Source organism: Thunnus albacares, chromosome 9 (genome assembly GCF_914725855.1).
Source record: "Thunnus albacares chromosome 9, fThuAlb1.1, whole genome shotgun sequence".
NCBI lineage: Eukaryota > Metazoa > Chordata > Actinopteri > Scombriformes > Scombridae > Thunnus > Thunnus albacares.
This window is the reverse complement of record NC_058114.1, coordinates 930,299-983,778: the sequence shown is the minus strand read 5'-3', so window position 1 is coordinate 983,778 and position 53,480 is coordinate 930,299. Positions and strand designations below refer to the sequence as shown.

The following is a 53,480-nucleotide window of genomic DNA, read 5'->3' as shown; positions in this document are numbered from 1 at the left end:
GAGTGAGAACATTTTGTGTCGTCCTCACTTCAGGCTTCATGTTTGGATCCAAACCAACAGTGAACTGATCTACTAACCAGTATTGTGTTTGTATCAAACATATGTTTGTATGTTTCTTCATCATGAAGAGTTTGGTCACGTTAGCTTGTATAGAAACGGCTCCAAAGACTAATAACAGCATCACGTTTTCAGTCTCTGGAGAGTAGTTCTGTGTAAGGCAGACGCTACTGAGCATGTGCAGGAACACGGTTCTGTTTACAGCATCACCAGCTTGTTCTGCTGCACATCACAACCTCTTGAATTTGTGCTACATTATAAATTTCTCAAAGAACTTCAGTAAAAAGTCCAGAGGTTGTGATCTGTAGCACAACTAGCTGCCTTACACAGAACTGCTCTCTGGAGTCTCTACTGTCTTAGCTAATCAGCCTTTAAGACTTTACGTTAAGGGATAATTCCAGTTTATTTCAACCTAATGTGGTTCCTATAAATTGAAGCTGCAACTGTTGGTCGATTAGTTGCCTTCTGTTAAATTAATCACCGACTCTTATTAATAATCGATTAATTGTTTTGAGTCATTTTTTTGTGGGAAAATGTCAAATTCAGCTTCTTAAATATGAATATATTCTGGTTTCTTTAGTCTCTATGACAGTAAACTGAAGATCTTTGTGTGGACAAACAAGACATTAGAGGACGTCGTCTTTGGGAAACATTGATCCACATTTTTCACCATTTTCTGACCGAACAACTAATCAATTAATGGAGAAAATAATAGAAGAAAATCATGGTTATTTGCCTTCTTTAGATGTGTTCTTTGTGGCGAACTTTGCACTCTCAGCTCCTTTATAAAGATACAAGGACTAAATAGTTTTACATGAATCATTTCAAATGTTTGTCTCAATCGCAGCAGCTCGGTGGTTTGATCCCTGAGAGGCAGCTTGTTGTGTGAACCAGCAGCAGAAACACTGTAAAGCTCTTTGGATAAAAGAATTATATAAATTTCCAGCTCAATCTTTGGATAAATCCTGTTGAATCACATTGTTGTTTTGAGCTTGTACAGGAATGAAAGTGTGTTTATGTGTTTTTTGGGAACAATGTTGGTCAGCAGCTCATAACTTCCTGTTGGCCTGAAGACAGAAACTCGATTACTGGAAAGTTGAATTTTCCCAACGACGCGTCAGTCGGAGCTTTTCTGTTGTTTTGGGAAGTCGGGAGGAAAAAGTCTCCGAAAACTGTCTGGATACACACACATACACACACACACACACACACACACACACACTACAGCAGGTCAGGGTGTGTGTTTTCCCGTAAACACTGCTGACAGCCGATAAAGAAACACTTGCTTCAGTTTCTCTTTCTGTATATTTCATCACCTTCTGTTCCAGCTCCAGTCCTCCTCTAACCTGCTGAGGGAGCAGGGATCTAAATTTAGTTTCTGGAGGACAGTTCAGGTGTAAAAAAAAAAAAAAAAAAGTTTTCCAAAGAAAAGCAGAAAAGCAGAAAACCTGTACTTTCCACATTTACACTGTGGAGGACGTTTTGGAAAAGTTTAATTAGCAGGAGAGAAAAACACTGTTTAGTCTGGACGGAAGAACAAAACAGAGAGAAGTTTAGAGACGTTTACCAGTCTGGACAAGGTCCACTTTAAATAAACAAATAAACAAACAAACGGTCCTCCTCCTGCGTGTACAAACACTCACAGTAACCAGGTTACAGGTGAACATGTGATCTCTGCACAGCTCTGCACAACATACAGAGAGAGAAATGTGGGCCACACACACACACACACACACACACAAACACGCACACACACACACACACACCTCAGGAGTCAGAGTTCAGGTGCAGTTCCTAGAAGTGTGCAGACAGAGTCCTGGTTCCTGGGTGGGCCGGCTGAGCCGGAGGGGACAAAGCCCCGGCATTCAGCTCCGAGCGGGCTGGAGGAGGGGAGTGTGTGTGTGTGTGTGTGTGTGTGTGTGTGTGTTCACCTGAGGGTTGTGCAGGAGGATTTCTAGGAAAGCCTCCTGGGAGGGGCTGCAGTGTTTCCTCTCTGACAGTTGGAGCAGCAGAGTGAAGCGAGTGTTCACATTCAGACATGTTATATTCATCAGATTTACAAAAGTCATCTGTACTCGTGCTTCTGTTCTCACATGCACGAGCCTCATTTACACTCCCACAGTGAGACAGATGACTCTCATGGACATTTAAGGAATGATAGTAATTAATCACTATTATGTTATCAGAGTGTCTTTGTTTGCACTGGGTCACATGTTCCTTCATCATGTTAGTTTGTTTAGAAACGGCCCCAAAGACTAATAACAGCATCATGTTTTCAGTCTCCAGAGAGTAGTTCTGTGTGAGACAGACGCTACTGAGCATGTGCAGGAACGCGGTTCTGTTTACAGCTGTATCTTGCCAACAAATTTTATTCACAGACCCAGACCAACAGTAGTGTGTGAATCCAAAGTCTGATATATCTTGTTCTTCATTCCACGTTTTCAGTCTCCAGAGAGCAGTTCTGTCATATCACAACTCTGGACCTTGTACTACATAATACTTTACTCCAATAACTTCAGTACAAAGTCCAGAGGTTGTGATCTGCAGCACAACAAGCTGGTGAAGCTGTAAACAGAACCTGCACATGCTCAGTAGCGTCTGTCTCACACAGGACTGCTCTCTGGAGACAGAAAACGTGGAATGAAGAACAAGATATATCAGAGTTTGGATTCACACACTACTGTTGGTTTGGGTCTGTAAAACCACCAGAATGATCCTTTATGAAATATTCAAATGTTCAGCGGTGGAAACTGACTTATTTAGACTTTCTGTTAGTTTCAGTTTGAGTGAAAGTTTGGATTTATTTTAAATGTGAGGACACATCACTCATATGATGATCTCTCCTCTCATCCAGCTGCTCTGCTGTTACTTCCTCTCCTTGTAAAAAGCTGATTATTAACCTGGTTATGTGTGCACACGTTGTTCTCCGGGAGAATCTACCGGAGGAAACCAGGTTTCTCATTTACACGGTGTTGAAGTGAATCTCTATAAACAGATATCTGCAGGTAAGAGACAAGAGTTTGATATCGGAAGCATTCTGGTTCCTGTTTGTGGTCCGAGTAGTATTGACCAATCACGTTTGAGCTTTGTTTGCATGCAGGTGAAGAGTCTGACAGAGGTGGAACACATCTGGACCTAAAACACCTGCAGAAAGTATCCATGTGTTTGTGTTTGTGGAGAAACGTTCGACTCGTGTAATAAAAGAAACAAAGTCAGAACAACAAACAGTATGATGATGATGATGATGATGATGATGAAAGTGAACTGTAACCTGGTTACTGAAGTGCATGTAAACACACTGATGTTTCATGTGGTTCTGTGGAAACGCCAGAAAATAAAAATGCTTTAAATATTGCAAAATAGAAAAGTTCACACTGAATGTTTGCTTCTAGCAGAGACAACAACAGCAACGCCTGTAATTCATTATCCACGTTGAATTAACCGCTGCTATTCAAGGCACTGCTATTCACGTGACTCTTTTCTTCCGGAAGAAAAGAGTCACGTGACGGAGGTGTGACGAATCAGGACAGGACACGTCGTGACTGATTAGACCCGATCAGGAAGTGAAGACGGGCGTCTCCGTTTCTGCTCGTCAAGACTAAAAACACAATCCAGGAGTTTACAAACCAGAACAAAGTGAGAGTCTCTGTTTTAGGGCGACGCCGGGCGTTAATGTAGCAAAAGTTACGCATTTAAAAATAAAAACATATTAGTGTGGATGTAGCCTAGAAATTCAAGCTGAAACAGCCTGTAGTTTCCCCCCAAATACGTCACCGTACACGTCAAATGACGACAACACTGCTGCCAGGAGAACAACAGATTCTGAGTCTTTGCATTTGGAGTTTTTCACACAAAATGATCCTTTAATCTGTGAAGAAACACGTTATTTCAGCAGGAGCCGAACAAACAAGACCCAGCCTGTAGTTAAAGGGTTAAACACACGTTTATAGTAAAAACACATTTACACACATTTCACAACTTTCCCAAAATAGAACAACAGCGTCAGCAGCCAGACAGACAGACAGATGCTGTGATACAGCCGTCTCATGACACACACACACACACACTTTCTCTCCTGGATCCAGATGTTGCGGATGATGTCATCGTCTCAGGGCTTTCTCCTCGATGAGTCATCACACACACACACACACACACACACACACACACACACACACACACACTGACAGGAGGTGGAAATATAAGATGTGTTCCAGTCTGTTGCTGCAGATGAACATCAGACTATTGACTCGTTTATCAGCTGATTCATCAGTTTTCTATTGTATATTTTGTGGATCTTCTCACGTAAAGTCAGTCTGCTTCCACTCAGAGATCAATAATCACCGACACGAACACAAACACGTTCAGGTTGTAACATTTCATACAAAAGCTACAGACACCATAATAAACCATTAACACATGTAATACTGCACTACATTTATCTGGTTCAGATTTTATATATAAAACAATAATAGTGACAGATGTGTGTCACATGATCTACAAATAAATACATCACAACTTATTTTACATATATTCAGTATATATATAATAAACTTCAGGTTCATAGATCTAATATCTCTCTATATGAATATGATGCCTCTGTATAAATTGACCCTGTACGACATTAAAATGCAGCAACAGCCCCTTTTACACTGAAATCCCACAATATTGCTGTAAATGAGACCCGTCATCATGCAGCAGCCATGACGCCGCCCTCATGTCTGATGTAAGATAACATGCCGGCGTTGTTGAATCAGAGGCGTGATGTGTGACTCAACTGCGGCGGCGGCGGCGTCTGGTGTGTGTAGTCCCGCCACGCCGGCGGTTCCTTTTACACAGATGTTGAACAACAACGGCCTCCATTCCATGATCTAACGAATGTGCCGGTGAGAGTGTAAAGACAGCGTTATGTCAATAAGAGACAGTTCCCAGGGAGTTAGCAAGAAGGCTAATATGTGATGTAGCAGTTTGGTTTTCTGTGTGAAATGATCAAAGGCCGTCTGGTCCATTTATAGTGTGAGAAAAGGTGGAAGATGCTGAGACAGTAATTTGTATTGTCATCATAGCGTCAAGGTCATTTATGAACCTCAGAAATAATGACCAGACGGCTGAATATAATTAAAACTGAGGTGGAAACTAGAAGCTAAGCCCCACAACAGGAGGAGTTATGAGAAGTATATAATATGAGTTTTAATGATTTTGCATCAGGTTTTTTCTCTGTTTACTCTGTATGTCTTTATGCACAGTAAACCTCTTCACACTGAACTCTACCAGCTTCCAGTGTATTTCTGAGTCTCTCTTTCTTATGAATTTGTGAGTTTTGTGTTGAGTCGTGAGTTATCTGTAGAGTTATTGGCCCATCTGAGGATTCTCCATGACAACGGCCCAACATTCCCGCCTTGAGCAGGTTGTGTAAAAGGAGCTAATAATATAATCCTAAATTGTTAGCAGTAATTATCCACTTTGGCTTCTCTGTTTCTGATCAAACTGCCCCCCCATCAGTAACTATAACTCATTGACTCTCATTAACACTTTATGGCATTTAACATGTAAGTGAAAAGGCTTTAAGCTCAGGGCTAACATTAGCTGGTTAGCTAGCAGCTAGCTGCTATTTTTACTGACACTATTTAGCTGTTGACTCTTTAAAAAAGAATCCGACTAATGTTAATGACTAATGGGTTGTAGTGAAACGCACTGATGCTAAAGTCACTTTAAAGCCAAATTCTGAGTCATTTACAAATTCATTCAAGTCAAAAGGTTTCATGTAGTGAGCTGGTTATTCATACCTCACACTGCGGTTAACACGACTTCCAGCTGCAGCTGAGCGGCTCTACTAATCTGCTGATAATACATAGAGCTTTCTAGCTGGAAGGAAACAGAGAGGAGGGAGACGCTCTGCTAGCTTGTTGTGCTACATATCACAACCTCTAGACTTTGTTATCAAGTCAAAAATGTACAAAGTCTGAGTCAAAGTCTGATTAATATGATGAGTGTGAAAGAATGGTGATTGTTTACTGTAAAGCACCGCGTTCCTGCACATGCTCAGTAGCGTCTGCCTTACACAGAACTACTCTCCAGAGACTGAAAACGTGATGCTGTTATTAGTCTTTGGAGCCGTTTCTAAAACAAACTAACCAAACTCTTCATAATGAAGGAACATGTGACCCAGTGCAGCGGCGTGACTCACTGATGTGTTTTTAATAGTTTCTGGACAACAACAGAGGAATCAGATACATCAGCTCTGATACAAACACACAATACTTGTTAGTAGATCAGTTTATTGTTGGTTTGGATCCAAACATGAAGACAGATGTAAAGAATCAGCAGAATGATCCTTTAACAGCTTCTAAAGCCAGACGGCTCCTCTGACTACGAGTATTTGTCTCCACGTGGAAACTCTGCTGTAGGTTTACTGTTACTCTCTTGTTATCTGACTCACTTCTAACTTCCCATCAAGCTCTCACTGGAGACTCTGACTCCACAAAAAACCTGCAACGACTTCCACGTCTGCTGATGCATGATGGGAACGTGTTGGTCAGCGCATGTTGAGCAGCAGATGTGTCACTGCTGCACTCTCAGGAGAACATGTTTGAATTATTGATCAGCAGCTGAAACATCTGATCTTTGTCAACCTTGCTTGTTGATGGCGTTACCTAGCAACGGGACTCCCTCCTCACCGGGTCACCATGTGTTTGTTTTGAAAGGGGGAACACCTCTGAGAGGAATCCCATGGCTGCTGACCTCAGAGCAGCCAATAACAGAGCTTCAGAGTTGTAAAAAGCAGCGTGCAGCTCTGTGTCAGCGCCTGCAGGCCGTGCTGGGCGATGGATGGATGGCGGCGGGGGATAAAGGCGGCATTGTGGTGGGGGGGGGGGGGGGGCGTCGCTCGGCAGGGATCGTGTTGCTGGCTGTCAGACTGAAATACTTTTATTGAGCGGTGAAACAGTTGAGCGACTGTTGGGGACAACAACAGCTACTCAGCAACATGAAGGCGTCGTCGTCATGTGATCTGAAAACACACACACATGACCGGCGGCCATGTTAACCCCTGATAGTGAACAGTGATGAGGTTAACGCCGCTCTCGTGACTCTGACACACGCTCAGACCGTCTTTGTTCTGATGTTTGATGTTTCTGTGACTAACTTGTTTTTAGCTTCACTTTTCTTTGTGGCTGAAACGTCATAAAACCAGTAAAAGAAAAACATTTAAAGATAAGATTTATATACATATATATTATTAATTATTTGGTTATATTCTTTATACTGTTCTTTACAATGTTTTTACAGTTTGTATTGTGAAGCAAGTTTATTATTATTATTATTATCAGTCATTAAACTCACAGTATTCTCACTGTAATATAATAAAACCAATTTAAAGGATCATTCTGCTGATTTTTCTATATTTGTCTTCATGTTTGGATCCAAACCAACAATAAATTGATCTACTATCACGTGTTGTGTGTGTATCAAAGCCTGATATATCTATGACACTATTACTATTATTATCAAAAACACGTCAATGAGTCACACCCGCTCTTTATTTGTTTCTGTTGTCGTATTGGTTCGTTGGTTCGTTAGCATGTTTCCATCCGTCACATCAGTAAAAACATTTTCACACAGAAGCCAAATTTGGCTCCGAGCTGATAAAACGTCGGACCTGCGGAGAGCTGCGTTCACTTTGTCATAAAGGAGAAGTTGAGACAGATTCTCACTTCCTGTTATATTGTGACAAATATAAAGATTTGTGAGAAGTTTTCTTTGAAAAAATGAATCATATATATATATATATATATATATATATATATTCTGAATTTATCACCTCCCTGATCTACAGAAACTGTCCGTGTGGGGAGAAAAGTCAACGTGCAGTAAAAGCTGCAAAATATATGAAGTCTTGTCATAATCTGAGAGAAATAAGCTCTGTAGTCATCTGTGAAAATATATTGTATTTGTATTTAATGTATTTAATATTATTGTTTATATTTACATGTTATTGTATAATTATTAATCATCTGTCAGTGTTTATCATTGTCTGTACTGCTTTGGTGATGTAGGTTTCTGATCTGTCAATAAAGCAGAGCGGAGCGGAGGAACCTGGTCGCTACACTACGAGTCCTGACCTCACACCCTGCGCCGTGATTGGCTGGCGGCTACACACCCACCGCCCAAAACATCCCAGAAACGTCCCGAACAGCAAAATAATAAGAAAATAATAAAATATCAGCAGAGTCTCTGTAGATACAAACACCTCTACATACTTCTACTGTTGTACTGTTGACACAATGGATAATATAACAAGCTTTTAAAATACAACACATTGTTAAAGATGAAACCAGTGGTTTCCAACCTTTTTGTCTTTTGACGTCTTACAAAAAGCAGTGTGTAGTCGGGGTCACATTTCACATGTCTATGAGTTGTTAACAGCTCCACCAAATAGTGATTTTTCCCTCTAAACTTCTCACATGCTTTCATTTCAATAAATGTTCAAATGATCCAATATTTCAGCAAAAATCAAAGATTAGAGAAAAAGTCCCAAAAAAAAGTAAGTAAAGGTTTAATTAAAGGAGGTGAAAACGATGAGTCAGCGGTTCGAGTCAAAGATCAGAAGCTGAAGCGTGAAAATACGATGTGATGTTGACATTATGTAATGCATGTGATTGGTTAGTCACAGTGTCACATGCAGCCCCATAAATGTCTGTCTTTGTGTGTGTGTGTGTGTGTGTGTGTGTGTGTGTGTGTGTGTGTGTGTGAGAACAGACAAAGGCCGTCAGAGCCAATCAGCCGTCAGTTTGTCCCCTGCAGCTGTTTTGCAGCAGTTAAATGGTCAGACAGCAGATTTTAGCCCTGAGTGTTTGTTCAGAGTTAAAAATAGAAACAGGCTGGACACAGTTAACAGACACATGAACTCTGCTGCCGTAAAAAACACTCGACTGTCCTTCAAACAGCAGCCAGTGTTTGACAGAAGAAACACAAGACAATGATGCTCAGTGCTGAAGCTTCAAAACAATATGTGTCATCTGTACAGATGAGTTCTACTTTTACATAAAAACAAAAAGATTGTATTTATTAAAGCAGCACCAGCAGATTTCACTCTAAAGAAAAAGAACGTGGAGACTTTATCTTATTATTATTTATTATTTATCTGTGATAAAGGACTGGATGTCTGTCAACTTTCTTCAGTTAAATTCTGACAAAACTGAGCTTCTCGTTTTTGGCCCTGAAAATCCTGCTAAAGGCATCATTCAGCATGTTGACCCACTATGTCAAAACTAACTAATGCAGGAATCTTGGTGTTATATTTGACCCTAGATTGAAATTTGAACACCGTGTCAATAAACTGGTTCAATCCTGCTTTTTTCAACTCAGGAACATTGCAAAAATCTGACCATTACTGTCCTAGAGCACATCTTTCATGTCTGGATTACTGTAACTCCCTTCTCACTCGCCGTAGCCGAGCCGACCTGTCACGTCTTCAGCTTGTACGAAACGCAGCAGCGAGGTTGTTCACCAGGACCGACCGCAGATCCCACATCACTCCTGTTTTAGCCTCACCTCATCGGCTGCTAGTGAAGTTCAGGATTGATTTCAAGATTCTCTTCATCACTTATACGGTTTAGCTCCTGCATATATATCCCAGCTACTAAGCCTGTTTACTACCATGTGGTCACTTAGGTCTTCCAACCAAAACCTGTTGGCCGAACCACGTACCAAACTACAAACCAAAGGCGACTGTGCTTTTGCTGCCCATCAGATCAGCTGAATCTGTTGACTCAGTCTGTGTTGGTATGTGTGAGATGTCTGTATGTGTTCTTGAATGTGTCTTCCATGGTTTTTGTGTCCCAACGTCACTGTAAAGCACTTTGTAACCTGCTGTATAAATAAAGTTTTACTTACTTACTATTATTATTATGAGCTTTATGTCATAATGAAATGATGTAAAACACAATAAATACACGAAAAAAAGATATGTGTTTAAGTTACTTGAGTGCACCAACTTTAATAAAATGTCATTTCCCTCCAGATGAACCTGCCGACGTGGTTTGATCATGTGACTCGTTTTCTAATGTGGCGTCTCCGTCAGCAGGACGACATCATCCGTCTGTAAAACCGTCACACGTCACTGTTGAACAGTAATGATGTTTAACGATGTGACGGCGCTGCGGTTCATCTGTCGTCTGCCAGACTCAACGGTGACATCGTGCTTGTTGTCGTCTCATGTTTGAACATTTTCTCCTGAACGTCTCTTCTGACTTTCCTCCGTCAGGTTCGTTCGTACGAAAGAAGACTCAGAGAAACGGGAGCGAAGCAGCGTTTTCACACTTATACACAATGTTAGAAATAGAAAAATATGTCATATAGCAAATATAATATTATACAATAAGTTAGAAATGTATTAATGCAATAAAATACAATGTTACTTGTTTACTTACAGAACATTTTGTTTGTAATTTAGTTTATTTAACCGATAATACAAACTGTACATAAAGTTATAAAAAATATTAAACAAATAAAATGAGATCAGACTCACAAAGAAAATCAGATAATTATTCTATTTTTTTTATAAATTAATGTTGAGTTCAGTTCATTATGACCATTATTCGTCATAATGAACATGAGAAACTGAAAACAGAAAGTCTCTTTTAATCGATCCTCAGACGGCTTTAACGAGCGTCTTAATCCAATCAGAGACTCGTTAATATGTGGATTAACGAGTTCAGTTAGCGTCCCTCAGCGTATGAGTGTGTGTGTGTGTGTGTGACTGAGTGAGTGTGTGTGTGTGTGTGTGTGTGTGTGTGTGTGTGTGCGCGTGTGTGTGTGAGTGCGTGTGTGTGTGCGTGTGTGTGGGTGTGTGTGTGTGTGTACGTGTGTGTGTGTGCGTGCGTGTGTGTGCGTGTGTGCGTGTGTGTGTGTGTGTGTACGTGTGTGTGTGTGCGTGCGTGTGTGTGCGTGTGTGTGTGTTAATCCTCTCTGACAGCTGTTGTGTGTCTTCTCGGGCATCAGTGTGTTCGGACAGTTTGGCTTCTTTCTCTGTTTGAGGATTAAACACTTGTTCGGTTCACATGTGAAATTGGTTTTTTATGGCTCATTACGGACGATGATTATAGAAACTGTTTACGTGTTCAGTGACAGTGTTTGATGTTTTAGGATTAGTATTTTGTTTTGTTTTATTTTGAAGGGAGCGTCTGTTGTTCCTCCGTGTCAGTAGTTTGTTTATTGTTGGAACAGAATAAATACACGTGTGAATTGTTATTGATTGCACAACATCATGTGCACGGTTTCAGTTCATTTGGTTTTACACACAAACACCGACTGATTAGTGTGAGAGAAAGATGGCGGTTTGGGTTAAAACAGGAAAATGAGTGAAAAATGTCCCGTTTAACGGCACTAAAACGCCCGACGTGACAGTAAAGAATCCAGTTAGTTTCTACCAGAGGTCCAGTGTCCAATAATGTCCACTTCCTGTTAAAACTGTACCAGTAGAACAAACTACTATCAGCACGAAAAACCAGTCCAGACCAGCAGCCTGTGGACACAGAATCCCGTTCAGTCAATAGTCAGTAAATTATTTCACTGTTTTTTTATAAGAACTGGACTCAAACATGGCGTCTGTCACCTGCTGATGAAGACAAAACAGTTTCTGTCTTTGTTTCTGCTCATGTTCAACAGAGTTTCTCACTCATCCCGTAGACTTTACGTCAGGACATCACACACACTTTAAAATCTCTTTTCTCAGCTCTCGGTGGTCCAGTTGGATCCACATGGAGAGCCGAGGCTAACGTTAGCTGGGAGGCTAGCGGAGCGTTAGCCGCAGCATGACCGGAGGGAAGCACAGCCAGCTAGCCTCCTAGCTAACGTTAGCCTTGGCTCTCTATGTGGAACAGTGAGTCCTGGTTTGTTTCAGGTTAAAGTGGAAAGAAGCAGCTGAGTGGAGTGCAGCCTGTGGAGGAAACACCGGGACCGTCAGGGTGAAACAGTCCATCAAGGGAAGGACAGTCAGGCGGCGGAGCGGATGGCGACATATCGGCCTCATAATCGGCAGCATTCACTGATGCTGATATTTCATTTTAGAGCTTTTATCAGTTGATACCGATGACGTGCTGATAATATTGTGCGTCCCTAATAATAATAATTGACCCTGTTTGCAGTCGGAGGCGTCCTGTCAACAGTTTTACAGGCGTCTCTTTATAATGGCGGTCTCTGGGGAAAACAATAATACAGAAGTAGGCAACAGGCTACTACAGTCTGACATGATAAGTTAGTTTATTTTTGATGATGACAGCCGGAGACGACGGCGTTTAAACGCTGAAATTATTTCATTATAGTCCAACGTTTCAGTCAGTTTCAGAGGAGATCAGTCAGTGTGTCGTCATTGATGCCAGTTTTTATCCGACTGACATTTGAAAGAATGAAACAGTTCGAGCCTGAAACGTCCGGGTCGTTACTACTCGCATCCCGTTGAGGAGAACCTGACCTCCTCACCTGGTTTTATCTTTATCTTTGTCTATTCATTGACTGTTATTCACTGGATGAAACGAAGCCTTCTGATTGGACCGCGGCCACCTGGACTGGCCCGCAGGTTAAGACGTCTCACAGACTCCAACAGTCACCGAGACGAGAGTTATGAGATGTTTTACAGGAGGAAACTGCTGCACAGGTTTGTTTCAAATGAGCTGTTCTGTTAGTTGGCACGGCAACCAGGCAACATGTTTGTGTGTGTGTGTGTGTGTGTGTGTGTATGTGTGTGTGTGTGTGTGTGTGTGTTGCTTGTTAAAAAAAAAAAAAAACTATAAAACATTCAAACAGTGTCTGGACGTTGCTGAGTCATGAAGGGAACTGCTGCTGCTTTACTGTTTCCACACACACACACACACACACACACACACACACCAAGAACACAGAGGCATTCTGGGTCGTCCCGCGGCGGCTCCCTCCCTCCGTTGGCCTCCATCAGAGCGGGGAATCCCTAACAACGCTCTGTTGCCATGGGAGACGCAACACACTGAGACTACACACACACACACACGTGTATATTTTCACACACACACTCGGTCCTGCTGTGAGAGCCAACGCACACACACACACACACACACACACACACACACACACACACAGCTACCACTGACGTCATTTCAACTGTATTTTATTAATATTTTATTCTTATTATTTATGTATTTATGTATTATTTATTATTTATTTGCTTACATTCTGCAGTTGTAAACATAAACATGGAGGGTTTAAGCAACATTTTCTAGTAACCAGTTTATTTATTGGAAACGTTGTAACTTGCTAGAATATTATGAGGAATGATGTTTTTAATAAGGAATATTAGTAGTTTTAATGTCTGACATCAGAACCGCAGGAATCAAAGCTGAATATCTGTGAATTTAACGACCAGCAAGTTTCCTGGATCTGAGTAAAGTTTGTCTAAAACTGTAACACAGTTTCTCCTCTCGGTCCTCATCAGTCAGCGTCGATTTCTGCTTCCAAATAAGGAAACAGGTTGTTGGCTCAGTGTGTGTGTGTGTGTGTGTGAGTGTGTGTGTGTGTGTGTGTGTGTGTGTGTGTGTGTGTGTGTGTTCTGGACAGTGTGTTTTGGACGAGATGATCTTTTACTGGAAAGATTCACGCTGAGCAGAGACGGAGCTGGAACAAAGGAAGCTGAGGACAAAGTCAAACTCTTCAGGAATGTGAAGAATGAAGCGAACATTTCTCTGGAAGCAGGACCCCCCCCCCCCCCACACACACACACACACACACCCCTCTCCTCCCCCCCCCTCCCTCTCTCTCTCTCTCAGTTTCTGTTTAACGAGCTTTATTGGCATGAGGACAGAGCTCATGTTGCCAAAGTAAACACATATCAGAGATAACAGTAATAACAACATTTATTATAATTAACTAACAATGAAAACAATAATAATAATAATAAATGTTTTCCTGTGTGTAAAATCACAAACCCTCATAAATAAAGATTATAACTCAAATATGACAACCAGCCAATCAACAAGCAGATAAACAACAACAGTCAGTATTTAATCTGATGGTGTTTCTCTCCCGACAGATCTGATTGATCTGATCGATCTGATTGATCTGATTGATCTGATTGACTCTCAGATTCTTGATATTTGTGAAGAATAATGTTCTCATTTCTGCATATTTGTTGCAGTGAAGCAAAAACTCTCAGTTCAAATGAGAAACAGACTTTTATTACCAAAGCAAGTGTGAAATAAAAACAACAAAAACTGTACATGTAGGAATATATATATATATATATATATATATAAAGATAAGTAAAAATAACTTAAAATAACCATCTATGCTATACTATATTATACTACACCATATGTTATACTATATATTTGACGTGTGGATGAATCGTTCTGAATCTCCAGAACAGTCAGACTCAGCAGGAACAACATCAGGCTGTAAACAACACTCGTTAGTTTGTCGCTATGACGACACAGTTGAATGAATGACAGACAAACTGTCGGAGGATTCATCCGTCACCTTCATTCATCTCACACGTCAAACATCAGTTAAACCAGTAATTATTATTATTATTATTATCATTATTATTATTATTATTATTATTATTATTATCATTATTATTATTATGAATCTGTGTTCCTGCACTTCTTCAATTTGTCTTCAATTATTTTAAATTATTTCCAGCAGTTTATTCCTTTCTTTCTTGTTTTATAAAGTTGTATCTAATACAGTGTAAAATGTTTTGATATTAATGTCGACTGTCAGGATGAAGATGAAGATGAATTTCTACTTTTGTGCAAATAAAGTTATTTTGTTTTGATTTGCTGGATGTTTCCAGCTGTCTTCAGAGATTTAAACGCCGCTGTCTGAGCGACTCCGTCTTAGTGCTGCAGAAACATCATCATATTTTACACAACAGAGTTCTTCCAGCTGCGTGTCGACACTTTGACTCTTTGCTGTTTCTACATGATATGAAGCAGCTGCAGAAAGAAAGAAACTCTGAACTGAAAGAAAGAAGACTTCCATCTCTGTCTCTGTGACATTAACCTGAGGACAAAACCCTCACATGTCATCAGAGCAGCAGCTGACGCTCTGTAACCGTCTTAAAGACCTTTGAGTTGATTAAACACAACTAGAACAATGTTTCCACCAGTGATGCAAACATGTCAGCAAAGTTCAACAAACTATCAAACATCACTTCGGTTCAGAGTGAAATATTTCAACAACTATCGGACGGATTGATGTGAAATGTGGATGAACTGCAGTAACTCTGATCTTCTGACGTTTCATCAGGTCAAAGTTTAGTTTATGAACAAATATCTGCAAGAACTACTGACGACGTTTCCCATCATGTGCTTTGTGTTTACAGCTAACTAGCGTGTGTTAGCATGCTGCAGCTGTAGACGCTAGTTCAGTGTTAAATATGAACTCAGAGTTCAGAGGTTTGACGATGCTGCTGATTCACAGGAGCTTCGACACTCAGGAACCAGATCAGCAGCGTGACGTAGAAAACATCTGGTAGTGTTTCCAGGTTTTAACCACAGACTGTATAAAAACATGGACGTAGTTACCGTGACGTCACTCGTTGGTTTCTGAAGAGCGGTTTTGAAGCTCAAAGCGAGCCGCTCCGGCCGTCGCCATCTTGGCAGTACATGACGCTGCCTAACTCCCAGCCAATCAAAAACAAAAGAGGAAATTAGCTATAGAGACCTAAACCGTTGTTTGTACCAGGCTGTAAACATGTTTATTTCTGCTGTAAAGTTGGACATTTTAACATGGAGGTCTATGGGGATTGACTCGCTGTTGGAGCCTCAAGTGGTCGTTCAAGGAACTGCAGTTTTTTGCTTCGTTTTACAGCCGCAGAGGTTGCTGCTTGGTTTTAACCTGCATGCCTTTTGATCTGCAAATTATTAAATGCGAGCTGTGCAGCCGGTGTGTGTGTGTGTGTGAGATCTTTATGCACTCAATCATTTTCTCACACTCGTCCCACTGAGCTGCCAGCTGATCTCAGGCAGGAGCGACGACGCTAAAACCTTTAAACACTCTTTTACAAACAATCTGTTTTCTTTCTTTTGCAGATATGTGTCAGTCAGTCATCATCTCGCGCCACCAACACTTGAACAAAGTGTGTCACTCTGCAGGAACCATGCAGGAAGAGCAGGTCAGAGGTCAGAGGTCACTGCTCAGCTAAAACACCCCCCCCCCCCCCCCCCACTCTTATGTACCAGCTGAGTATGTAATGCATATTCTGAATGATGTTTTATATGTGATGTGCTGTTTGTAAGTTTAGCTAATTGTATTGTTTTGAATTGTTTGTATTGTTTTTTTATATCTTCCTGCTTTTATATCTATCTCTATATCTAACTCAGGCCCACAGTTGTGTTGTGTTCAATAAAATACTGAACTAAACTAAACTAAACATGGATTGAACATCAGCAGCTTCTCTCTGCTCGGATGATTCGGTGGAAATACGAAGGAAAGACAGTTTACTTTCTGTTGTTCTGCAGAAGCTTCAGCTGGAGTCCTGCTGGGTTTCAGTGCTCAGACGGTGTTTAGAGAAACAGGAAGGACGAAGGGGCAGGGAGCTGGACATTCAGTTCAGAGACTGTCTGTGCCGCAGGGAGCAGAGAGCATGCTGGGTAATTGTTGTAGTTTGTTTACGAGGTGAAGAGAGAGAGAAAGAGAGAGGGAGAGCAAAGGAGAGAGGCGGGAAGAAGGAGGGAAAGAGAGAGGGAGAGGATTTCCTCTCAACGGCTGCAAATACCAAGAGGAAGAAAGAGGATGAGGAGGAGGAGGAGGAGGAGGAGGTGAAGGAGGAGGGGGAGGAGGTGGAGGAGGAGAGCTGTCTAAAACATTCCTGAACTGATGCAACAAGCTGCAAAGACTCTACAACCTGGTCCTCTGTTCACCTGTGGCCTCATGGGAAATGTAGTGTAGATTAGCTGCTAAACATATTAATCTATTTTAAAGTTTATTTGTGTAAAATATTTCAAACATAAAGGAAATTCAGAGGATTTTAAATAATGCATTAAAATACAGAGTAAAACATTAAAATGTAAATTTAAAGGATGTCATAAAAAAGAAATAAAAAGATAAAAACAAAGAAATAAGTAGCTTCAGTCAAAGGTTTTAACCTGATTTAAAGAACTCATATTCTGCACATGTCCAGCCTCTATATTTATATTCTGGGGCTCTACTGGAATAAAAACTCCTTATTGATCTTCTACTGGTCCTTTCTGCAGCCCCTCAGTTCAGCCTCTGTCTGAAACAGGCCGTTTTAGCTCCTGATGTTCAGACAGGACTTCATCGTCTGGCGTCAAGTAACATCACAACAAAAACACCAAAACGATTTAAATCCCATAAAAGCAGGAAAACTGGATTCATCTTTAAACTTCATCTGAGACGCTGCAGATCATCTCCAGATGTTTCTGGACCATCTGACTGCTGCATTTAAATCTGACATTCACAGATACAGATCACACGTTAATACCAGGTATGAATGGAGTACATATTCATATGTGTCCATCTGTGAGCCGAGCTGTGACGAGTTGCTCAGCAAAAACAATTAAATATTAAAAAATCCCACCCAAGAAGAAGAAGAAGAAGCACACACAGTTTGATATAGAAACGATATAAAAATGTGTCACATGTCCATATAAAGTGGATAACCTTCATGTGGACCTGTTGGTGTGGCGGTCAGAGGTTGACAGGTCATGTGACAGCAGCTACATGGCTGCCGGAGCGGGACTGTAAACCCAGAGGGGACAGAATAAAGACGTCTTTGTCCTCAGACATCCTGAAGAGAACTTGCTCTTGTTAATCCTCCGCTGAGAACCGGAGGAGACGATGACCTGCTTCAACCTTCACCTCCAAACCCGGAGTCAGAAGAGCGGGAAACTGCAAATCTCATTATAACATCAGATCCGTCCGCAGGAGACGAGACACAAATCACCGTTTCTACTGGAAGCAGGTTGAACTTATTTTAACTCTGATACTGGTTTACATTATTCAGCCAGATAAAAGTTATATGACAGTTTGAAAACGGCGGCGTTTAAATAAGAAATCTGAAGAAAAGACACGATAACAAGCCGTCTGTACAGAGATGAGCTTCGAGGGAGTTAATGACATTTATCACAAATACCTGCAAAACTACAAAAATGACTTTCAGCCTCAGCTGCACTTTGTATTTAGTGCTAATTAACAAATCCTAACATGCTAGCATTGTCATTGTGAGCTTGTTAGCATGCTAATGTTAGCATTTAGGTCAAGTACAGCCTCACAGAGCTGCTAGCATGGCTGCACTCTTGTTTACTGTCAAATATAAACTCCCCTCAGGTCGCTAAAAACCACAAATGTCCAGAAAAATACAGAGAACGTGACCTCAGTGACCTCGGTGACCTCAGTCATCAGCGTTTAGCTCAAAGCAGCTGTTCCTGCGTGGAAACGCTGGAAATTTGAAAAAAAGTCGAAATGTCGCAAAAAGAGTTTTTCCGCTTGGATGAGGTGTAAAAGTCGACGTCTGGATAAAAGTAAAATGAAACAGATTTAGTGAATAAATGATGTCATACAGGAAACATGTGACTTAAACGTCCCGCTGCAGGAGACCAAACATGGCGGCGGACGTTTCTCTGGGCGGCGTTCAGGACGTGTCGTCTGTATAACTGACACAGAGCTGCTGTCAAAACGCCTCCAGCAGCAGGAAGCTGTGATGTCATCACGCTCTCCATCAGCCAGGAAGTGATGTCACGTTTCCATGGCTTCACCTCCGACTGTCGCTCCGTTCATCGCGTCTTCTTCTGTTTCTGCTTTACTGCAGTCGACAGCAGAATCAGCACCAACTGTTAATATTCACAAACATTAATTCACATTTTATTGATTATTATTATTACCTGATTATTGAGACGAGGCATTTATTAGCTCTGCGTTGTGTCTGAACAAACCGTCAGTACGGGAGACTCTCGGCGGACCGCTAAGATTAGCAGGACGAGGGTCTTTTAAGCTAGTTTTCGCTAGCTATGCTAGCTTGACTAGTTGCACTGACTGACATCTGAAAATGAGTTAAATTCTCTCAAAAAGAGAAATATATCAAAGCTGTTAATCAACCTGCTGTGTTTCTTTATTCTTTCATCTCTGTTTGGTTTTAACAAACTGCAAAAACATTTTTAAAATTTTAACCGTGAGAGAAACAAACAAAACGGCTAAACTCAGAAAATATGACATATTTAGTTTATTAGATGTTGAAAACCACAATTAAGGATCCTTCAGTATTAAATTACTTTGAAATTAATATATCATAGTTCAATTACTGGAATTTTCTTTCCAATTTTCCAGAAAAAACAACTCTGATCAGAATCTGTTAATATCAGATAACAGCAGAACCAGACCTGATGGGTTCACTGGTCACCTGATGGGTTCACTGGTCACCTGATTGGTTCACTGGTCACCTGATGGGTTCACTGGTCACCTGTCCAGCCAGCAGGTATGATGATGTCACGCTGTAGAAACCATCCAGGTACATTCCTCCTCTGAGCTCTGTTTCTGTTTCTGTCTAAAGATCCTGAATCTGTTTCTCAGAGAACATGTTGTGTTTGATATTTAATGATCATGAACGATTATCTGGTCACATGTCCCGGCACGTCGTGTATCTCAGTGAAGGCACTCTCTGTTCTGAGCAGGTTATAACAGTTATGACTAAATAAAACCACATGATTAATCACATCAGGATGTTCCTGCAGAGATGATAAAATGAGCACTAATGTCTCCAACAAAAACTGAGGAGCTGCAGCCGAGAGCAGAGAAGACGAAGGAAAATGTTTCCCAGCAGGAGAGAAAGAGAAACACAAAGTCAGTCAGACATAAATGTTTTTACTGTAAACTCAGGACAACAATGCAGCTTTTAACTTAAACAAACCTGACTTAAACTGTTTTAACAGCTAAACTATAATATGTAATTATTCCACATTAAAATGTCTAAAACAACTAGACCTATGTTATATATGTTGTTGAGTTGTGTACTTACATTATCCCAAATGTTTCCAACAGTTTTCAAACTCAGAGAAATCTGTAATTTAATCAAAGTAACGGACCGTTTCATTTGGTCGCCTGTCGATGACGTCATACCTCCTCTACCAAAGAGTAAACACGCACCAGATGCATACGGCGGCGCTGTGTTTGTCCGCTACAATGGCGTCTACCAAAGAGTAACTTACACACATACAAGATAATACATCGGTGTTGTGGTTGTTCCACACAAACTGTTATAAATGGACTTTTATTCAGTTTTAAGACACATTTTCATGATAAATTTAGGTGGTTTTTAACTATATCTTTTAGCCGGAAGAAGGATTTTAGTCGTTGGACGTCTGGATCTTAAGTTATCAGAGAAATAAACTGGACAAACGTTAGCAGCAGCTCGGCTAACAGCCCCTCCAGGAAGTCCGGTGGTCACCAAACATTGTCGGAGAAATATTGATTTTTTTAGGTGAAACAGCTTTATTCAGTATTTTAACGATTTTAATCTGCGTGTCCGTTTGTTTAACACTGGAGTAATCCCATCCCGGTGAAGCTGGTTATTTAACAACGAAGACAACAACTCCCATGATCCCTTGCTACTTCACACCGTCATCACACTCTAGCGGCTGAAATTACATATTGTGCGTTTAAGCTACAAGCTTTAGCTGATAAACTAAATAGTTATTAGCTAACGTGACTCAAACCATGCATCTAAATAATTACTGGCCAACATAAACAGAATCTTTAACTAACCTGAAAGGTTTTTACTGTTAAACTGAGACATTAACTAACGTGGGCCGTTAGCAAATCTGCTAAACTCACCCGTTAGCTTAAATGAAACAAAGCAATTTAAACTGAGCCAGCAGCTAATATAATAATAAGCAGTAAATTAAAAAAATAACACAAAAACTGGGTCAAAACAACATGAACCAGTATTGTGTTGGTGTTATATTGTGAACAACATCTGAGATTTAACTCGTTTCACAACATTTAACAAGAATGTAAAATGTAAAACTTCCATCTTTATAAACAGGCTTCTTATAAATGATGTTAAAAACCTCATATTGGATCAACTGCATGATTACAGATTCTCTCTTATTACTTATTATTATAATTCCATATGGGATTACTAAACTACTTAATCACTAAGCTGGAAGTTGGAAGTTCACGCTTTAATAATGTATGAACTTGTGTATTATAATATATACCATAATACTATTAGTATTATTGTTGTTGTTGTTGTTCTCCAGGGAAACGGAGCTGCTGTTGAACAGAGAAGCTCCATCTGTGAGCAGGTTGTTGGAGTCTCAGACAGGCAGCAGCTGGTTCAGCGAAGCCCAGCAGACACTGACGGGATGACGGGGGGGGGGGTACTACTGGGTCGAGGGGGATGGGATGTAAAAGACGCCCAATTAGCAGCCCGTCGTCTGTTTTTTAATTAACCAGCCTGGATGTGTGCGCTGACGACAGCTTGCAGAGCTGCAAGTGGTCAGGAAGAGTCTGAAACCTGCAAATATCTGTCAAATGAAATCTGTCTGTTTGCACCGTCAGAGCTTAAAACCACATTTCCCATCAGCCTCGTACAGTCCTGTTCTTCCTCCCCAGTCCTGACGCAGGATACACTTACTGGGGGATGATTTTGTTTTTCAATCATTGGCCTTTCGCTCCTTCAACCATCTGCTGTCAGCATTAATCCGACTCTGCTGCAGATTGAAGTTCAAAATGTATCTCACATGATATCATGGTGCAGTGTGATGAAACTATAAAATACAGTCTAATTTTCATCAGATGTGTATGTTTATTTGTTTATTAGCCATTGCTAAGGAAGAAGATGTGAGATTTTACTCTTAAACCCTGATACTGGTTCATTAATCTCAGATCAGTTCTGGATGTAAAATCTTTAGCAGTAATTTCTCAAAGTCTCCAAAAGAAAGATGCCTGGAAGTACAGCTGTAATCTGCAGTTAAAGCCAGATGTCTTTAGGCTGATATTCACTATTATTACTTCTAGACATGGAGCGTATGTTGCACCCTAGAAGAAAAAGGTACAACTGGCAAAAGGTCGTCTTGACTTTATGTTTGCAGTGGAATTATAGATGTTTATGTATTCTTTTATTCTATTAACATTTCTGCTAACATATTAGGCATCACATGGCTATAATGGTGTCATATTTTGTCATTAGAGGAGGTTGCATTCGTTTGAGCGCTGCCCCTTTAAGAGAAGAAGTGTGTTGTTGTCGTGGGCCGGAAGTTTTTCTCTGTTGTTAAGGAAAAATGAACAGTAGGCTTTGTAACTGAACCGAGCCTAAAATAAAAGTAGGAAAGTAGCCCTGGTCCATTTTGAGGACGTATAAATAATAATACATGATATCAAAACAAGAACCACACAGATATCTAATATTTCCAGACTCGGTACGACAGACAGAAACAACAGATTGATTGATTAATGTTCCTGTTGGTGGTTTGTCTTATGATGATCACAGACTTTATCCTCCAAATCACTGATAATTACACACTTCTGCAGAAGGGTGCAGCAGTGTGTGACAGGGTTCCTCCTCCTCCTCCTCCTCCTCCTCCTCCTCCTCCTCCTCCACCGGTCAGAGGCGTCGTGACATCCAGGAGTCGATGTTTTGGCTGCTGACAGCTTCCTGTTCTCTCCTGCTAGATAAACAGAAAAGGATCAGACTCCAGACGACACGCAGGAAGAGAGCTCGGAGAAAGAAATAAATCACTGTCTGTAAAGTTCCTGTAATGTTTCTGTGCTTCTCAGCAGCAGCGAGTCCAATATAATCAATTTATTCATCACACAAAGACTCTATGTGAACCCCACAGACACCTTCAACAAACACCATTTCCCACAATCCCAAGAGTTAAACCTCAACTTGACAAAAGAGGCCAGTCAAGTATAGAAACTATAGAAAGTGTTCGATAGTAAATAAATCAATAAAAAGTTATGAAATTAATGAAACACAATAAAATAAATTGTCATTCAAACTCCACTCATTCTAATAAAATGTTACTTCCATCATTCTTATTTTCCTCATGCCGGAGATTTACAGGACTTTTTAATAATTACACATTTATTAGTTAAGCTAGCAAGCTCAACAACTGCTACTAAATTTAGCCAGTTAGCTCCTGTTAGCTCGAGCAACAACAATGTCAAAGTAATTCTGAATCAACTGAGCTAAATAAACACAGACAGATAGATCTGTTGTTGTTTTAGCTTAAGAAGGCTGCTAGCGTTATGATCTGAAACCTTAGCATGAAACCTACTTCAGTTACACCATTACGCCAGCATAAATATCCCACAATGCATTGCAGCAGTGATGACGACAACAACATAACAGACAATGGCGTCAGTAACTCTTCAATTTAAGGTTTCACTTTGCTAGCCGTCATATATTTTTAAAATTGGTAACACAGCGTGAGTCACAAGCTAACCTAGCTAGCTAGTTAGCCAGTTAGCTAGGTAGCATGAGCAGCCTTGTTAAGATAAAACTTAAAAGTTAAAGAGTTTTAGTTTCTGTTTTTAGTTACTGCAGCAGATTTTCAGTTGTTTCTGAATCACTTTGACATTGTTGTTACTCAAGCTAACAGGAGCTAACGGGCTAAATTTAGTATCAGTTAAGTAGCAGCTTGCTAGCTTAAGAGAGTTTTCATAATTTATTTAATGATTTCACTGTTAGTATAGAAGCATGTAGTATGTTGTATTGTAGTAAACAACATATTATACTGTAATATGTGGTATGAAGGGGGGAAACGGTGGAAGAAGATCTGTTACTGAAATCAAAGTAGGAAAAAAAAACTCTTTTACAAGTAAAATTCCTGTTTTCAAACTCTGAAGTAAAACTACATGAGTATGGGCAGCAAAATGTTTTTAAAGTATCAAAAGTAAAAGCTCTTATTATGCAAAATAGAGTGTTATATTTAACATAAACTGTATATTACTGGACTATTAATTCATATTGATTCATTGAACTGTACATGTAAGCAGCATTTTAATGTTGTCTTCTCATCTTGAGATGCATATTTTATAAACTGAGTTGAGTAGAAATGTAAAGTAACAAAGAGGAAATTGTACTGAAGTACTGTATCTTTCCACCACTGAACTGGGACACAGTGATGACAACCAGTAAAACATGTTGGGCCAAGATATTTATCTTTTATTTATATTTATTTTGGTCATTATTACCTCATTGGTGCCAGTATTGTAGGCTCATTTATAACACTTTGTGATGACTGCCCCACTAATGTGCAGGTGTGTCGTGGACACTGGTGAGAGAATAAACTCTCCCAGCTCTCCCAGCACCAACTCCAGTCTTAATGTCTTCCTGTGTTTGTCCTGGTGAGTACTGAGCGTGCTCAGACCTCCTGCAGGACAACAGAGAGACTAAACCTGCAGCCTTGACTCTCACTCTGATCTCTCCTCACACTGTCCGGTAGCGTATTGTTGTCCCGATGTGAACGCCGAACGCCCGCTCGTCGCGGCGTCGCTCAGGTCGGCTCGGCAGAGACAATAGTCTTTTGTCCTGGAAACAGTGGACACTTCCTCTCCTCCTCCGTGTCCTTATCGTCCAGACGCTGCAGGACAAACGAGCTGCTGGCAAACGGGGCGAAGGGGGAAAAACCGAAAGACAAAGAGGGACAAAAGTCAAACGCTGCAGCGTGAAATGTGGCGTTATTCAATCATGAGTCTGTCTTATCACTTCTTTTTTTTTTTGTTCTGGTTTCCCAGGAGGCATGAATAGACGCTGGCTGACATCCTGCACACATGTTAAACATTCACATCATTGTTTTATTCTTTTATTATCTGTTACACAAAACACACATTCAGCTTATTTTACAGCCTGATCTCACAGGAAAACCATCCGCAGAAAATGAAAAGTCATGTTTGTTGTCTGATACCTGCAGTCAACCAGAGACAGTGTGCAGTGTGTGAATATGGGTTAACTCTGTGAGCATGTCAAAGGGTTGGAGGCAGCAATCTCAGACATACATATCTCAAAAACTCAGACAAATTAAAGCAAATCTGTCTGACAGGACCGATATGACCAGAGAGAATAGAGTGTAGACGGGTCTCTGGGTGTTGTCATCAGTAGTTTTGTTTCCATCTGCTCTTTTTTTATGCACTTTATCAATGTGTGCACAGAAAAACGTGAGTGGAAACGCTGGAGATTTGAAAAAAAAGCTGAAATATTGCAAAAAAAAAAAAAAAGTTTTTCCGCTTGGATGAGGTGGAAAAGTCAACGTCTGGATAAAAGCAAAATGGAAACAGAGGTGGATGATTTTACACTGACATTACACAAAGAAACACTCGTTTTAAGGTCAGACAGCTCACTGTGTTACTGTGTGTTTAAGGAGTGTTTCTGCATCGTCAGAGTCTCTTATCGTGATGATGACTTTGTGCCAGATTATAAATTTCTCAAAGAACTTCAGTGATCTGCAGCACAACAAGCTGGTGAAGCTGTAAACAGAGCAGCGTTCCTGCACATGCTCAGTGACGTCTGTCTGACACAGAACTACTCTCCAGAGACTGAAAACGTGATGCTGTTATTAGTCTTTGGAGACGTTTCTAAACAAACTAACGTGACCAAACTCTTGATGACGAAGGAACATGTGACCCAGTGCAGCGGTGAGACTCACTGACGTGTTTTTAATCAGATTTATCAGCTTTGATACAAACACAGTACTGGTTAGTAGATCAGTTCATTGTTGGTTTGGATCCAAACATGAAGAAAAATGTAGAAAATCAGCAGAATGATCCTTTAACTTTGTAAGAGATCAACTTGATTTGACTGTCCTGCTGTCATTCTTGCTCTCCAGAGGATGAACCGTGTTCTTCCCTCTGGCGCCGCCGTCAGGACAAACTGCACGTTTACAGCAGATAAAAACCATCAGGATGTTTGTTCAGGTTGTAGCTGCGTCAGGGGGAACGTTAGCAGCAGGACTTTGTGTCTGTGCAACTTCCAGACAAAGTTTCATAACATTTTTTTTATGAAAAGGGATTCTTGCATATTTTGAATGCTGCACACACACACACACACACACACACACACACACACACACACACACACACTCTGACCATGTAAGGCTGTGCTGGTTCAGTTTCACTGTCTCTGTGAGAATCTCCCGGTTGTTTTTCGCGGACAGTCTGTTCCCTCTGCAGCCTCTCAGTCCTGCAGACTTCTGGGAAATGAGGCCTCCTGGCATCCGACAGTGCCGGCTGGATCTGGATCTGGATCTGGATCAGAGAGGCAGAGTGTGTTTACAGCGGCGGGCTCAGACTGTTTGTATCAGACTGAGACTGACTGAGAGCGAACATGACGTCTGTGACCGTAAAACTCAAACTGCTGCAGGTTACTGAAGGTCAGAAGTCTGAATGTTAACGTTGCTACACACAAACACGTCGTCATCTGCCTCCATATCACGTACAGCTGATGCATGATGGCATCATACCTGTCAGTTTCACCTGTTTGGCAGCATGAACTCACAGCAGGACCAGGTTTATGATACTGATACTTAAAGAGTCTGGAGTTAAACTGCTGGATGAGCTGCTGTCACTCAAAGCAGAACTCACCTCATTAACCTGAATCAGAATCTGTTTATTAGTCAAGTATGCAGCATATAAACAGTGTGTCTGCGTATTTGCTCCCACAAACACAACATAGAACAATAAAACTAGTGCTAAGAAAGCCACAACTCAGTGGAACGTTTACCTGCTGATATGAAGAGCTGCAGTTCTCTCAATGCAACTAAAGACCAATCAGCTGTGTGACCACTGACTCTTCAGTTTAGTTTAGATTATTTCTAATTGACATTGTGAGTGTGTGTGATGTGCTGTGTGTAACTTTGTATTTTGTATTTTGTTTGGTGTGTTCTGTGTCTTTCTTTTTTGTTTGTTTATTGTTGTTTTTTTTGCTTTTTACTGTTTGTTGTTGTGCTGTTGTATGTTTTTTGTTGGGGACTACAGATGCAAATTAGCTTCAAGCTAACTCTGGTGCATCTTTAATGTTTCAAACTGCACACTGTCCCATTCAATAAATAAATAAATAATAAATAATAATAATAGTTTTGAAATGGGGTATAAAACTTGAAATAAAATACAAACTGTGCTAAAGACAAAGACATTAAGTTTATGAAATATATGAAGGTGACGAGTGCAATAAATACATCAGTTATGTAACAGTGGAGGTTGAATATAATGTACGAGAGGTCGACGCACACGATACGACACAGAAAACACAGAAAAACACACAAAACAAAAAAAACATCTTCACCAAACTGTCGACACAAACAACCTGTAGAAGAACCAGTGATCAGGCTGATTACTTATTATTTCTCAAGAACTGCACATATATTATTTTAACAAACATATCAATTAAAACAACAAGGATTTAGTAAATTAAATGGTTTGAATCCTTCATCATTGAGACTAAACTGAGGTTGAACCGTAGAAGCAGTTTACAGCCTTTCATTGGTTCATCCTGCTGTCAATCAAACCTGTCTGTGCTCCTGTTGGCTGCTTTTACTGCCTCCGCCTCTGTTTTTTTTCTCCTGTGTGCTCGTTCGTCTCTCTTGGGCAGTTTAACTGACCCGTGCCTAGAAGTCTAGAAGCCCCGCCCCGCTGTGATGTGACGGTGTTTGTATCAAACAGACCCTGCTGCACCACTGAGTGTGACGTCAACCGGATGAACAGTTATCGAGATATGCGAAGGACAAACACACGTATACAGACAGAGATCCCTTGCTTTCAGTCAGATGAACTGCAGACATCCTGCAGTAAGTCTTGAACGTACACGCCAAGTTTAATTCACAATGCACAGTTCAAACGTATTCAAGTCGTTAACACTACAGATTTAAACTCACCTCCGACCACAGTATGGGTTGCAATGGCAGAGTGGCTCCACGGGCAGAAGAAGAAGCAAATCAACCTTGTTTATGAGGTATTTTTATATATTTTTCTCGAGAACTCATCCAAACAACTTCACACTCAACGCTGCACTTCCTTGAGTCCTCAGCGATCCACCTGCCAGGTATGAAGTAGATCAGATGAAGAGTTCTGGAGAGACGTGAAGGACAAACATACATAAAGACAGACGGACAGACAGAGATCCCTCAAAGAAAACACAACTACATAAAGTGATAAATTGCTCTTTGATTGACAAACATCTCGAATTTCACTAAAAGTTGAACAGTTCAGTTCTTTTCCTGAACATCACGGATGAACATTCTAGTAAATAACAAACAGGACTGACAACAATAAACAACATGTTGACGTAAAAGATGTTTCTGTTCGCTGTGACTCCAAACACCTGCAGCTGCTCTGCAGGTAAGAACAGAACAGGTTGGATGTGCTGACGTGCTGTCGGGTTAAAAATAGAAACAAGACGTCAGCTAAAAATATGACTGCAAATATTTATAAAGTTGCTCATCAGATGTGTCACCGAGTTCGCCTGAAGGATCAGCAGCGCTAAGCTAACATGCTAATGACGGGAGTGTATTAGAGGACAATTAAGGCGTCTGTCAGTGTGTGTGTGTGTGTGTGTGTGTGTGTGTGTGTGTGTGTGTGGCCTCCTGCTGTTTGAACCAATAAAGACTGTTAGCATTAGCATTAGCCTCCTCCCTGAAAGCACTCATAGCAGCAAAACGAAACACAGACGCCGACTCAACTTTCACTTCAGTTTTTACTGTACTGTGAGAATCTGCTCCTTGACCTTTGACCTCAATACACACACACACACAAACATACACATACTGTTTTCCACATGAAGTATTTTTTAACCCCGTCCTGTCCTAGAGGGGTCAGCAGGAAGCCCAGAGGGAGCAGGTCAAAGGTCAGAAGGAGAAACAGCTTTCACAGTCGTCTTCTTCTGTTGTTTCTTCCTGTCCTGATGACATTTCAATCAGTGTGTGTGTGTGTGTGTGTGTGTGTGTGTGTGTGTGTGTGTCGCCTGTGGACATAATTTGCTTTTCTGACTGTTTGTTTCTGGTACTGCTGAGTGTGTTTCTGTGTATTTACAGTAAATGTAGCTGCAGGTTCAGAGTGACTCACAGTGTGTTTCTGTCTGTGCAACATGCAAAAAAAAGAAACTAAAGCTGAAAGTCATTCAAAACATGTCAACAGTGGAAAGAAACCTTAAAAGACCTTAAAACTTTACTAAAATCTTAAAAATCAACTAAAAACATTCAAAACAAAAATGCCTTTTAATATTTAAAGGTTTCATCCATTTAAAATGCTTCCTAAACCTTTTAAAGACCCACTGAAACCCCTAAAACCCCCCCTCACTAACACCTTAAAAACAACTAAAAAGCCTCCAAAGCCCCTTAAAACTCCCTCAAATTACACAAAACTTTAAAAAAAAAGAAGCATCCAAAACATCTTAAATCTCAATAAAAGCCAAAAACAAAGAAGACAATTAAAAAGCATCTAAAAGCCTAAAAAAACTCAATGAAACTTTATGAAAAATGCCTAAAAACACAAAAACAAGAATATTTGATGTTTTTTTAAAAAATAATTGAAAACAACACTTTTAAGAGAAAAAAAAAATCAACTTTTGACTGAAGCCTTGGACAAAAACCCACATTAATAACAGTAATCCATCCACGGTTGCCCCTGACAACAGCTGTGACCTGCAGTCTAACGGTTTGACCCCGCCCACATAACGACACGGTGACCGTTAGCCAATCAGGCAACCTGTCGCTTTTTTTGTTTCAGAAGCTCGTCTTTCCGTCCGTCCGTCCTCTCCAGCTGGTACGACACCTGCTTCTTCCTCGGTGGTGTTTAACAGGGCCGCGCTTCATTCACCCGCCAGCCGGGCCGGCGAGGAGTTCGGTTTCACTCGCCGTCCCGCCTCCATTCAGCCTGCAGACAATAACACACATCTGACCTGCAGAGAGAAGCTGCTCAACATGTATTTACTGCCAGCAGTGTTCAGGTTTCACCTCCTAACAACAAAATAAACCAACCAAACTAACTGCTGCTTTCCCTCCGTTAGTTTGGTTCATTGGTGCCAACAAACCGAGAACCGCCTGAACAGCAGCGTCTGAGTCCGGTTTGAAGTGGACTCAATCAAAAGCTGAATTAAAACAAAAGCTTAAAGGATCATTCTGCTGATTTTCTATGTTTTTCTTCATGTTTGGATCCAAACCAACAGTGAACTGATCTTCTAACCAGTGTTGTGTTTGTGTATTAAAGCTGATATATCTGATTAAAAACACGTCAGTGAGTCACAGCGCTGCACTGGGTCACATGATCCTTCATCATGAAGAGTTTGGTCACATTAGTTAGTTTAGAAACGGCTCCAAAGACGAATAACAGCATCACGTTTTCAGTTACAAAAATGTTGATACTGAACGAAGGAGTGAAACGTTCAGACGCGACGTTTTTCCACCAAAATATCTGCTGTTGCAGTAAAACATCAGCTGGTAGAAACTGCAGCAGCATGAAAGTGTTTGTGGTCGTGTTCAGACTCCTGGTTCAGGTCAGAGAATCCACCTGAACACACACAGCACTCAGGATGTGAACCTGGTCTCTGCTGTCAGAGTCCTGCATCCACCCCGACCTCTGACCTCTGACCTCTGACCTCCCACTGCAGAGACACATAGACATGTAGCTTCATTCATTCCACAAAATGTGACATATGAAAACGTCTGGATCGTATTAAACTTCCTGTATCGACGTGGTTTTGAGGCTCTGAGTGACTGAACGCCACTCAACAGCTTCACGTCAGCCCCACCCACCCCACCCCCCCCAACCCCATCTGCCCATCACCCACCTGCCCACCAACCACCAACCATCACCTCATTAAACTCCGCCCTCCTCCTCCTCTTCATCACTCGCTCAGATCCTCGGATTCTCTTTCTGTTGGTTGGATGTTTAGAGGAGACGAGACTAAAATAGACGCCTGACCACATCCACCATCCACCAACCTCTAAACCCCTACCCAACCCTGAAGACCCTCCCCAGAACCCCCAAAACCCCCCAAACCACCGTGACCACGGACCCACCCTGCACGCTCTGAACCACAGCACATCACAGCAGAACCTGATTTATAACGACATGAGAGCAGATTTCACATTAACACTCTGTTTTAATACAAACTGGACTCTTCCTCATGTTCACCTGCTGTGACATGAACTCTGGTGAACTCTGGTGAACTCTGGTGAACTCTGTCTTTATTTCCAGTCACAGGTTTTTGGATCTTTGCAGATGTTTCACATTAAGGACACAGTGTAGTGATGTTCGCCTCCACCGTACACTTACTTCACTTTTCACAGTTCATTTTGTACATATTATATTATATATATTATTTTTAATTAATAGTATTTACAGTTTGTTTTTGTTTATGGTGTCTTTAATCACCTCAGTGTCTTAGGTAACTGTTAGCGACGTTAGCCGCTCGCTGTAGCATCAGCTTTAACTATCAGTTGCTGTTGCTCTTGTTTTACACTCAGTGCTCGGAAGAGCTGCAGGAACTGAAAGTGACTGATGATGACGATGATCTAAGATGATGAAGTACACTCAGAGTTTCAATCAGATCTTCCTGTGACACGCTGTTCCCCGACTGGTGACGCTGGACCTTCTTTCCTTCCCACTTTGCCTTCAGCTCAGCATCAACTGGGAGGGAGTGAAAGCTCTTAAAGGAGAACTTAGCTGATGAAGAGCAAAGAGGGACTGAGCTAAGCTAGCTGGCTAACCTAGCTAACGTCGCTATTTACAGACACTGAGGTGATCAAAATGATTAAAAATCCTAAAAACAGAGAGAGTGAAACAGATTTAGTGAATAAATGATGTCATACAGGAAACATGTGACTTAAACTGAAGCTTCCGCCCTGCCGGAGACCAAACATGGCGGCAGACGTTTCTCTGGGCGGCGTTCAGGACGTGTCTGTATAACTGACACAGAGCTGCTAACAGCAGGAAGCTGTGATGTCATCACGCTCTCCATCAGCAGGATGTGATGTAACGTTTCCATGGTTTCAGCTCCGACTGTCGCTCTGTTCATCACGTCTTCTTCTGTTGCTGCTTTACTGCAGTCGACAGCAGAATCAGCACCGACTGTTAATATTCACTGAACAGTCGTGGACGGAAACAAACATTAATTCACGTTTTCTTTTAGCGTTTTTCTGAAATTTCAGGTGACGTTTGGGCGTCATTTTGATGGAATCCTGACTGGTGTCTGCTCACACAGTGAAGTTATAGAAATATACATTATAGATGATTTAGATCTGGTTCAGAAAACACGTCTATGTTTAGTTCTGGAGCTCAAAGACTGGTTGAGAAATAAATAAGAAAGAAAAAGCAGAAACGTTCTGACAGATAAAATATGAAGCTGCAGGCTGACTGACCTCTGTGTGTCTGCAGAGCCGGCTGCACAACTCACTCCGGCTAACACACACACACACACACACACACACACACACACATTAACACATGAACACACACACAGTGTTGTGAAAGCACACATGGTGAGGCGTGTCGCTGCAGTGGGAAGAAAAAAATGTGCAGATAGCGTGCAGCAGAAAAACAGCCCATCCAAAAATATGTCCCAGAACAAACACAAGAGCTGCTGCAGGAATCTGATCCCACACACACACACACACACACACACTGTGACTCATAGCTCTGGTTTCATCAGTGAACAGTCGAGTGTAAAGTCAGAAAACACCCACAGCAGACTGCAGGCTTCACCCTGCAGCCGACAGACGCAAAAACACGACGCCGTCCCACACACACACGCAGCCGACAGACGACACTCGGCCTTCTCTGAGCCTGACTCAGACCAGCGCCGGCCCGCTTCAGCCCGCTTTAAATAACCCGGGTCCGAAATGTCAGAGCAGTCTGACGCCAGACGGGAGGAGAGACGCCGTCAGAACACACCGACACAGAAACACAAACAGACGTAAACTGAGAGTTTGTGTCACCGCTGCAATTAGACCTTTTTACAGGATTTTCTCTCTCGTCCTGCAACTCTGTTCATGCATGCAGACGCCCGTCTCCCAGCGGTGGAAAGCTGTTACTCAAGTACTGCACTTATGTACAGTTTTAAGATATTCTTGAGTATTTCCATGTGATGATACTTTATACTTTATACTCCACTACATTTATTTGACAGCTTTAGTAACTTTTATGAGTCGATATGCAAAACAAGATTATGAACAAAATCCAGTTATTATGCTTCAACAGGTCCAGAAAGTATTTCAGCAAAACATTTAAGAGCAATCATATCGACCAAGAGAACTACAGTTTCAGGTCCTTCTCTACATTATTCTTTCTATTATTCTCATTATTTTAGAATATTATTATATTAAGAATATTATTCCGTAAAAAAAGAAGAGAGCAGCAGTGGTCCCAGTATGGAGCCCTGAGGGACGCCCTTTGATACAGGCAGGAAGGAAGAGACCCAGCAAACTCGCTGAAAACCAGTTTACAGCATGTCCAGATAAACCAGTATCATAGAGTCTCTCCACCGAGGTGACACGGTGTCAACGCTTCAATAACAAGAGCTGCACAATAGTTTTTGCAGTCCAGCGCCTCCATGATGTCATTTTTATAGCAGCAGTTAATGTGCTGTGTTGTTTTCTAAAACATGAGAATATCATTTGTGTCTAAAAAAAAAAAAAGCTTGTGGATTTGTGAGGATCCAGCTGCTTCATCACATCAAAGAGGAGAAAGACTGAACGGTCGAACCGTAGAATTAATGATGAAGAACGAACCGTCGGCTTCTTCGTATCTGGATGTAAAGACTCAAATAAACAAGGAAATGATGTCACACGCGGAGCTAAACAGCAGCTAACAGTTCCAGACCGCCGTCTGAGCTGACGTTTGTTATCCTCATGAATTATGTTTATTTATTAACAACTTATAATCAGGCAGCTTCACATTTCTGTGATTTTCTGCTGCAGAAACCATCACATGCAGTTTGATGTCCTCTTGTAAAGAAACAATCTTTAATGCATAATAATGTCGTCTGCATGTGTTTCCTGTTGAAGAAGCTTTGACAGTTTAATCTGCAGTCGTTCTAATGAACCACCAGAGTATTCAGAGGTTTTTTACTGAATGTGACGCAGAGACGAGTTCACTGAGCTGCAGGTAAGACGACACTAATTACTGTCATCTTCATAAACAACAAAAAAAAAAATCATAAATCCTCGCTGGAGTTTTTGGCGCTGACTCAGAGATTTGTTTCCCACGCAGGCCCACCCAAAACGTCTGCACTGCTGGAGCCGACAGGCTGCCAATAAAACAGATTAGAGTCTGAACACACGTCTGACCTCCAGTCTGCTCTGCAGCTCTCAGCCGGCTGCAGCTGCAGCTCCCCGACGACTTTCCAGCCTTTCTGGATGAGACGCTGTTGAATTTATTAATATTTTTTTTGATGTTCGTTCGTTCCTCCAGACTGTCTGTCAGACGGTTTCCTGCTCCTTCTCTATTTGCTGATCAGTTTTGGCTGCTGCACTCTTTATTTGATTATTATTATTGTTAGTAACTCAGTGATCAGATGATCAGAAACCAGTAACATCAACTCATTCAGCAGCTGAAACTTTATTGTTGATACTTGTTGAATTTTTGCCACATTTTCATAAGTTCAGCTGAGCTGCTGCGACTGAAAGCTTCTCCAGCTTCTGCCAGCAGGCGACTATATTTTCCATATAATAAGTTCCAAATTACAAATGTCTGTTCCAGGAAACTTCTTGCAGACGATTATATAACTGTATGAAAATGAAAGACACACAGTTCAATAACCTGAAGTCAAAGTGAAACTGAAACTTCATTCAAAATTCAACTTTTAACTAAAAGTCCAGTGTTTTAGTTAAAAGGGAACAAACTCAGCAGTTTGTTGTGATGTCAGTTTCTTTTCTGTTTTTCAGCCTTTAACATCATTTCCCAGAAGCCTCAGAGTGTCTTTAACTGTTTATCTAATGAAACGAAGGAGGAGAGATGTAAAACTCTACATCTGTCAGTCAGTAACTGTGTGAGGTTCAGGTTCTGTCTGTGAAACACAGCGCTGCGTCGTCTCTCCGCGACCCCGAGACTGAACACCTGCCGTCGTTTACCTGAGGTGTGAAACAGTCAGACAGCAGAGAGAGAGGTCAGCTGAGGTCACGACCCCGAGAACTCCCAGCATGCTGAGCGGACACCGCTCAGCTGTCGCTGCGTAACACACACACACACACACACACACTCACACACACTCACTCACACACACACACACACACATATATACACACGCACACAGACACACACACACACACACACACTCACACAAACACACACACACACACACACACACACTCACACAAACACACACACACACACACACACACACACACTCACACAAACACACACACACACACACACACTCACACAAACACACACACACACTCACACACACACACACTCACACACACACACACACACTCACACACACACACACACACACACACACACACACACACACATATACACACACACACACAGCGCTGTCAGCTGCATGTGTGTGTTCAGTATATTTATTCAAGTATTTGCATGTATTTTTTATGTATATTTTGATTTATACTGTAAATATTAACATATAAATATCAGATTATTTCTTCTGTATTTTTCTCCTTCAGGTTTTACTGTGTTTGTTCAGATCTCTGCTCTGATTGGTCAGGAGTGAACAGGTGTTCCTCACATTCCAACTGCTGAACTTCACCCTCCTGACCTTTGTGTTTATTCTTTTATTTCATTTATTTTATTTTATTCTGCTTCTTTTTACTTTCCTTTTGTTTTTATTATTATTGGTTTTAATCTTCTTTCAGCTTCTATAAAGTGTTTTCATCCGTTAGAGCCGTTAAACTCTGTGACGTTGTGGACAAATAAAAAATATCAGTTTTCTGTGAATAAGAATGAATATTTCCTCCTCCTACATGAGCAGGTTTCAGTGATTGTGAGTAATTGTGAGTAATTGTGCGACTGTAACGTGGCCGTAAACTGTTAAATCTTCTACTTGTGTTCTTCCGTCGGTGCTGAAGTGCGTCTCAGAGTTCACACCTGTGTGTTTGCAGTTTCTCGAGCTCTGAGGTGTGACTCTGCCTCCAGCTGTTGACCCTGCTGAGGGGGGTCAGAAGGTCGCGGGGGGGGGTCAGGGGTCAGCTGGAGGAGACCGGGGGGGCTGATCTCTGCAACAAAAAAAACTGCTTTTACTTCTGATTCTTGTAAATGTAGCCGATAGATAATCCATCTGTACTTTATAGTACTTCTATGTCGTTCAGGTGCTTTTATTGAAGCGAAAGATCCGAGTTCTTCTTCCACATGAACCTCCCGTCAGACATCATGGGAACAAAACGGGTGAAAACCTCCATAATTACAACAAACCGCCGTGTGTCGCAGTGAAACGTCGGCTGTGTGGAAATAAGACTAAACACAATGAAAGAAAAGGTCTGCAGGGACGTTGTGGAGGTTTCTGGTCAGAGTCTGAGTCTGCAGACTGTCGCACAAAAACACACAAATATAGAAAAAAGCAGCTGCCGTGAGAGTGAGTCAGGAGGTTTTTACAGACAGCTGCTGCTCACCGACCTGCAGGACCACAGGAACATGGTTTTCTGCACGAATCGTCTCTTTTTGTGGAGAGTCGAAACCGTTTCCTCCTCGTCTGCATCTGTCCACACATTTAAATACCAGAAAAAAAAGCTGCTGAGAGATGAATCTGTGCGACCTGGACGTTACTGTGCACAAAACATTTACACGTCATTTTACACCCGTTTCACATTTTAGAAGAACATCACGTCTATAGATTTATAGTTACTGTCTGTTCATGAATCATGTGATTTAAACAAAAATGAATCCATGAAACTAACAGAAATATTTCCATCATGTTTTCCATCGTTTGAGCTTTTGACTCTTTTAATGACGTCATTTCGTTGTTTTCTTCTTCTTCTTATCTGCTGATATTCACACATTTTCTTTTGATCATTTTCTCGAAAGTCGGTTTAAAGTTTGAGCTACAAACAAACAGCCGCTAAAAGGTTCTGTTAGTTGAACGTAGACGGAAGCTGTAAAACACAGCAGATCTGAACGGCTGAACAGGTAAACTCATCTTCTTCGCTCCGTTTCTGCCTCCGTTCAGACTAAAACGTAGAAACATCTTCCAGTAAATGTGAAATTGCCGGCTTGGTGTCGTAGCGGAAGAGGAAGAAACACGACGACAATAAAAACAACGGCGGGCGGCTTCGTGTTGTTCTCTTTATTGTCTACTTAGAGTCAAACGCTGCTAACTACCTTCTCTCTCTACTGCAACTGTCACATTTTAACTGTTTGATTTCAGCTGGAACGACGCAGGAGAACACAGAAACCGCTGATAGCACCTAAATATGATTTACAACAAAACATAAAGTTGATTATTTCATTTTCCTGTGTGGACAATTCTACTAACATTCTGACCCTTTCAAAATAAACGTTGCCTTTTCAAAATAAACGTTTGTTATGTTTTAATTGTTTGATTGTATGCAGACACATTTAGTTTGTGTGTTTTAATGTGGACGTCTGCAGCATAATTATTCTTGATTCTGACTGGAAATCCTGGAAACAAAGTTGCACAGGAAGTCAGCTGACATGTTGTTATTGCAGTGATTTACAGCAGAACGACTGCTTGTGTTTTTAAAATAGCTGCCGACAGGAGCCGAGCTTTAGTCTGACTGTATCTCATACAGTTTGTTCTTCCTGCTGCTGTGTGTCTGTTTGGACTCAGACCTTTTACCGAGCTGTCAGTGTTGTCACATGCCTGCAGCATTCCTCACATTCCTCTCCGGCTGCTCAGAGAAGAAGGAATGCAGCGCGCCGGCAACACCCAGAAAACCGTCCAACAGCAGCAGAGGCAGCAGCAGCAGCTGCAGCCCCTGCTCACCCGGGTGGTTGCAGCTTAGGCTCCGACCATGTAAAGAAAATCCATTTATGGAAAAAGTGTGATGGTTAACGGGAGGCTGCAGCCTGTGATGTGGAGAGAGTGTTTGACTTTGGGTTAGTGGCAGCCGTCTGAGAGGAGACACAGTTTAACAACTCTGCAGGGACAAGGAGGGGAAATCTGCACGCAGACAGAAAACTAGACGAGTCTGTGGAGGGAAAACACTGTCAGGAAAGAAATCAGACAAAAACGACTGATTTCTAAATGAAGTCTGGGAGATGGAAACACCTTTCAGACGCTTGAATCATTGTCTGCAAATGCTGTGTAGGAGTCAGACTGTGTGAATCCCGTCTGCAGAGTCTGTGTGGTCCCTCGCTGGTTTCTGAAGAGACGGATTAAAGTCTGGAGTTTGGGTTTACCGCACGTCTGGAGCCAGAGAAGTCTCATTTGAGGCCGAGACGGGCGGAGTCTGTGTGCAGCCGAGGTGGAACAAACGACCTCAGCTCAGTCTGATAGGATGAGACTTAATATAACTTTAATGGAACGCTTTTTCAGTACACGTCAGGGAAACCTGTCTGTTAGATATTTGTCATGAGGAAAAAGTGTAGTTTAGTCTTGATTGTTGGTGCTGGATGAAAGGTCAGAGGTCACCAAAATCTCTCTGGATCAAAGAAAACTACAACCAACACACTCTGAATTTACCCATGATGCTCGGAGGTCTCATTCTCAGCTCTGCAGTTTGATGCAAATGTGCTGCAGGTTGAAACCCTCTTTGTCTCTCAGCAGAGGAGATAAGAGCTTCTCCTGCTCAGCAGCAGCAGCAGCAGAAACATTATTCAGCTCATTTGCACGTCGTTTGCATCTCATTTGCATAAAGAAAGACATTCATGATCCTTGCTCCTCTCTAAACGTCTCGCTGTGTCTCCACCCGCGTCTCCTTTCTGTTCCTCCTTCGTCAGACTTTAAACTCTTACCTGAAACTAAAATAAGAAACATCTGAGGCGCTGCGGTCTGTTTCTGATCCATGAGCTGTAAAACTGTGAGACAGGAAAGCAACCGAAGAGACATGAAGTCTGAAAGCAGACAGGAAGTAGAACGTGTTTGCGAAATTGAATTTATTAGTTTGCTAATTAAAAATTAAGCAATAAAGACTGTCTGTGTGTTCATGTGATCCCAGACTGACTCCATGATGTTGGGATATCAGGACTCTGCTGCAGGATAGTTTGAGCACTTTATTAGGAACACCTGTGCTGTCTAGTTCACTTCACTTTATTGTCCCACTGGGGGAACTTTGGCTCGCAGCAGAGCTCAGATAAACAACGACAGAACACACAACAAGACAATCAATAAAAGATGGGTTTTATACAGGATGGGATAAGATTAAGTGCTTCGGTGTGAGGTAACAATTACCTTTTGTGCAGGATGAGCATGTATATTGCAGCAGGGACGAAGGAAAATTGAAATCTATTGCACATCTGGGACCCCTGCAGCTCTGACCTGGAGGATGAAGATGAAGAAGACGACGGTCTGGGCTCCTGAGACCTGGAGATTATCAATTTATATTGTTGTATTAAACATCTCTCTGCTCTCTCTATACACAGCACTTTATAAAGCCTTTTATTTTTACTATTACTATTATTATTATTACTGTTATTATCCTAATCAAAGTGTTTCTAATGGATCTAATAGGCTCATTATTGGATTAACAGAAACCCAAGTACCACCTCCTAGTTGCACCTTTCTAGTTAATGGACCAAATATGGCGTCACCCATGTCCCTTCCTGGACAACGATTGGCCTGAAGTCACATGACCACATATCCAACCCGTCATTGGCTGATATGTGTCTGGATGTATATGACTGGTTTTCATACCCAACTTACTTTATTTAAATGTTTGTAATGTGTTTGATGATGACCCTGATGAAGGCCACAAGCCGAACTATCAACTAATAAAGTTGTTCTTCATACTGTTGCTGGAGTTCTGATCTCTCCACCATGTTTCCCAGACGGTTTGTGTTTTGGACGTTCAGGTTGGTCACCAGGATCCTGATGAAAAGGTTCAAACTGACTCAATCAGACAAACAGGAAATACGGTCTTTACTGGCAATCTTACAGATCAACGTTATTGTCAATGATCGTGCCAAGATACTAGTAGCTCTATAATTATATCTACTCCCTGACCTTTGACCTGACCTTTGACCTGACCTTTGATGTCTTTTAGTAATATTCAGCCTCAGAAAATGATCATCACACCAGCGTACAAAGTCGTCAACAACAGGCCTGTGAGACGTCTCTTCATCTCAGAGAACACTGATGATGACAGCGTCTATCACTAACAGGATGTACAGTAAAGGTCTGTGACGAGGAACCATTAACCCTGATCGTCCGGGGGGCCTACATGTCAGGAAATCTACAATCCACCTAACATCAAAATCAAAAAGAGACAGCAGTTTATTGGCTAAAATGGGAGGCTGGATTGTATTAAAAGCAGACAAAAAGTCAATAAATGAATGAGTTTGAGCGCTTGTACAACTAGTAAAGAGGCAGTTGTGTCCTCACCTCCTCTGTTGCTTCTACAGGCAAACTGCATGAGGTCTAGTGAGCCCTTAACCCTTTTAACTAGCTGTTGCTTCATCAGCCTCTCAAATGACTTCATGACCAGTCAGATAAGCGCTGCTGGCCTGAGGTCATCGAGCTGTTTGGGGGACCTGACTGTCAGTAGTATCTCTGTAATCCTGTCTGGCCTTTTTCCAATTTTGCATTTTCTAAACATTGTTCTTAAACTGTGAGTGTTAAATGTGAATTCAGTAGACACGTGTTAGACACGTCTATATCGTCCTTTCCGAGATTAGAATTGGAGCCGTAAAATCCTTTCAATTAATCATCTAGTTCATTGTTGCTGTTGAAACAGCTGATATTAATACGCTTGTTTTTCTCACACTGCCTTCAGATTATTGCTGAAGAATCTAATGCAATCCAACACAACAGTTCTACCATAAACTCTACTTTTACGAAGCTTATTCATTTTCAGTTTTTGTTGATATTGTCAGAAAGTTTGCATATTTTACTTCTTTAATCATTTATTCCGTTTTATTACATGCATAGAGTTCTGCATCTGTTTTTCTTGCTTCATTAAACTCTGATCTGATCGTCACACTGGTTCTTTTACAGTTAGTAGATGATTTATAATGAAAACTCATCTGCTGCTTCACAGATTCAACCAGTCTTGAGTTTCCTGATAAACTGAGAGCAACAGAAAAGCCTAAAAATAGGATTTGTATTGATTTCAAGACATTTTAATGACTCAGATTTCAAGTATTTACTGTGACAGCATAGTAACTGAGTCACAGAGGGGAAAACCCGAACCTGACAGACAGGAGCGCTCACTCCGCTCTGATCACACAGACTGGCTGAACAACAAACACATCTGGACGAATGAACTCGCTCTGATCCAGCAGACTGTCTGTACATCATGTTTCCAACTTTCACCAGAAACTGCTGCGAGACATCAGCCGTCCAAATAAGTTATCAATGACTTCATTATTGATTAAAGAATCTATCAAACAGCCGAGACTTTGAACTGAACAGAAACCTCAGACTGTGTTAGCAAACAGCAGCTAACATTACCTCCAAACATTCAGACTGACAGGAAGTCAGGTGAATAATAAACTTTGTGTTTGTGTATTTGGATTTAATACCTTGTTTTAAATGTATGTTCCGGTAACTATTAGCATAGCTAACACCCTTCATAAAAGCTAGCACGTTAGCATCAGTGTTTTTCTGAATCACCCTGCAGCTCAGTCCGATTACTAAATACACATAGATGAGCATGTGATCATGCTAACAATTGGCATGTTGGCTTGTTTTAAAGTTAGCTCTTTAACATTCATGCTAATATTATTGAGTTTACACAGTTTACTCTGAACTGAACTGTTGGACCAACAGACTAGTTTCTTACATTAAGCATGTAACATTTAACATAAACATGCTAACATTTAGCATGTAATGTTGAGCAAATATATACATACATATGCTAATATTTAGCATGCTTGCTTGTTAAAAGTTATGTTATTTAACTTTGTACAAAGCTGTGCCAACAGACACACTAGCATGTTAACATGTAGCATGTAACAGTTAGCATAGACACGCTAATAATTATAATTAGCATGTTAGCTTTCTATCATTATGCCACATTCATGTCATATCAGAGTTATCATAATTACCTATTTTAAATTTTTAATTAGTATTGACGTCAACATGATTATAATTAGAAACTGATGTTCTCTGAAAGCTCTGATATTTCTGACTGAACAAACAAACAAACAAACAAACAAACAAAGTCTATAAAAACTACAATTCTGCCTAAATAAGAGACTCAAAGTTCTCTGCAGTTAAACTTCTTTTAATCTGTCTTTAAAGTCTTTTAAGGATGATTTAACTGCAGCGGTGAAGTGAAGCTCCAATCAGAAACCTGTTAAGAACAGATGTGTCTTCTGTTATGAGATCGACTCTTCTTCATCCAACACATTTAGTCAAATGAGACCTCAGCACCATTAAAACCTCAGTTCATTTCCCAGAATCCTCCTGTAGCCGTGTGTGATGACTGTCACAGTGTTTCACCACAGAAATGACTCAAATCCCAGTGAGGTTCTGAATCAACGTCGTGCACTGACAAGACGATCCCGAGACGCTCGTATGTCTTTTCTAACATCGAAGAAACAAAGAGAAGTCTGGAGCTGATTCAGAAATCAGCTAAAACAGCTCTGAGTCATCTTCAGCGTGACGTCATCTGTTTACGTCTTGAACAGCTCTGTGACTCACAGCCAGGTTTCTAAATTCTGCTGTTGTTATTTTATTATGTATGTTTCATGCTTCAATTAAAACTGTGGAGGGAAAAAGGTTGACGATGATATCAGTGTGTGTGGGAGACCTTTAATCTAACCATCAGTCGACCGTCTAAGTGACATGATGAGCAGATAAAAAGACTGAAAAAACAGAAGAAAACATCCAGTTTCAAAGCAAAGTTTCCATTTGATTTGTTGCTTTCAGGTTTCAGTCAGAGCTGAAGGTCAAAATGTGGCCCGAGAGCTTAAAAGTGATTAAACACGCGACAGTTGTGAAACCAAACTCTTGTAGGTAGACGGGTCCATCGCCCACAAGACAGTTTTTATTGTTTTAATATCAAAATGAAGCTTTCTGCTGCACTCTGAGATGAAAATAGCAGGAGAGATAGTAGTAAAACCTGCTGTGGGTGCAAATAGTCAAGAGAACAAGACAACATCCACCCTGTTGAGCAAACACACTGTGAGTCATTTAACTCACACGAAGCTCAAGTTCAAGCAGGAAGACAATTATCATTCACTCTGTGGGCTCCACCTCAGTTATTATCTAATGACTTTAATGGGATTTGTAAGTTTTCCTCTCAGTAAATCATCATCTTAGATGAATAATATTAAACTGAAATTAAATATCATGTTTTTTTTGTCTGCTACAGCAACATATCTGCTCTGTAAATCTCTTGTTCTGTGTTTTCCTTTGATAAAAAAATCTGACATCAAAAGGGAGAAATTAATATTTTAAATTCTTTGCTTTCATGATGGCGCCCCCCAGTTTTACATTATGTCAATTAAATATAGTTCCATCCTCTCATGTAGCTGGACTCTTTATTCCCAAACAGAAGATCAGTGTTAAATAAAATGATAACGTGTCGTTCTGTCATAGTCGGAGCAGACGGTCACACTGAGCCTGATTGCATCCTGCTACACAACACAAGAGCCACAGACTCTGAACAACAACCCGCATTATCTTTCCTGCTAAAGTCTCCATCTTATCCAACTAAAAACCAACCAGCAGCTCCACATCATGAGTCTGAAGCACCTTAAAGTTCCACTGATGGCCGCTAGCTGTCAATCATTGTTTCAACGAGTCATTCTGGTCTCAATCTCTAAATTCAGACCCTCTAATAAGTGCGCTGGTGGTCATTTTGGAAATTATTGCTCCATTAATAAGATTTTTAGACTTTTAGACTTAGTAGCTTTGATGTCTGCTGTGTGGGTGTTGATTGACAGCTGTGATTGACAGCTGTGATTGACAGCTGTGATTGACAGTTGGCTCCAGGACTCACACTGAGTCAGACTGTTGTCACAATATTTAAGTTTAATGTTCCTTGATTACGATACCTGCCCTGTTAGCACAATCTATGTAAACCAACAGCTGACGTCACACCTCGCTACATCCATCTTTATACACGGACTGCGGTACAAACATGAACACATGTCTTGTCCCGCACATTAGCTTGTTGAACGAGCTACGTTAGCAGCTAGGTAGCTAATTAGCTGCTCAGCTGCAGCACATTAAACAGCAGGTAAACATACCTACAAATGTCACTTCGGACCCGTTAGATGATGGTTTGGTTGTTGCTCTTCAAAATCTTGAAAGAAAACAACTTTATTTTCATTATCAATTAATCTACCGATTATATTCTTGATTAATTAGTCAATTAGTCTATAAAATGTTCCAAACAAAGTGAAAAATGCTCGTCACGTTGTCCCAGAGCCTGAAGTGACGTTCAAACTGCCAAATGTTTTCTGATTCAAACAAAATAGAGGAAAAGTTGATTGTTATCATCAACAGCTTCACAATTCAATAAGGTCAAACTTTATCAAGCTACCGTCGCTCACAATGAATCACTTCAATGTGCATCTGAGCTGAGGATGTAAACGAGCGACTCAGTGTGAACGAGACACTTTCACGGCTTCACTCGGTGGAGAAAAGAATGTAAACTGTTAAGTGAAGAGAAAAAATGGAGGTTTTCTTTGTCGACATGATGAACAAGTTAAAGGAAAAGAAGAAGAAGAAAAGAGGAAGGTAAAAGCAGCTGACAGCAGCTGTTTGATCCTGTTTTATGCAAACAGGCGACAAAGATGAGAAAAAAGTAGGAGGAGCAAGACTTTCACATATTTATATGAATTTGTCTTCGAAGCATATAAACACATTAATTTAGTTTCAATGACTTCACATTTGTTCTTAGGGCTTTATTATTATTATTAGTAGTAGTAGTAGTAGTATTATATTGCTGCTCCTTCCTACTGTGGCTGCTTGTTAATTGATTGAACTGAGAGCATCTTGCTGCTGCTGGAGAAGTTCAGACAGAAGTCTAAACTCACAAACTGAGTCACAAACTGAGAACTCAGATCTGGAACCTGAACTGCGGTAAAAGAAAAGATCTGTTGAGGTTTTTAATCATTCAGCTTCTTCAGATTCACTTTGTGCTCATTTATGTCCAAACCACAGACTTTGATGTGAGTCCAGACATGTGTTTCCTTATCAGCCTCTCATTTCCTTCCAGACCCCCCCCCCCCCCCCCCCTCCACCCTGCAGCTGGGGGGGGTCGGTCTGAGCCGAGTCACAGGAGTTACTCACGGAGGGCAGCAGGATGAGTCAGCTGAGGTGCAGTGATGAACAAAGCATCGGAGGCTTTTACTGTGGTCGACCACAAGAAGCGATTCCTGCCACACCTCCACTCCTCCAGAGTCACAGTCACAGCTCTGTGATGAGATCTGGATCTGTTCTGCTCCCTGAAGACCAGATCCATGAGGTCCAGATCCAGCTGGAAGACCCAAACTGAGACTTAAAAGCCTGGATTCAGTCCCTAACCCTGACCCCCTAACCCTAACCCTGACCCCCTAACCCTAACCCTGACCCCCTAACCCTAACCCCTAACCCTGACCCCTAACCCTGACCCCCCAACCCTAACCCTAACCCTAACCCGAACCCCCAACCCTAACCTTAACCCTGACCCTAATCTAATTAGTCACTGTTTAGTGCAGTTTATGTAACTTGCTGCACTATTAATCCACTTCAAATCATATTCAGTTGATTAGAGACTTGACACTTTATAACAAATCATGTTTTGTTTATTTTTTGTTTTATTTGCACAAATAAGGAAACACATAAAGATGCTGCATGATTGTGCTGGTCAGGGCTCATAAAAAGAAAACAAAAAAACAAAATAAAAGTTTGTCAAAGGAGAAAAAATAACAGATGTGTGCTGTTGATTGATCAGCTGATGCTGCGTTCACCAGACCTGAGTGACCCTCTGGCTTTATTATGAATAATCCTCATACATATAAGTTTTTTATGTTTGTCTGACAAGTTTCCAAAGTTTCCAGATCGTCTATGAAACATAATCCACACACGACAGTCTGAACATCTGTCACCACAACCTGATTGAAGGGCCGTGTGCACATCCTCTTCCTCATCCTCTTGCTCGTTGAACGGGTGTTTTGATAAACTTCTCTTATTGCACTCACAGTAATGAGCGTAGTTGTCATCCACTCGAGTAAAATGTGATCTTTTCACGTCATTCACAGTCGAACACAAACCTGAAATAAATCAAACAAGTTTCCCCACTTTGACTCGACACATATCAGCACATCAAGACGTAACTGATGACTGGTGATGTTACGGGGAAACATCGTCTTCATCACTTCCTTCAAACGTGACGGAGTGTGTTTGTTGTCCTCTTCAAGGCGGAAAAAGACTGAATAGATAAATCAAAAGTATTCATAGTAAGTAGAAAAAAGGCACAATAAATAGAATAACCAGTAATTATGAACACAAGATACACACACGTGAAGTGCTAATAACAAACATGACATGAGATAAACAAACTGCTGGAGGAGATGAGTGTGTGTGAAGTCATATTTATTTATCATAGAACACATTTTAAACAAACTGTTCATCAAAAGGCTTTACAGAGAAATTTAAATTATGATTAAATAATAAAAAAATAAAATAAATAAATGACTGTAAAATGAAGACATATGATGATGAGCTAACACCGACACACATTCAGTTTACTACAACAGTGTGGTTAACACACACACACACAGAGAGAGAGAGAGAGAGAGAGAGAGAGAGAGAGAGACAGAGAGAGAGAGAGAGAGAGAGAGAGAGAGAGAGAGAGAGAGGAGGAAGCAGTGAAAACACATCTGTCTTTCTCATAACTGAGTTCATTTCTTCTAAACGTCTCACTTCACCTCGTCGTCAGTTCTGCTCGGAGCTGAAAGCCGGACGCTGACAGTCTGATGGATTCAAGTTATCCAACAGCGTCATATTCCTGCTGTCACATGACGCTCCGCTCATATCCGACATGAACGAGACAAAATTATAAAGATATGTAACTCAATAATAAACCATTTGTAACTCAGTTTATTCTGATTGGTTCCTGTTGGGTTCAACACTGAGTCACATGTTGAACACAACAGCTGTTATTTCTGACAGCGTCTTGTTTTCTGGTTGAATATAGATGTAGATGTATTTCAGTGCGGTTCTGATCTGTATGAATACATGTTAAACTGCAGAGTTTGGAGATGAGGATGTAAACATGTTGCTGTATCACTGAAGGCTTTCTGGCTGAAAACTATGTGAATGTGTCACAGTTTGATCCAGAATTGTTGCTGTTGAAGAGTTTGAACATGTGGACTTTAGATGTGGAATTGTATGAAAATTAAAGAACAACATGCATATTTTAGCTTTTAGCTTTTTAGCTTAGCTTAGCATAAAGACTGAAAACAGGTGGGAACAGCTAGCATGGCTCCATCTGCCAGCTCTAAAGCTCACTGATCACACCTGCGTTAGCTATGATGAACTGCTTTATTTCTAACTGATCCGCTCAACAAACAGCTCAGAATATCTCCCACACGTTGTTGCGTCGACTGGATTTTAGCACCGCTAACGAAGCTCCGCTAACTCAGTGAGAAACACGTTTCATTTCCTGTAAATTCTTCTTTCATTCTCCTGTTATTTAGTCATTTAAAAGCTTTAAAAACCTTTGCCAGGCTTCCTGAAAGCTGGCCAATCAGAGGGGAGGAGGGCCTTAAAGAGACAGGAGCTAAAACGGCCTGTTAGAGACGGAGGCTGAACTGAGGCGCTGCAGAAAGGACCAGTAGAAGATCAATAAGGAGGTTTTTGAACTGTGAATCATGTAAAGCTGCTCTAGTGGAGCCCCAGAATAAAAATATAAAGCTGTAAATTAGCGTAATAGGTCTCCTTTAACGGAAAAGCCTCATTGTGTGAAACAGGAACCTGAGTTTGGAGGATCTGAACATGAGTCACGACTGAGATACAGTTTCAGTTCCAGACTTCAAACTCATCTGTTCCTGAGATGAACTCCTGCTGCTCCTCATGAATGGACGGAGATCAAAGAGTGTGTGTGTGTGTGTGTGTGTGTGTGTGATCCTCAGGTGAGGTGAACATGATGTCGCTCTGACCCCCCGCTGCATCCGTGATGACGACGCTCGTTCTGTCCTTTCACAGCGCGACCAATCACAGCAGAGACACGGTGGGGAGCCTCTGTGAGCCCGGTGCATTATGGGAGGTGAGGTGAAGGACAGCAGTCACCTGAGGACATTAAACCTGCTTCCATCCACCTTTTTATTCATTTATCTCTTTATTTATACAAGTAATTCAACTGTATTTCAGGCTTTTCCATGTGGTGATTGATAAATCTATTGATTGACTATTGATGATATTGGGAATATTTATTATCATGGAAAATATTTGGGGATAAAAGTGTTGAGTTATTATGTGTCTGTGATATAAAAACAGCAATAAAACAGTTTCAGTTCTTTCTTTGAAGCCTTTCACACAACTGATGGCTGTAAATCAAACTATATTGATCGTCTGGGAAGCTGTGATCAATGAACAGAGATGATTAGATTAGATTAAAGCAAACAGAGCAGACGTTTACATGTCTGTCAGTCAGGTGATAATGTGACACTGATGCAAATGCTAATGATGCTAACGCTGCTAATGCTGTTAATGCTAACAGAGACTCCTGCAGTGAGACTAATGACTTTACAACACACACACACACACACACACACACACACACACACACACACACACATACTGATACACACACACACACACACTGATACACACACACACACACACACACACACACACACACACACACACACACACACACACTGACACACACACACACACACACACACACTGATACACACACACACACACTGATACACACACACACACACACATACACACACACACACACACACACACACACACACACACACACACACACACTGATACACACACACACACACACACACACACACACAGATACACACACATACACACACACACACCTTGTTGCCAGTACTTTGTAGTATTTAGTTTGTAGTATTTAGTACTACGTGTGCAGGTTTTAGACATTAACAGTGAAGTGATGATAATCTGAATATTGGTTATTGATCAGAGTTTAATAAACAGCAGAAATCTAAAGTTAATCAATATTTGTCTTTAATCATCAGCAGGTCTCTTCAGGTTCTCGGCAGGTCGCTTCTTCTTCTTCTTCTTCTTCTTCTTCTTCTTCTTCTTCTGCTGTTTCTGTCTCTTCATGTTGATCCATTCTGACTCTTTATGACTGACACACACACATGACACACGTGACAGCGTGTTGCTGAGTCAGCTGATCGTCATGGTTTCAGGATCTCATGATATTTGTTCCATGTCCTGTGAGTCTGCTGTGACCTCTGACCTTTGACCTCTGACCTCCGAGCTCCTCTCCGACAGTCAGCTGGAGTCACACAGACCATCAACACGTGTCCCTGCAGGTTAAATCACGGATCCGTTCACATCTCATCTGCTGTTGATAGAAACTGAAACTGGATCAATAACTATAAATCCTCAGATTTCACTTCCTGTGTCTCTTTTACGTGAAACATTTTGTGCTTCTGCATCATTTAACTGTTGTATTAATGGTGCAGTGACTCCTGAACGCTCCTCTGTTATACTGAGTGTGAACTTTAAACATCTTAAACATCTTTTCTTTGTCTAACGGCTGTTTTTTGCAGCGTCTCTTGAACGCAGCTCGTCCCAGTGTGAATCATAAAATCATTGAGTTTGTTGAAGCAGCTGATGTTATCAAAGCGTCTGACGCTCAGACAGGAAGCTCTGAAGAGCAGGACGTCATTTAACATCAAGAACTTCCTGTTGCTAAGGACAACGGCCAATCAGAAGGCAGCGCTGAGATTTCCATTAACTGCTGTCAGAGAAAAAACTCACAACTACCAGAGATGTTTTTACTTTTCATTTCTAAAGCTGACAAAGTTTCACACATAAAAAATATAAAAATCACATTTTATTATTATTATTATTTAAAAAATGCAAAAATGAGCCTTTATGTTTTTAGATACGTGGTTTCCTGAGCAGGTGTGTTTATAACAGACAGACAGCAGCTGAGATACACACACACACACACACACACACACACACACGTACTGTACTCCTGTACCTGCGAGGCCCGTCATTAACATCATACTGAAGCGTTTCCCCGGCAACAACACGTCATGGATGTATTATAAGAGCTGGATATCAAAAATGGCGCCGTTCAGTCCAACAGGAATATACGCAGTAGTTTCTCCTGCTGGCCCCGCCCACCAGGTCCCGCTCAGCCCGCAGACTTTACACTGTGATGATGTCACACTTTTTAAAATCATTTTTCTCGAGGAAAGTTTTAGAAACATGAAACCTCTGTGGATCAAAAGTTCATAATAGAAAGAGTCATCGTTGACGTTGTTTGCAGTTGGAGGTTTAATGTTTCACTGTAACGCTGCAGTGACCACGAGGAGAAACTGGCTGTACGGCCGAGCGGCGGCGGCGGCGGTGGCGGCGGCGTTTCAGCTCTTATTAAACATCCATGAGAACAGTTCTGCACAGAGGTTTACAAACGCTGTCGATCACTGAATGAATAAATACTTTTCTCAATCTTCCGGTTGTACAGTTATAACAGAAACACACCGTCATGTCGTGCAATGTGATCGGGTAGTATTACCAGCGTTGCCATGGTGATATTTTGGTCTGTAACTTTAGATAACTTGTAACATCCTTGTTTAATTAGGGATGATATAAACCAGCCTGCTGGAGGATAGCGTCTGGTTACCATGGAGATGACTGAAACCCTTCACTGAAGCATAAATTGAAAACGTTGCGCAACTCTTTAATATCTACTGAGCGACATTTATCACCTGATCATCAGACAACAACTGTCAGCCAATCATGAGACAGACTCACGATGCTTCATTTCATAACAACATCTGTAACATCTGTACCAGGACATACAGCTGCTGCCATGGTGACACAGAGAACTTTAGAGGGAGAGGTCAGAGGTCATGCAAACATACTAACATGTTGATTTAGCTCAGGTTCTGTTGACGAGTGTGAATTAAAGGTGCAGTGAGAGTGTTGATAAGACGGATCAGCTGTTTGTTTCAGTTTCAGTTGAAGTAACAGATTCTTTATCATCCTCCATGTTTGTCCTCCTCTCAGCTTCTCTGCTTCTCATTGGCTGGAGTCTGAGGCTCATTTGCATGACGTCGGCTGTCCACAAACAGCTGGAGGGCTCGGCTGGAGGAGGGAGGGGCGGGTCCCGCTGGAGAGTTTTTGTTCCTGAGGCATTCTGGGAAAAACCCACCGAGGTGAGATTTGCATAAACAAAGAGAGAAAAGAAAAGAGAGTCGCCTTCAACAAACAGCTGATCAACCGACAGCAATGCGCTGATGTCACTGTGATGTCACAGTCCAGTGGGTCTGTGCACGTGTGTGTTGTGTGTGTGTGTGTGTGTGTTGAACATGTGGCAGCAGTGTTGGTGGTCTTTTCAAAGCTTGTTTCATTTTTTATTAGCAGGTTTCATGACTCTGTGTGTGAGCTGTTGTACTTCCATCTTTTTAAGGAACAATTTAAAGCGTCTATAACATTTATTTTCTGTAACACCACAGTCTGATGTGTCTGTGTGTGATGTGTTGGTGATGAACCTACAGAGAATTATCAGAGACTCTGCAGCTCCTCTCTGCAGCTTTATAGTGAGTTTCAGCTCATTGTTTATCTGTCCGGCTGCAACTTTACTGTTCTGGTTCACTCTCAGCGTCTCATAGCGTCATTTTCAGAGAAAAAGCTGTAAAAAGCCGCTGAACACTACCTGCTCACAGTTAGCTGTAGACTAGCTGCTCACAGTTAGCTGTACACTACCTGCTCACAGTTAGCTGTAGACTAGCTGCTAGCAGTTAGCTGTAGACTAGCTGCTAGCAGTTAGCTGTAGACTAGCTGCTCACAGTTAGCTGTAGACTAGCTGCTCACAGTTAGCTGTAGACTAGCTGCTCACAGTTAGCTGTAGACTAGCTGCTAGCAGTTAGCTGTAGACTAGCTGCTCACAGTTAGCTGTAGACTAGCTGGTGAACATAGTGGAGCATTTAGCAGCTAAAGAGCCAGATGTTTCCCTCAGGAGTTGCTAGAGAGTAAAAACAGAAGCTAAAAGAGAGTGAATACTGGACAGAAACACGACTCCACATGAGCGATAATGTCGCCCCGTAAATAATCAGCTGTTTGCTGACAAGTTTAACATGTCAACTTAAAGCTGATGATCAGATGTCAGTGTTGTGTTCACTACTAATTTCTGCAGAAAACTAGTGGACAAAAAAACAGTTATTGCAGGTTTAAAGAAACAGAGCTGTATATGATCATGTTTTCCTAGTTTTTTATCCTAAAGAAACAGTTCACCACCTCTGTTTGTTAGAGGGAGATGGATATCAACATGTCCCAGCAAGAAACTTTGGACAGAAGGTTTGAGTTTTGGACAGAGTCAGACTGTGGGCTCTTCTCATTTCTCTATTTTGTGCCTCCTCGTCTCCTCGTCTCCTCGTCTCCTCCTGCCTGTGAACTGATCTCATCACTGCGTCTCTCTGATGGAAACTAAACATCAGTTACTGCAGCTTTAAATCAGGAACATGACGACGTATTTAGACCATTTTTAAAACTACAATTAATCAGGTTTCATGACCCTCAAACAGCACGACGAACAACAACTGAAGAGTTCAGATCAGACTAACTAAAGGTCGTCTCTAGACCTGCTTTAAGAAGAAGTTTGCTGTGAATACTGCTGACATCATAACAACATCATCTCGTCCTTCATGTAAAAACCCAGAATCTGTAAATATTGTTGGTTTATAAAGTTTTCACTGCTGGACTCCAGATGTTTCCTCCTTCACATTAAAGTCTCCACATCACACTGGTGATGAGCTGAATACTGGATCACGATTGGCTGCAGACTGGTCGTGATGTCATTAATCCTGCAGGTGTTAAAGTGAGATTTAAAGGTGAGTTCAACACAAACTCACTTCTGAGTAAAAATATTTCACATCAGGTGTCCTTCAACAAACAGCTGAAAAACAACAAAAATATACAATAAAAACAATAAAAACTGCTTTAATTTTAATGCAGAGTGACTCACAGAGCGATACATGTGCTCAGATGGAGGATGTTTGTTGTTCAAGGAGACATATTCACTTATATTCAGTTATATTCAGTTATTTATATCTTGTTCTGGTCAAAGTTCTAAAACTTCAACCTGCTCTGAACGCTTCGTTTGCAATGTTCTTTACTTTCCCGCCAAGATGACGTCGGCTCATCACACCCATAAACGTGCATCCGTTCTGTAATCTCTGTTGCTAAGGTGGTT

The 53,480-nt window shown here is 41.2% G+C and overlaps 4 long non-coding RNA genes across 5 annotated transcripts; 2 read left to right on the top strand and 2 right to left on the bottom strand.

The window, feature by feature from the left end:
* Positions 1 to 12,526: 12,526 nt before the first annotated feature.
* LOC122989401 lies at positions 12,527 to 16,454 on the top strand. Its single transcript, XR_006405043.1, has 2 exons — positions 12,527 to 12,709; positions 16,119 to 16,454. It is a non-coding gene; the product is annotated as an uncharacterized LOC122989401 (long non-coding RNA).
* Positions 16,455 to 21,912: 5,458 nt separating this feature from the next.
* On the bottom strand, positions 21,913 to 27,873 carry LOC122989398. 2 transcript variants are annotated; one of them, XR_006405039.1, is made up of 3 exons: positions 27,552 to 27,873; positions 26,134 to 26,292; positions 21,913 to 24,648 (listed from the first exon to the last, which is right to left on the bottom strand). It is a non-coding gene; the product is annotated as an uncharacterized LOC122989398 (long non-coding RNA). The 2 variants fall into 2 exon arrangements; XR_006405040.1 differs by lacking the exon at positions 27,552 to 27,873 and having other exon boundaries at positions 21,913 to 22,712; positions 24,244 to 24,648; positions 26,134 to 26,776.
* An 18,362-nt stretch (positions 27,874 to 46,235) lies between these two features.
* On the bottom strand, positions 46,236 to 47,300 carry LOC122989400. Its single transcript, XR_006405042.1, has 2 exons — positions 46,978 to 47,300; positions 46,236 to 46,478 (listed from the first exon to the last, which is right to left on the bottom strand). It is a non-coding gene; the product is annotated as an uncharacterized LOC122989400 (long non-coding RNA).
* On the top strand, positions 46,439 to 48,463 carry LOC122989402. The gene is made up of 2 exons (XR_006405044.1): positions 46,439 to 46,506; positions 48,257 to 48,463. It is a non-coding gene; the product is annotated as an uncharacterized LOC122989402 (long non-coding RNA).
* The last annotated feature ends 5,017 nt before the right edge of the window (positions 48,464 to 53,480 follow it).